Here is a 72,089-nt window from a genome sequence, read left to right on the forward strand (position 1 = left end):
CTCATATAGAAACTTTTCAATTTTCTCATCATCGCTCGAAAACCAATTCTCAAGATGTCCATCCCTTTTAGTAGCACGAGTTTACTTCCTTTTTGGTGAGGGAGAAGAAGAGGCCATGATGCAAAGATGAATTTGTGAAAAAGTAGTGAAAGTAGCTAGTTTCAAGTGAGGCAATAGAAAAACAATGGGTTGTTTCTGTGAAATATTCAGTTGAAACCACACACATATATAAGCAGAAAAAGTTAATCAAGATAAATTGGCTTTTAGTGAGTTGTTTTTCCAAAGAAAAAGAATTTGTTGCAGTTGGAATATGCAATGCATCAAACCCAAATAGAGATTGCTTTTACAGCCCTTTTATTTTGATTTGACCATACATAAAGAGCACTTAAATTTCCAAGGAAACCATAGAATATATTCCTTTATGACCAGAATATATTCCATTATGATCTGATTCAGAGGCACATTAAATGCACATTTGACCCACAAAAGATTTTGAAAAACATAAACAGTTGTAACCATGCGTAAGCAGCCATGACAACTTTATGCAGAGGTGCTAGAGGTAAATCGGTTGTTTTGAGTTTTCAACCGATTGTTTTACTGTGACAGCAAGGTGAAAATTTTCCCAAAACAAATATCTCCCTTCATATATTTTTAAAATAATAAAATAAAATATAAATATAAGGATAAAATTGGAATAAATAAAATGACAGTTAAGAGGAGAATCCCTCTTTATATAGGTATAGAGGTATAAAAGATATTGATAAACTTAATAATTAAAGTAATTCCATGAAAATAAAAATAAATAAAAATATTCATTACAAATAAATATATATACATTCTTTTTCATTTTTACTTTTTTATTCTAAATTTAAACAATTTCACTTTACTCTTTTTTTACATGTTTCTTAACAATTAATCAACGTTTATAGATTTTGAACAAACAAAGATTTAAAAGAAAATACAAAGACTAAAAAAATCACCCATTTTAAATGAATAAATAATAGTTTTAAATTCTAAAAAAGTGAAAAAAGGTTTGTACTCACATAGTATTGACATGAAAACACAACTAGGGAGAATGAAGAAGAAAAGGAAAAAAGTGCACGAAGATACGAAAGAACAACTTTTGTAAAGAAAAGAACAAATTTGCAGAGAAAAGAGAGGAGAAGTGAGAGACGACTAAATATAATGATAAATAACATATAATTATAAAAAATGTAACAAAGAAGTTGGGTAAATTGAACAAGAGAATGTGCATACCTAAGAAGAAATGAAAGAGTTCTTTTTGTTGAAAGCATGAAACTTTCTTCTTCTTCTTGTTTTCTACATCATTGCCATGGGAATGAGTCTATGTTCTTGGAGATTCCAAATGTTAAGTTTTATGGCTATGACAATCATTATGTAGAAGTTAGTAACTATAATGCCTGCGAGAATTTATGCTTGCAAGACTACAATTGTAAGGGGTTTCAACACTCCCATAGTGATGATAAACGCTTTTATAGGTGTTATACAAAACACTACAAAAAAAACGTGTATACTGTGGCGGTTATTTTTGCAAAAATTGACGTTTTTAACCGCCGCATTATACGTTTGTGGCGGTACCGCGTACCGCCAGAATTCTTGCCGCCACAAAGTTTAATGTGGCGGTCAATTGAGAACCGTTGTAGCAGACGCCATATTATGCATTATATAAAGCGGCGGTTTTAAGCGTGTAATTGACGTCAGTTATAAATGTCGTAATTTTAAAGTTGGGTAAACCAATTCTAACGTAAATAGTGGCAGTTTTAACCGCCACTTAATACAGTATAGTATGACATTTATAATACACTTTATAACTGTCATAATTTGAATATTAAATATTTAATTTTATTTATAATATTTATAATAATTTATTTAATTCTATTTTATAATTTGATTTCATAATATTATTTAATTTTATATTATAATTAAACTTTAATTTTATTATTTAAATTCATATTATAATTAAATTTAAATACCAAATTAAGTTTAATAATATAATTAAATTATAATATAAATTAATTTCACAATACAATTACTTCATAATATAATTAAAATTGAGAAATATAATAATGAAAAAAATGACTTCATTGAAAATGTCAAACTAATCCTGTACCGTCCTGGTAGTCGGGAGTGATGACGTGGCATCAGGCTATTGTATAGGCGTGTTGATGGGACGCCTGGTTGGCAGAAGGGAAGGAAGTTGGGGGGGCTCGTGTAGTCGCCAGTTATTAAGTTGGCGTGCTCCGATCTCCAGCACTCCAGAACCGGCGGTCACCGGGTTGAAGATGAAGTCGCCAGATGTAAACCCAGGCGACCAAGTAATTAGAGATCGCCGAGACAAGCACATCGCCGAAGATGAAGGTGGTGCAGATCATGAAGGCGGCCGGCGAGACCACAGGGAAGGTGCGTACGAAGGCACCCGAACTCGCCATCCAGAAGAGATCACGCTCCAAGTTAACTATGCACTGAGTAGTATCACGCATAAGTAACTTAGCCAAAGAAGAGTCAGAAGTAGCGTCCAAGTCAAGGATGCTCCAGATGATGGCACGTGTACAGCTGGATGCGAGCCACGTGTCCAGATGTGTAACTGCCAGGAGAGAGAAAGTGTCCAGGTATATAAGAGTTTCCAACGAACTTCTGAGGTACGCACGTTCAGATTGTCTTCTTTACGCTTGCGAGTCTTGAGTATACTGAGAGAGAACATTGCACGGTTCCTTGAGAGAGTTCTTGAGTTTCACTCTTAGTAATTGGTGGTTCAGTCGCTGACTTGGGCGTCGGAGAGGGCGACCTGGTGATGAGAAAGGCCCACCAGTACGAGATGGAGAATAAGCTGTCGCCTAAGTGGACGGGACCGTTCAGAATAACCGAGACGCTCGGGAACGGCGCCTACCGCTTAGAGACGTTGGAAGGAGGGGCGATCCCTCGCACTTGGAACGCCACGCACCTCAAGTTATATTACAATTAAGAACTTTGTAAGTAAAGACAAACACGAAGTTATATTACAATGTTTCTGTTAAAACAGTTTGGAGGGGGCACTCTTTTCCCTAAGGAGGGTTTTTAATGAGGCCACCCAATAAAGAAAAGTCCTCAGTGTTTCCAGAGGAGAGAAGATGTAGCCTCTGGAGCAATGTAGAGGCACCAGTGGAAAGTCCTCAGTGCTTCCAGAGGAGAGAAGATGTAGCCTCTGGAGCAATGGAGAGGCACCAGTGAAAAGTCCTCAGTGCTTCCAGGGGAGAGAAGATGTAGCCTCTGGGGCAATGCAGAGGCACCAGCGAAAAGTCCTCAGTGTTTCCAGAGGAGAGAAGATGTAGCCTCTGGAGCAATGTAGAGGCACCAGTGAAAAGTCCTCAGTGCTTCCAGGGGAGAGAAGATGTAGCCTCTAGGGCAATGCAGAGGCACCAGCGAAAAGTCCTCAGTGTTTCTGGGGGAGAGAAGATGTAACCCCTGGGGCAATGTAGAGGCACGAGTTAAAGACCTTCTCGCCGATGAGCGAGTTCAGGCGAGTTAAAGACCTTCTCGCCGATGAACGAGTTCAGGCAAGTTAAAGACCTTCTCGCCGATGAGCGAGTTCAGGCGAGTTAAAGACCTTCTCGCCGATGAGCGAGTTCAGGCAAGATAAAATCCTTCTCGTCTCGAACGAGTTCAGGTATGGTGTCAAGGGTGGAAGAAGTTTGGAGGGTGGCTAAGGTAGGTTCGAAGAGAACGCCTAGCCACCCGGTCTCCTGTTCTGAAGCTCAGGGAGGTAGAGAAGGATCTGAAAGGCGCCTCTACCCCCAGATAAAGGAACAATGGCCAAGTTGTGAAGGCAAGAAGAAGCTGATATCGCCAAGAGTCTTTGGCGACCAGGAGAAATGCAAGCAATGGCGAGAAAGTCAAGACCCGTTTTGATAAGGCAGATTAGATGAGCTGTGTCTTGAGCCATTAGTTGGGTTGAAGTTCGTTATTTGAAGAGCGATTTTACGCTAAGGTTCATTACCTTGAGGTTACAAGTTGTTAGAGTGTTATTTTTCGAAAACTGATGGTTCGAGGCGGAGAGTATACAATTGCGCTTACGAAGTTACTAAGTTAGTTTCGTTGAAGTAAATTATATGAGGAGAAATAAGGCAGCAGAGAAGTTGTAGAAAGAAGCACAAAGACTTTATCATAAGGTATAATCAGTTCACGATACATGTACAAGAAAAGAGAAAGTTTATTACAAGGTAGGTATATCTAAAGGAGAAAGCATAAGAATCGTGGATGGAGGGAAGCAATCAGTCTTCAGAAGGAACAACCTTCTCGTCCACCACCTCGTTGTTGAGAGACACCATGGAAAAATCCAAGTCGGGGTACAGGCAGGCGAACTGTTCCCGGGCAGCCTCGAATCCAGCAGCGAGAATCTAGGCAGAGCTCAGCTCAAGTTCTTCAATCTGTTTCTTTAGCCCCTCGTTCTGCTGCTTCAGCTCTTCAGCTTGATTCTTGAGTTCTTCGATCGTTTCCCAAGCTTGAAGAAGGTCTTCAGTAACCTTCTTGGATTCTGCCTGCGCCTGGGCTAGCTGTGTGGTGATCTTCCCATGCTCCTCTTTGGCCTCGACGAGCTTGGCCATGGTGTCGTCTCTCTCCTTCTCAACCTTCCCCAAGAAGACCTTCCGATCGGCTGACCTTTTCTCGAGGTTCTTTACCTTGGCGGCGTCTGCTTTGATCAACGCCTCCAGGTTAACCACTTTGACGCGATAGGGTACCAGCTTGCTCTCCAGCTCAATCTTCTCTTGAGCTAAGAGCTGCACCTTATGGCGTAGATCAGTGGCCTCCTTGCGTGCCACCCGGAGCTCAATGCTCATAGCATCTTCCACTCGGGAGTGATCGATCTCGACGAGCGTTAGATTGCAGGATAACCTCTCCGCCTCAATCCTTATGGTGCGATTCTCCTCTCGGAGCGTGAAGATGTCATCCTGGAGCTTCTTGGTGGAACTCTCCACAGCTTTGGATATGATGGAGGGGAAATCCTCCACCATCATCTTCAGTTTTCCTGAGAAGGGCTCCCACACCCTTTTGACCTCAAGAGAGAGGCTTGCTTGTGGAGGCACCGGGGGGGCTTGTTGTTGGTTCTCGCCGCCACCTTCTTGAGTTGGTTGTTCAATGAGTGCTTCTTGGCGTGGTGGCGACGTCGGGGATTCGGTGATGACGATAGGTGAGTTGTGAGCACCTTCATCCCCGCCTGGTGCAGCCTCTGCGGTTGAAGCGTTTGAAGGAAGACCCCCTCCAGCTGATACATAGGGTGTGGAGGCGCTTGGGGGGTTCTCCATGAAGTTGGTTTCGACGGCCTCAACCACAGGAAGTGCGGATGCCAGAGGAACTACTTGGGCTGGCGAGGTGGGAGCTGGGGCAGGAAGCAGTGTTGGAGGTGGAGCTGGTGTGGAAGGTGGTGTCGATGTTGGAAGAGGAGGTGGAGCAGATGGTGAAGAAGGCGCCACCCTCTTCCTCTTGGTGATAAGGCCATCTTCAGTCGCCTCATCGTCTTCTTCGTCATCCTTTTGGACCACCTGAGGGGTTTTCCTCTTTGGCTTCCTGAGGATGAGCTTTTTGCGTTGATTGGCGGGCTGGGCCTCGGAAGGAGCTGGGCCTTTGGGGGGCGATCTGCCCTGTGCAGCGGCGATCTCCACCACTGAGTTTGGCACGGTTTGGGAACCCGACGCCAACCCATGGGTTCGGGCGAGTGCCCTCAACTCAGCCAGCTTTCCCTTGCCCAACATGAGGTCTGCATAATGCAAAGGAACATGGGTCAGCTTAGAGAGAAAGAAAAACGCATAAGTCAGTATGCAAGAAAAGCAGATAAGTGGTGCAGAAAATAAAACCAAAGTCTTGTGCACGGCAGACAAGACGCCCAGCAACAGTTAACAGAGGAATGGCACAAGGCAAAGACTTAAACATTGAGGCACTAACCTATGCGAGTCTCGAGTTGATCTTCGAAGAACTCGAAGGAGATGAGCGCAGTGGTAAGGAAAGTGATGTTGAGATCTGCCACGCTCTTCCAGAAGAGGCACAGATCTTTGTCCAAGGCTCCCATGTTGTCGGGGCTCCTTGGCCTCTTGAAGCTTCCCTTGGACTCTTTATTCCCCTTGTTTACCCAATACAAGGGGAAGCCGTCGAGCAGCGAGGCGTCCTTGTCGTTTGGGCGCACCTGGACAAACTTGCCTTTCCAATCCTTGTAGGATTGCTGGAAGATAGAGAAGATCGACCTTCCAGCAATCCCGTTCAGACTCACCCACAGGCGATCTCCCGGGTGTTTAGCTTCAAACAAGAAGAGAAAAACGTCCACTGACGCTGGCAGTCCTAGATGTGCGCACATGATTTGGAACGCCCGCACGAATGCCCAGCTGTTGGGAAGGAGCTGGGCGGCGACGATGTCGAGCTCGGTAAGTAGCTCCCTTTCAAAACGAGTGAAGGGAAACCTAAGTTTCACCTTCTTGAACAGGGTGGTGTATACGAAGCAGAACAACCCGTCGTTGTTCCCTTTGTCGTCGGCGCACACTGGCACGTCGGGGGGGCAAGGTAGCACCATCATCTTGTCGTCATGCTCCTTGTGGAACGACAGGTGAGGCTCGTCCCCTTTCTTCAATCGAAGAACTGCCCCAGCAGAGTTTACTGAGGAGGTTTCCTTCAACAAGGTCGGGGTGGCCCATGGGTATAATTTTTTGAAGTCTGGGGAAGGAACGGAGGCTCCTCCGGCGACAGGTGGAGTAGCCTGAGCCAGGTTAGGGCGGGAGGTTCAGGCCTCTCAGCCTGGGAAGAAGAAGCACCAAGTGCTCGCGGTGGGTTGTGAGCTTGAGATGAAGGGTTTCGTGACGAGGGAGGAGGATTTGGGGTGATCTTTGAGCTAGCCATCGCGGAAACTGCAAAGGAAAAAGAAAAGAAAAGGTGATCAGGGTTCGCAGAGGCTGACTCGATCGTGAAAGAAGGGTGAAAAACGAACGAACGAAGGTTCGTTGTAACGAAGACGAAGCCCTAAGTTACGAGAAAGGAGAAATAGAAGAAACAGCCCACAGCGTATGCACCAGACAGTTAATGGATGATGCGAATCGGTTAAAATGCAGGAAAAATCAGCAGAAGAAGTAAAGGGAGTACCTTTTTATGATCGGAAGAGCGATGAAGGAAGTTGAGGATTCAGGAGGGTGAAGAGCGTCGTGAGCTTTTGCAGAAGAAGCTTGAAGCGTTTGAGAAAGCAAGAAAGTGATGGAACAGTGGAGTGAAATGGGTTTAAGGGTTTTTCAAATGGGTTTTGGAAGCGCAAACGACAATTAAAGGTAACCGTTGATGAAGCCACGTGTCGAGCGATTGGAGGAGTGTTTGGTGGAGCGTCAGGAAAGCAGAAAGTACAACCGCTTGGAATTCTGCGCCAGCGCCACGTAGATCGGTATTGACGTGACTCCTTTAGTCTTTTTGCTGGACAAGTCTTCGCTTAAGACTGGGGGGCTTGTGTACCGTCCTGGTAGTCGGGAGTGATGACGTGGCATCAGGCTATTGTATAGGCGTGTTGATGGGACGCCTGGTTGGCAGAAGGGAAGGAAGTCGGGGGGGCTCGTGTAGTCGCCAGTTATTAAGTTGGCGTGCTCCGATCTCCAGCACTCCAGAACCGGCGGTCACCGGGTTGAAGATGAAGTCGCCAGATGTAAACCCAGGCGACCAAGTAATTAGAGATCGCCGAGACAAGCACATCGCCGAAGATGAAGGTGGTGCAGATCATGAAGGCGGCCGACGAGACCACAGGGAAGGTGCGTACGAAGGCACCCGAACTCGCCATTCAGAAGAGATCACGCTCCAAGTTAACTATGCACTGAGTAGTATCACGCATAAGTAACTTAGCCAAAGAAGAGTCAGAAGTAGCGCCCAAGTCAAGGATGCTCCAGATGATGGCACGTGTACAGCTGGATGCGAGCCACGTGTCCAGATGTGTAACTGCCAGGAGAGAGAAAGTGTCCAGGTATATAAGAGTTTCCAACGAACTTCTGAGGTACGCACGTTCAGATTGTCTTCTTTACGCTTGTGAGTCTTGATTATACTGAGAGAGAACATTGCACGGTTCCTTGAGAGAGTTCTTGAGTTTCACTCTTAGTAATTGGTGGTTCAGTCGCTGACTTGGGCGTCGGAGCGTGATCGGCCGCAGCGGCGCCGTTCTGTTCTTTTGCAGGTTCTTGAGGTGAATCGCGGTGACGGAGGCTGACACGGCGCACACGTCGATCCAAGTTTGACGAGGCAAAGCTCCAGCGTTCTGGTCAACAGGCAGGATCAAATCCAAATAACAAGTAAATTAAATTGTCAAAATATAAATTGTTTCACTTTCTAAACATATTACAACTAAAACTCAAATCCTAATTTGTCTAGCCTCCACTTGATCTTATATTCTGGTTTGGTGATGGAGCATCACTTCCACATCCGATGCTGAAATAAGTTAAAATATATTTACAATTATCTAACAATTTTTTTTAGAAAAATGAAAATTAGAATAAAATTTTAAATATAAAATTTGTACCTCATTAATTAATAGATGGTTGTAACAAATCAAAGGAACATACGGGTCAAATTATTAACCATCACACCCTTTTGTATGCAAGTCTATAAAAAAAAGGCGAATACATGCCTAGGATAAGATGAAGCGAGGCCCACCGATTCCACAATATGCTCAAGTAACTCTTGTTCCAATGCATTTACTTCTAAGCTTTAAATTATATTGAGTTTTTAACTAAAAGATGAAATTAGTTTAATATATGATTAATTACATCATTTTACATTTCAATTAATAAATTTATATCAGGGTTTGAATTTAATTTGGAAATAGGAAGACAATAGAAATCAACTAACCTTCTCTCCAAAAACAGTTGGAAATTAATTAGATAATTGTTTCCTTTGAATTATAATCTGGATATTGAAATATGAAATGGTAAATAAAAGAATTACCTGGAAGCGAAGAGTGAATTGACGCAAGAGCAAAACTTCCCATACTCTAAAACATAGCACACATTAAACTTTTAAATAGTGTCTCATTTTTAAGGATATGAAAAACAATAAACATATGCTCTGTCCTAAAATAATGCTTATTTTTTATCAATTTTTTCCCTTCACATCGACATTAACAAGTTGGAATAATCTAAACGATAAAGACAACTTTTCTAGAATAATTTTTTTTATTTAAATATAGATTTATGGCATATAATAAGCAAGCCATATTAAGTTTGTTGGACTCTAAGAAACTTCGTAGGTATAGAGTGGTTCAAAAGAAAAATGAAACTATTTATTTTTAAAATAAAACAGATTAGACACATATATATAAAACAAGTAAAAATCTGCCTAATTTTTTAGAAAAAAAATACTCAAATAAAACAGAATATTATTCTAAGATATTTGTTTATAAAAATCAAACTCCATGTTGAGGAAAAAAATGATGCATACCTAAAATTACAATCATACGTATAATAAAGATATATTTTACCTGCGCACACGAATCATTCCAAAGGTCTTCCTTATCTAGCTCGAATGATACATATCCAACCTCACCTTCAATTTTTCACACTGCCACCACAACACACAGGATCATGCTCTAACAAACACAAGATAAAAATTTGGAAATTGAAACAATTACACTAAAGCCACTAAAGCAAAGAACAATTAGTACTAATTAGTAACTAACTACTTTTTTTAACAGACAATCATCCCAAATTCTCTTAAATCAATCCCAGAAATTCACACAAATAATAAATCAGTCTTACCAAATAACGCATTAGAGATTAAAATAAGAATGACAATTTCTGAGGAAAGAATCACACCATTTACCTCAAGTTCAACAACACAAAACGAATCTAACCTCAAATCTACAAAACACACGAGCTCATTCAACTCCCAATACGATCCAAGTGGTTTCTTTATCTCACTGATAAACAACTTACAGTCTTCTTGTAGCACAAATTAGGTTTCTGGTGGACCCCTTCTGCAGTACTTGATAAGATTACTCGGCACCCCTATTTTTTTCATCTAGCTCAACTATTCTAATCTTCAAACCCACTGCATCTTTGAAGAAAACATCACTCTACTTAACTACACACAGCTATGCAAGCGCTTTTATTACTATAATAATATTAATTATAATCTTCAGAAAAAAACCCAACATTGTTAAAAATTATGCTTATAGAGAATGTAACCCAATAACACCCGTCACTTAATTGAATCCAAAATAGCACTATCTATATAGACATTACTGTTATTGTTATTAACTGTACGAGTAAGCACCGAACATAATCGTCTTCAAATTCTAAACCTTCTGCGTTTGAATGAAAGGGTCACTCGTGTCTAACCTAACGAAGTGAGTTAGTGCTAATTAAATTAATTATTAACTACACAGGAACGGTTCTTCAAATCTTATAAAACGTGTGCTAATAATAATATCGTTACAAATAGCTACAACAAAAACAACATTCAACATCGATGCCATAAACTTGACAGTGAAATTGTAGAGCGTAGCATTTAACATCCACAAAAAAAAAAAAAAGATCGATAGACGAATCGTGTACTTGGACCTGGTGAAATCGTAGAGTTTTCTAGTGCTGGAGAAAATCATAACTCCGGCTTCGAGAACGTGATCCTCTTTATCACGATCTTTCCTCTCCCCATACCATACCCTAACAATCAAATCCTTTCGATTTAGAAAAGCGCTCGTTGTAAAACAGATCCACAAACAAAACTTCAATTAGACGAAGAAGAAAAAAAAATAAAAAGCAAAAAGCAAAACAATGCAGTTGTGAAAGAGAAAATAAAAGAGGCTTGGATCCACATGTGGTGGTGACGAAGGAAGACCAATTAAGTAACTAACTACTTAATAAGTTAGTAAGCAATGATAAAAAAAACATGTTTAATTCAAGAGAAAATAGGGTATTTACCTGTAAGCTGCGTTTAATCAAATTAATAGATTGGGCTACAGCGGCGAAATGACTCTTCCAATCATCATCGTTTTCATCTAGAATGTTCCAATTACTAGCCAGAACTTTTTGGACTGTGAGCCCATCAGAGGTTGAAGGAGTGGCGGCGACCTTAGAGACCCAAAAGCGAATTTGGAGAAGCATCGTTAGGGTTTACTCTGTGAAGATGCAGGTGATGGCTAGGTTAATTAAAGAAGAAATTTGGAGATTGGAAAAGACAAATAAACAAAGGATTTTGGGAATATGTTTTTAAAGGATTTTCGAATTTGGGAGAATCAGGGGATGAAGATGAGAATAGGGTTTTGGGAAATCAAATATTTGAGGAATTGTGGGAAATGTAGGAAGCGAACGAGTGCTTGCAGAGATGATGGAGAGTGGAGAGTGAAACAAGAGCGAGAAAACGGGTTTGTTTCGAAAAACTCCACCTCGAACGATGTCGACGGTGGATGTGGCAGAGAGAAATGGTGAGTGGCAGAGAGAAGACGGTGAACTGCAGAGAGAAGATGGTGGATGTGGTAGAGAGAAGAGAGAAGGCAGAGAGAAGAGAGGAGGCAAAGAGCAGTAGGGAGAAGACAGTGAGTAGCAGAGAGAAGAAGAGAGGTTTTCGAAGAGAAGAAGGAGTTCAAAGGTTTTAGGGAATTATTTGGGAATTATACGGAGGGAACGAGAAGCGGGAGAAGTTTTATTTCGAAGACTAATTATGGCAGTTTTACATGCCACATTTCAAAGGAACATTATGGCGCCTATAAAGTTGTCATATTATACAGTTAATTGTGGTGGTTTTTAATAAATGCCATATTATAACCGCCATTACATATATGATTTTTTGTAGTGAAAACACAATTGCTCAATGGAAAACGTTCACCGATATTCCAAGGAACAACATACTTGAGATTGCCCAAAATCAATAGCTTCTCTCACAAACAATATGCATGTGAACCTTTATATGATCATGATTGTTCGATTCAACTTCAACGAGCTTATATCAAAACACATGCAAACCGTTTTGTAAAGATTTTCCTGTGGTTTTCTACATCCTTGGAGCTTTTCAAGTGATTTGTGTAAAATATGCATATATGTCCTACGTGACATATGTGATTTAAAAATAAATCATAAAATAAAAAATAAAATATTAGTTAGTTTTGAAATTTGAAAGGTAGTTACTTTTCAAATTTGAAATTTGAAAAGGTATTTTTTTTTTTTTGAAGAGTTTTGTTTCTATATTTAGGCACATTGATGGAATGTGCTGATGATAGTTTTTTTAAGAGAAAGAAATTGGTCATCCTTTTACTAAGTACGTGAGACATTTTCCTCTCCATTAGAAAGTCTTGTAAAAGTGAGAAAAGGGTCAAGAAGGAGAAAACCAGTTTTGTGATCATCTTTTATCAACATATTGAAGAACAAATCTTCATGGATCAAGGTACACATATTTATGTTAATGAGATTGTGAAAATCATATAGTTCTAAGATCAAATAGATTAAAGAAATTCTTACATGTGGCATCAGAGTCAGGTTTAAGAACGTATGATTTTCCATTATTTTTGTCAATTATTTACACTAATTGATAACCCTAATTTTGTTGATGAGAAAATTGATAATTTTATCAATTATATATTTCCGCTGCTTAATGTCTTTAAGGGTTCGTCAAATTAATAATTTATTGCATTTGAAAAGTAGATTATTCTTCTTTATGATGATTCAAGAATTATTTGATTGCATAGATATAAAAGTAATAAAATGTTCTTCAATAGTATAATATGAACGAGTTATATATAATAGCACTAAAGATTAAAGTACAATCCTAAAAGTGGAAACATAACGAATTGTACTTTGTTATTACGAACAATTACATGAAATTGGAGTCAAACTATGAAAATTTTGTTATAGTTAGTATAGTTTTCTCAAAATCATGGTAGTGGAATGAAAGTAACACAAACAACTCCACAATGAAGAACATTGTCCTTCATTAAATTGGGTGTACATTACGAATAATTTGTTAGTCACCAAAGTGGCCAAATTAGAATGTTTTGATAAATGTAAAATTAAATAAAATTCAATTACCCATGATTATGTGATGCTATTAATGCGATGACATGATGATTCATACATGTTTATATTTTGTAATGGGTATATTGAAGTTCATTGATTATAAAATGTTTAAGGATCACCCAAAGGTTGATTAATTATTTTATAATCATGAACAAGATAGTAGTTAATTAATATATTTGATCATATATGTTTAGTATATCCAAAGATTGCAAACATGTCTAATTGAAGTATATCTAATTATCATTTACGTAAGAAAATATATGTATATTTTATTAGCATCAATTATGTTTATTGAAATGCATTGTTGGATCACCCAAAGGAGAACTTCAATGTACATTTATTTTCTGTATGAATGTTATATGAATCTGTATTATATGTTTATGTTCATAACTCAAAGCATTAAACTGTGAACATTATATGTTCTATGCAGCATTTGATTATGTCTCTCTTCATTCGCAAGCCTCATCTATTGTGAAGTTCAATGAGCTTAATTTTCCTGAATGGTCTGAACAAGTTCAGTTTCACTTAGGTGTTATGGATCTTGATTTGACACTCTTAACTGATAAGCCCGCTGCTATTACTGAAACTAGCAGTGCTGAACAAAGATCTTTCCATAAGACTTGGGAAAAATCAAATAGATTAAGTTTAATGTTGATGCGAATGACAATAACTGAGAGCATTAAGTCAACAATTCCTAAAAGTGACGATGCTAAGAAATTTTTGGAATATGTGGAAAGTATGTCTTGATTTGATACGGCTGATAAGTCAATTGTTGGGACATTAATGGGTACGTTAACTACCATGAAGTTTGATGGTGGTCGTACAATGCATGAGCACCTCACTGATATGAAAAACATAGCAGCAAGATTTGAAATCCAAGGTATTGGAAGTGAATGAAAATTTCCTTGTACAATTCATCATGAATTCCTTGCCTCCTCGGTATGGTCCATTCCAAATAAATTACAACACTATTAAAGATAAATGGAATGTGACAAAATTGCAAAGTTTACTTATTCAAGAGGAAGCAAGACTCAAGAAGCAAGGAAATCACTTGGTCAATCTTGTGGGTAAGTTAAGAGTTAAGAAGAAACCAGAAAAGAAGAATCAAAGGGGCAATAAAGGATCGTTAAAGTTTAATGAGTCATCTGCCAAAATCCACAAAGAACAAAAGAAGGATGTGTGTCATTTTTGTAAGAAAATTGGACACTATAAGAAAGATTGCCTGAAACGTAAGATATGGTTCGAAAAGAAAGGTAAGTCTAGTGCTTTCGTAAAGTGCTGATAAAAACAATCGGTTGATTTGCATAAACAACCGATTGATTTTATGGAATCAATTTAAAATAGTTTTGGTTTTTGGCTGGTCTGATTGCTTCTTTTATGATTCTGCATTAATCTTTATTCTTGTCCAGAATTTTCAAAAATCTTTCATTAAACATTTCACCTCCCCTCTTGTTTAAGGCCTTTAATTCTAACAAGAGGATCTCTCTTAAACATAGGCTTTTCATATATAATGTACCATCAAACACTAATCCATACCTTATCCCAATTATATGACATTAATTTTCATCACTCACGTATAATACATATAAGTCAATCACATAACATTTAAAAATTCATAACATTCAGGAACATTTCTAACATAAAAAATAATATTTAACTTCCAAACCATCAAAATCTAATATTTATACATATTTACACAACATAAAATCAAACAATTTCATTAACTAACATCCCTACAAAAGAAATTAAAACTTGGGACCACGTACCCTCCATATTCAGATCTTATAGTTTAACGTACTAATGAAAGTTAAAGGTAGCTTTCCTTACATGAAATTCTTTATTCTAGTGGAAACTTCAACTCCAACAGGGAAACTACTCCAAAATCTAGGTACCTAAAACATGTTATCAAACATCATTAAAATTCAGTATATATGGTAAAACTAGTTGAGAGGAACACTTTTCCCAACTGTCTCCATCAGGATTGATGGATAAATCCTAAGGAAAAACAGAGAATAAAGAATATTTAGAGTAATAATGAACTTACTTTATTTGAAAATCTGATCAGGTAGAAGCGTAGCCTGACTGCTCGGCTACGGCAGAGTGTGATCAAATTTTGAAATAGATAATTTATGAGAGAGAAATTGAACTTATAATGATATATATATATATATAGAGAGAGAGAGAGAGAGAAGGGAGAAAAGAAAAAAGAAAGAAAAAGAAGATGGTGGGAAGGTTACTGGTCTTACAATTATCCCTAACAACAAAATTTTCGTCATCCAAAATTATCTTAACAATAAAGATTAGGATATGATTTTCTTATATTCTATTTTATTCATCAACTGGTATCACAACATATGAGATTTCATAATACTTTGGCTATAACGATGTTTCTACCAAGATATTACTTTAGAGAATTTAAAATTTCAGTTGGTTCATCTCAAGAGAGAGTTCTTCTTTTACTTGCATTGACTTAGATGATATGACATGATTGGAATAATGTAAACATTTCCTTAGTTGAGATACACAAAACATAGTGATAATGTTGGCTAATAGAGGAGGAAGAATAACCTTATATGCAACAAATTCTATTCTCTTACGAATCTGACGAGGACCTATGAACTTTGAATCAACAGTTTTTGGTTCTTGACTTAAATGCTTTAACCATTTGATTGGAGTATAAAAAGGTTGTTTTACGCTCCCAAGCATTAACTAAGAAAGAGAGATCAATCAAAAACATTTTTCAATATTTCAAAGAGATTTTGGATCATCTCAAGTGCGGAATAGGATTGGGTGTTGTATTCTGAACTTTAATCTTCAGATTACCCAAGTGTATTTTTTTCCTTTCTTTTTTTGAACATTGTATTTCTATGTGACTTGGTGTTGTGCAGTTTCAGAGGGTTGTTCTGAAAACTGTGTGTTTTGCCAAATAATGACGTGTGTTCTTAAGGGGTTCAAGATCATCACTCTTGGTGTGTGCTGTGTAATCTAGGTTTGATTACATAGTGAATTATCAGTTGTTAGTTGAGGACTAGATGTAGCTCTTGGTTAAGAGTGAACCAGTATAAACATCTTATGTGAATCTCTCTATCCTTATACTCTTTAAACTGCTTTAGGTTTGATTTTCAACACTTCTGGTATAAACAACTGATTGTTTTGCAAAAACAACCGGTTAAAAATAGTTTTCTTCTTGGCTGAACAGTTTTCTAATTGATTAATTCTTCATAGTCTTTCACTCTACCTGCAATACTTGTGAAAATCTTTCAAAAACAATTCACCCCCCTCCCCCCTTTTTTAAGGCCTCTAATTCTAACAACTTTGGCACAAATCTGGAAAGAGCGCAAGTCGGTCGATCAGCCTTTGAATTTCCTTCACATTTTTTAGGACTTCGCATTCTAGTGATGGCCCTGCATTTCTCTGGATTTGCTTCTTTCCTTTTTCCACCTTGAATGCACACTTGTCGGGGGTTAAGCCGCATACCATGGTCTCAAAGAACTTTAAATACTTCTTTGAAATCTTGGATATGATGTGAGCATGAGTAAGATTTAACCACAATTTTGTCTACATAAACCTCGACGTTTCGACCCAGCATCCCCTTGAAGATGTAATCCATCAGTCTCTGGTAAGTTGCACCAGCATTATTAGATGGAGATATTTAGGTTGCTCTTATAAGTGAAGAGAAAGGAGAGTAGGTTGAGATGAAAGCCACGTATGATTTGTGCAAAGACCATGGTGCCCTTGTTTTTGTTGAACATTTTTGGACTTACACACTGCCATTACACGAGATTTGCATGGCAGCAGCAGCACTAGTGCAACAATGGCAATGAGATTTCTGACTTTGGTTCAGGGAATCTGTTTGACCAATTTGAATGTGAGTTGAATGCATAATTGAGTTGGTGAGAGAGTAGATGCATCATAATGGTCATGCACCACGTATATAAGATGGTTGTGCGAAGTTAAGAAAGCACACAACAAATTCAAATCACCCTACAATGTTTTGCATTGGTTTAGGGGGCTTGGAGAGGCTCGTGAGTAAGCATAGTGGTAGGAGAGTGAGTTTTGTTGTTCATCTTTGATCTCAAGTTAGGTTTCTGCGACTTTACTTTCATGCATAACCGATTATCATTGAATAACAATGCACTACATAATCGATTATGTAGTTAAAAATAGTGGATAATCGATTATGCTCGTGACATAATCCATTATCTGTTATTTTTGTCTGAGCATATTCGATTATGGGGGTTGTGCAAATATGAACTTAATCGATTATCCTGGAACATAATCGATTATGTTGGATTTTTAACTGCAAGAAAAACCGATTATGCCTCTTAAATCTTTGGATAATCGATTATGTGGTCTTTTTAAGGCAACTGATAATCGGTTATGTTCATGGTTTTTCCATTTTTTTTATTTTTTTATTTTTGTGTTTATTTTTAATGATTTTTTTTTCAGACATAGTTTGATCTTGCTAACAATTGCATTGTGTTGTCATTTTGTTCTACTCTCTTGAGGTATGTGTGGTTCTTTTAGAAATGTATGTTTTATTTATGTTTAAATTATGTTTGGATGTTTATTGTTTTTTGAATTTAATTTGTTTAAATTATTTAAAAGTAGTTATTCATGTTAATTACTTTGTAGTTTTAGATGTTAATGTTTAGGAGAAACTCAATAATTATATTATTAAATTAATTATTGTGTTAAGTTGTTTATGTAATTGTATATTGGAAGGAAAAACTTTGATGAAATATTAATATTTATTTTTTGTGACATGAATTGAAAATATAGAGTTGAATATGTTTTTTTAAAATATTATTATTAAAAAGATTATAAAAAATGTTGTATTAATTAAAAAAAAGTAGAAAAATTTTAGAGAAGAAATTAGAATTTTTAATAATATGCGTAGATAGTTATTATTTTTTGAAAATTAAATTCTTTATAAAAAAATATATTTTTTATTTAAAATTAATATTTTTACAGAATGGAAATAGAAAATTTTAATGTTATATTATTTTTTTTTTACATTTTACATAGACATGGCATAATGTTATGAAATAGATATAGTTATTTCTCACATTTTACATAAATTATTACTCTTATAATTAAAAAAATTATAAAAAATGTTTTAATAATTAAAAAAAACAGTAAAAGTTTAGATAAGAAATTAGAATTTTTAATAATATGTGTAGATAGTTATTATTTTTTTAACATTAAATTCTTTATAAAAGATAGATTTTTTTATTTAAAATTAATATTTTTACAGAATGGAAATATAAATTTTTAATGTTATATATATATATATATATATATATATTACATTTTACTTAGAGATAGCATAACGTTATGAAATAGATATAGTTTATTTCTCACATTTTACATAAATTATTAATCTTATAATTAAAAAATTATAAAAAATGTTGTAGTAATTATAAAAAGCAGAAAAAGTTTAGAGAAGAAATTAGAATTTTTAATAATATGTGTAGATAGTTATTATTTTTTGAATATTAAATTCTTTATAAAAAAAATAGATTTTTGTATTTAAAATTAATATTTTTTACAGAATGGAAATATAAATTTTTAATGTTATATTTTTATTTGTTTTTACATTTTACAAAGACATAGCATAATGTTATGAAATAAATATAGTTTATTTCTTACATTTTACATAAATTATTAATCTTATAATTAAAAAGATTATAAATAATTTTGTAGTAATTAAAAAAAAACAAAAAAAGTTAAGAGAATATATTAGAACTTTTAATACCTCAATAAAATAATCTAATTACATGAATATTTGTACATGGTTTTATGAATTATTGTTATTTAATTTTATGTAATTTTTAATTTTGTTTGATTATATCTATTTGTTCTTTGATTAAATTATAATATTCAAAAATTTAATTTTTGTATATATATTTATATCATTTTTGTTATATTACAGTAATAAAAAGATAGAGTCATTTACAATAAATTTTTTTATTAAAATATTTATCAGTAATTAAAATTAGGTTGTAGGGTTACTATCTTGGTGTAGTTTTACATTGAAACGGTAACTGCATTTGGTATGTTCTATTGATACTTACCTGTAATCATGGTTCTGGATGAAAGTTAAAAATTACATGGATAACATTATGAATTAGGCAAGGAATTATGACGAGGCAAAGATGGTACATTTTGAGAAAACGGTTGCAATTTATGACGATCTTGTTGCGGCGAACATGAATTTAATTTCACAAATACAACAACAAATTGAAAAAAATATTGAAGGTGCATCAGTGATGATGCTTTGTATGGTTGCTTCTGGATTGAATTTGTTACATATGGTGTGTACTAGAAACAACTCTATGACTGAGTTCGAACCACAAAAAGAGCGTCACAGACAAGAATTGATGGAGTACTTGGTTCACACTGAACAATGTCATGATATAGTTGGGGGATCGAATTATGTTGTGTAATTTGTTGTGTAATTTGTTATTGGAGAATTATGATCAGAACTTTTAGTATTCTAGTGGAGGACTTATAGTATTGTCTTTTCATTGGTAATGTAATATTTTGTTTATGAAGTTGTACTATTGTGTTTAATAACTTCTACTATTTTGTTTATGATATTATCATAACTTTCGTTTACTTAAAATTGAGTTTCATATTTGATGTCATGAACATTTCATTTTTTTATATATTGTAGTAATTGCATTACACATGGCATCATCATCCCAGAAATGCCACAGAACCCGTAAGGGTAAAGCTCCAGTAGAAGACCATGTTGCTCTTCCTCCCTCAACAACAGGGATTGAAGAAGTTCTTTATTATTCAAGATACTTTAGTACAAAACGTCAAATGATGATGTTTAAAAATATGTTTCACGGAAGACCAGTCTTATCACCAAAAGCTATGCATTCCCCATTTTTGCTGCTCTAGGGTTTGAATTCCAAAACCTTTTGAATTTCCAAGGTTTACAGTCTTTCCTTGGAATGAAGCTTTCGTATTATGAGGACTTGATCTGGGTGTTTTATACAAATCTAAAGATCACACCTATTGGTCACATTGCCATTGAGATTTGCGGAAAGCGAATACACATTAATCAATTGGATTGGATGAACATTGTCAGTCTCATGTATGATGGTGTTAAGTTAACCCCTGGGACGATCCTTGAGGAAGTTAATTTTGATCGAGCACTAGCATTATCGCTCGTGAAGATGTTCAAGGTCAAAATTTCAGAAATGCCAGTAGTCTGAAAATGAATGACTAGCTATTACATTACACATGAGTGCATATCTTGTGCCCTCGTGGGTGCAACTTCGCACAACTATTGAATGAATATATTTTCATGTTGTGGTGCATCAAAAATAATATAATGATCAATTCGCTTCATTACATCATGCAACACATGATCAAATGTCAGGATAACAACATGCCTCTGCCGTATGGAATTTTGATAACACAAATCTTGCAGGTGTATAGCTTCGACTTGTCAAATGAGCAAGCAATAATGCTAGGATGGAATCATTATTTTGGAAAAAAAAGTATGACAAAATTAAATATATTCCAGGTCAATGGTGTATGACAGCTTGGTAGGCCTCACCAGGCACACGAAGAAGATGATGAAGAGGATCAATTACCACAAGAAGATGTTCAATGTGGTCAACCTGAGCCCGCAATCCCCAATCAAACCGAATGTTAACCCAAATTTTGGCGGAGATGCAAGACAGACAACAAAGTATGAGGAACATTAATACCCGTATTGATAGGGTTGATCAAAGGATGGAGCGAATTGAGGATACCCTGAATAACATTCAACGTCCTCAAGGCCATTGATTGTCTTATCATTATATTATTGTCATTCTTATTTTTTGTTTCTATTTTTCATGTTGAACATTGTTATTTTTCACCTTCGACATTGAGAAATTGTTATTTAATATTAAGCTTTTATGGTGGTTTTCATGGTAGTTATTTAGACAATGATATTGTTTACAATGCAACTTCTTTAACATTTGATTTCTATTATGATTAATTATAAATTTGGGGTCCATTACCTAAATTGGAGAATCAAGATCATTGATTAGGTTCCCTTCAATGACTGTGCATGACACAACATCATCCTCTAGTTGTTTTGGTTGTGGGTTGAAAACACGTGGTACTTTTACCCATGCTGCTGGGAGCACAAGTGCCTTCGTTGCTCCTATTTGTGATTGTGGACAGTTTGTTGTTCTCAGAACAACAACAACTGAAAAAAATGCTGGAAAACGATTTTGAGGTTGTCCCATGTACAAGGTAAATTTTATTCAATTAGGTTTGATGCAAACTTAACAATGTTATTTTAAACTTATTCATTGTTAAGTTTTATTCTTTTCTTCAAAACAAATTATAAGTAGCATTGTTCTAGGCTGTAATTTTTTCAAATGGTGCATTGAAGACGTTGTCGATGAAAGATATGCAATCATTGTCAAAAAACGGAATAAGATGTGTCTTCTAGAAACACATTTGAAGGTCTCCACAAGAAGGATTAAATTGTTATTTGTTTTCTTTTTCTAATTAACATTATTATGTTCTTAAGTTTTACATAATTTCAAAATTACGAACAAATTAACATGTTTTTATCTCTCTCCACATCAAATGTATGGACTTTATATATTTTTGCGACTACTTAATGTTCATCATATTTTCTAAATACAAAATTATTTTTTAAAATATATTAATTTGTGTTAATAATAGTAAAGGAAATCATAATTAATAATAATTATATATATAACATAGCATAATTTAAAAAATCATTAATAATACTAAAATTATCTAAAAACATTAATTTAACTAAAAAAATTAATTTCAATTAATAAAATTAAAAATAACAAAATTATATTTATATTTTATATTTTATTTAATTATTTATTTGAATTTTATATTACTTTTCTATTTATAATTAAAACTTTCAATTATTTTAATTAACTAAAATATGCACAAAATTAATAATTATGTCTTTCCTTTTTTTATACACAAGGATAAACTTATACTTGATATATATTTATATATAATACAAATTAAATAATATAATACAAATTATTTTAATTAACTAAAATATCCTTTAAATTAATTAATATTTCATTTTTCTATTTTTTTATATACAAGGATAAATTTATAATCTTACAATTTATAACATTAAAAATAATTTAAAATAATCTTACAACTATCACATCACTCACGTATATCAATCCATTTTCCTCATACATTCACTCTAACATACCACAATCTAAACATATTCAACTTTCTTCATACTTTCTTCTAAAATATTCACACTCCCAATTCACACACTCTCAACTTTTCACTCCCCAACCAAACAAAGGATAAAGAAATAATAAAGTAACATAATTAAACTGCAAGAAATTATAGGATTCACCCTAGAAATAAAAAAGTTTGTAACAAGTTCAACTAAATTCAGAACTTCAACAATATATAATAATAATTTTTCATTTGATGTATGCAAATTATTTTTTATTTTATCTTTGAAAGTACTTTAAAATCAGTATAAAATATAAAATAAAATTAAAATACATTGAATAAAAGAAAGAAAAACTTAAAAAAATACTCACAAATAATGTACAATTAAGCTTCTATGTACAATTAAGCTTTAAAGATTTAGAATGTTTGATTCTATAACATAATCTTTTTATTACGATATAACTTCAAATATAATATAGAATAAATAATATATTTAATTATCTTATTTTTATATAATAAAAAAATTTAATAAAATAAAATAACAATATTTATTTTTTATAAAAAACGTAAAATGGCCTATTAAAATATCACACACATATTCGTGTGTTAATTTAATTTTGTAACATAAGTAAATAATTTTATTTTATTTTATTAAATTTTGACCATGTTATTTTTAATAATCATTCTTTAAATTGAAACAACTACTTATAATATAAAAAAAACTACTTATAATACAAAAATATATATTTCTAATTTAATAATATATTTTATTTATAATTTAATCTAAAAATGAAAATAATTTATTTATTTATTTAAAAAATAAATAATGGAATACTTTTTTATTTTAAAGTAATTAATTACTTTTAAAAAATTACGTAATTTTTTTAATACTATATTTACAAAATGATATATATTAAATTATATTATATTTTTAATTTTTGATTAATCTATACCTATATTTAAAGGGGATTCCCCTCTTAACTGTTCTTAATTTTTTTCCTATTTTATTCTTATATTAATATTTAATTTTATTATTGTATTATGGTCATTGTGTCATTTCTTATTCTCCTCTTAACTGCTCTTAATTTTTTTTTCCATTTTATCTTTACTTAATAATTTATTGTATTAAATAAAAAATTAAAGATATTTGTAATATTTTGTGGACCACTTTAGCAGGAGAGTGGAGATTTGGTACGTTACTTTTCTGATTTAAACTGATATTCTTTTTTTATTAAAATTGTAGAATTTTAAAATTGATTTAAGAAACAGATTTTATGATTCTCCACTACACATAACTCACGTATCCTACTTCCCACTTTCTCTCTCCTATACAGGTACCTACTTCCCACTTTCTCTCTCCACTACACATAACACATTCTTTTTTTTACCATACTTCTCACTTTCTTTTCTCTTTCCTTTTCACTTTCATGTAAAATCATACTTTCATTTCTTTGATTAATCTTTCTGAAATCCTAATTTAACATTTGTTTCATGAAATTGTAATTGAAGTTTGTGACTAGAGAGAACGAAAAGACTCAAAAAAGTTGTGCGCTTCATCACAACAATAAGTAATTCTCTTTATATGCATTTCAATTTGTAAAACACTAAGAAGGACTCAACAAGAGGAGACAAAGGTACATGATGAAAGTCATCATAAGACCCTTTTTGGTAACAATTTTATGGATTTAAATGAAATCATACATAGCATTAACTAAACTATATTCTCATTTCCTCATATTTTACGGAAAAGTTACTTCCAATTTGATTTTTAAGTTTTCTGTCTTCACCATTTCTTTATCTTTGCTCTTCCTCTATATTTTCTTCTTTTAGGTTTTGATTTTTGAAATCATCTTAACTTTTCATAAAGTTATGATTTTAGAGACCACCTTCAAAATATGTTCTCTCACCAGAGAGCATTATGTAGAGAAGGTATGTCATCGTGTTCTTAAATCTATGTTTTACATGTTATACTAATATTTTGTTTGTTTTTTATTTGTTAATTGTAGAGAGTTAATATTCATAGCAAAATAGAGGAATCAGAGAAGGAAAAACTGAGTTTCGTTGTCATGCTCACTCCCCCAATCGTAAGGTTCTAACACGAAGGAACATTAGATTTGGGTGCGAAAGATGGGAATAATTTAAACGAGTCTCTATACAAGTCCAAGGGTCCAAGGTGAAGAAAAGAGAAGCAAATTTTATTGCATTTTCTTCTTTTGTATATAATATTTTTGAAACAATTGAGGATGAATTTTTGGTTTATTGTTTAATGGTGTCATATGTATTGTAATGATTGTCATATATTATTGGTTGTTTATAGACCTAATGAAAAATATTGGTTTAATTCCTATAATTGATAAAATATTAAAAATTATTAAAAAAAATATGAAACTCAAATTCTATTTAATTATTTTTTTCGGTTGAGTTTGTAGTTTTAAATAAATTTTAACTATTACCAAATACATATATTTTTACCCATAATTAATAAAATATTAAAAATTATAAAAAAAATATGAAACTCAAATTCTATTTAATTATTTTCTATCTTGGGAGACGGTTTTGAATTCAAATAGTAATTTTGAATTTTAAATTTTGAAAATTCATTCATTCTCTTTACCATATGTAATTTTTAATTACCGCTCTTCACTATTTTATTAACCTACTCTTTAACTGTATACTCTTTAACTTCTCATTTTAATGTTATTAAGAGAAATTGTTTTTGAAGAATAAAGAAATACTAAAGAAAGAGAAATAAAAAATGCAGATACACACTACTTTTTAACTGTATACTCTTTAACTTCTCATTTTAATGTTATTAAGAAAAATTGTTTTTGAAAAATTAAAAAAATACTAAAGAAACATAAATAAAAAATGCGGATACACAGGCACGTCAGTGCGTGTGTTCCCGCTAGTTATTTATAAAAGTAATATATATTTTTTAATGTGATAAAAATGTAAATATGGATGGGTTTTCTATACATATATAGTAGCTAACAATAATGTTGTTTTTGTATCCAGGTGATTACTGTTCACCCGGATTGAAAAAGAAATAAATCTGATGTTTGTATCTGGGAGTTAGCGGGGATTAGGGGGCGAAGAAAAGCGAAGAATGGGTAAAAGGCTTCCCTGATGAGATGAGAAGATTTGGAGTGAAACTTTCTCATTTTACCAAATTACCCATCCGTTCACCTAACCTATGTGCCATAGCTGCCTATGCCCGTGCCAATGCAGCTCCAATATTCTCTCCATTCTCATGCATGAGATTCCCTGCATAAACACAGCACAAACACAGCACAAATAAACAGGGATTCGTACATTGTTTAGTGGATAAATTCAAGTGTGTGGGTGATGAATAAATGAGAGGGATGATAAATATGGAAGAGGAGTGGAGGTGGGTTATTTGTTTTGAGTTGAGAGAGTACCCTTAGAAGCGGTCGGAGGTGCTCGTCGGAGGTACGCGGTGGATGTGCGCGGTTGTCGGAGGTTCACAACCGTTGGAAGTGAGCGGTTGTCGGAGGTTCTTAAGTGTTGGAGGTGTGCGGTTGTCGGAGGTGCAAGGTGTGGGTGGGGTTCCGTAGGCGGCGTTGTTGGTGATCGTTGGACGTGGACGGTTTCGCCGCTGGTGGTGGGTGGTGGTTCCGCTGGTGGTGCTCGGTGGTTATTGGTGGTTCGCGGTGGCATCGCTTTCTCTAGGTTTCTGGAGGTAAGTTTCATACATAGATTTGGAATTTGGAGAATAAAATCTGAGAATGAAATGTGGAGGGAAGGAATTTGTAATTTATTTTATTTATGTTAATAGAATGTTGCTGCCTTTTGAGTTTTCAAAGTTTTTTCTTAATCACATTGATGAGTATATTGATGAGAATTAATGAGCATTAATGAAATTTCATTAATGAAAGTTTGAATGAGTTTTCTGGTAGTTAAAACAAACTTATTAATATTTAAATTATTTTTGATATTTATTTTTTTCTAAAAATAAAGTAAAAAAATTTATAAATATCAGTTTAAATTTATAAAATAATTATAAATATACAAAATATTTAAATATTTAAATTGTCCTAAAATCAAGTAAAAAACTTTATAAATATTATTTTGAACAGGCTTTAAAATAATTATAAGTTTACAAAATATTTTAAAATACTACTTTATAGATAGTTTACATATAATATTTATTTTTTTCCAAAATCAACTAAAAGACTTTATAAATTTTATTTTGAATTTATAAAATAATTATAAGTATATAAAGTATTTAAATATTTTAAAATATTACTTTATAGATAGTCTACATATAAGATTTTATTTTTTCTAAAATCAAGTAAAAGAATTTTATAAATATTATTCTGAATTTATAAAATAATTATAAGTATACAAAGTATTTAAATATTTTAAAATATTACTTTATAGATAGTCTACATATAAGATTTTATTTTTTCTAAAATCAAGTAAAAGAATTTTATAACGAATTTATAAAATAATTATAAGTATACAAAGTATTTAAATATTTTAAAATATTACTTTATAGATAGTCTGCATATAAGATTTTATTTTTTCTAAAATCAAGTAAAAGAATTTTATAAATATTATTCTGAATTTATAATACAACTATAACTATACCACTTTACAGAGTTTATATATAATATTTATTTTTTTCTAAAATCAAGTAAAAAAAAATTTATAAATATTATTTTGAATTTGTAATACAACTATAACTATAATACTTTACAGAGTTATATATAATATTTTAATTTTTTTTAAAAGTAAAAAAAAATTGAGTATTATTATTTCTCTAAAATGTGGTTCTTTAGACCTAATAGTTAAACTTATATGATTGTCAAGGATTTGTGACCATGGATAACCATAACCATTGGTCTATGTATTTCGAAAATGTCGAGATGTCTAGCACGAATGACATGAATCCCGATGTAGTTGGTGTTGATTTCACACTAGTTTCACAAATACAAGAGCAAATCAATTTGCGGACACAAGTAGCAGCAATGACAATTCTTTGCATGATTGGATATGGATTGAACGTATTGCGTGTGTTAACCGAGACAAATAATCCTATACTGGAGTTTATTCCACAAAAAGAGCGTCGTCGACAAGAATTGATGTCGTACTTGGTCCATACTGAAAGATGTCGTGACATTATTCGCATGAGTCCGGAAGCATTTATTAATTTATGTCAACGAATAAGAGGAACGGATATGGTTAAAGATGCATTTCGATCTACAGTTGAAGAACAAGTGGCTAAATTTTTACACATCATTGGTCATAACGTCAAGAATCGAAGTGTTTCGTTCTTCTTTCATCGGTCCGAGGAAACAGTGTCTCGTCACTTTCATAATGTTTTGAAGGCAATATTGATGTTGCATGGAGAGTTCTTAATTCAACCAGCTGAGACTGAGGTTGAACCTCATATCTTAAACAACAATCGATTTTTCCCATACTTTAAGGTATGAATATGAGAAACAATAGTTAAATATTTAATTCATGTTGTATGCAATGCAAGTTATTTATAAATGTGAAGTTGTTGTGTATTAGGATTGTTTGGGTGCCATAGACGGCACTCACGTCCGTGTTAAAGTCCCCCGAGTTGATGCTCCTCGTTTTCGTGGAAGAAAAGACTGGCCAACGCAAAACGTATTTGCTGCTTGTGATTTTGACATGAAATTCACATATGTTCTTGCCAGGTGGGAAGGAACAACCTCTGATTCCAGGATATTGAAGGATGCGTTTGTACGAGAGGATCCATTGGTCATTCCGGAAGGTTAGTTGAGTGTGTTTTCAAGTGCAATAAATATTCATTTGGTCACATCACTTATAATTAACAATTATTAATGGATGGTTGTAGGCAAATACTACCTTGGAGATACAGGTTTTATGCTCAAAACCCAAGTTATAACTCCATATCGCGGAGTTCGATACCATCTAAAAGAGTATTCCCGAAGAGGTCCACAAAATGCCCGTGAGTTATTTAATCATCGTCATTCCTCACTAAGAAATGTTATCGAAAGAACATTTGGTGTCCTCAAAAAGCGATTTCCAATTATCGCTAGCGGAACAGAGCCTCATTACTCTGTGGACACTATGACTGATATTGTTTTAGCATGTTGTATTCTTCATAACTTTCTTCGTGGGGTGGATAATGATGACTCTTTGTTGGAAGAAGTTGACCGTGAGTTGATGCAAGGAGATATAGATGTGTCACACTCGCAAACTCGTGAGGATGACTACAGGCTCGGGTCACAAATTAGGGATACTATAGCGAATGAAATGTGGATAGGTTATTGTAGTAATTAATTTTATGTAACATCCGTGAACTTATATTTATATTGTTGTAAGAACAATTTCATGGTTTAATGTTGACATTCCACCTTTATTAATATTTACGTATGAAACTATTTATGTTATTGCAAAAGTTTAACCTTTTTTATTAGGTTTTATCATGGATCACGGGAAGGGTATTGCTTCAGAGTCATCTGCAGCTGTCCGTGAACACAAAAAATGGACTACCAACATGGATTTCCGATTGCTAAATGCCATGATCGATGAGGCATCTATGGGTAATCGCATTGATGGTAGTTGGACGACGCAGGGTTACACAAACATTGTTAAATCCTTACATCAGACTGGATTGGTAGGGATTACAAAAAATAATGTGAAGAACAGACAGAAAAGCCTTAAGGACAAATGGCGTGAGATCCATGATCTATTTAGTGGACTGAGTGGTTTTGCTTGGAATCCAAGCACGAAAATTTTTGAGGCCAAGGATGAAGTGTGGGATTCGTTGATAAAGGTAACGTATTCAACTTGATGTTCACTTATCGCATACATTAACCACTAATTATGATTATGAGTGTATTTCTTTTCATTAATGAACAGGCAAAGCCCTCGGCTGCAAAATGGCGTGTTAATCCCATCAGGCACTACAAGTTGATGGAAGACTTATGGGGGCTTGATCGTGCTACTGGCCACGGTGGAAGAACAACATTGCAGTCCTCAAGTCGAACTTAGTCTCATCATTTTAATGTAGATCTTAATGATCACAATATGGAGGACATACCAGAGGAGCCAGGATTGGATGCTACTCAATGTGAAACTCCTCGCTCAGCTGATCCTAATGTTGATTCATACAGCCCTGGCCCTAATTTGACACCCCCATTGGTGCCACCTCAGTCATCCCAGCCATCAGGTGGTACTTCTTCTTCTAGAGGCTCAAAAAGAAAAGCCCCTATGGTGGACGTCATTGATCTGCAACTGGAAAGGCTTAACACAAGGTTTGAAGGATTAACTGATATCCTTGGGAGGGGTAGTGATCAGTCAGATAGGTTATGTCATATTGTTGAGCGACAAGCCATTTCATCTGAGGTTGTCGCTTTGTCATCACAGCGAGTGGCTAATGCTACGGAAGAAAATCTGCAATATAACAGACGCCATGTTGTCGCAGAAGAAGAACGAAACTCCATATTTCGTGAACACACGCGCACACTTCATCGTACATCGACTTTCCAGTACTCTGAATCTGATATCTGGGAAATGTTAGTGGAGATGAACATACAAAATGAAGATTTGTTGGATAACTGTTACGACTTCTTGTGTGGTCATCCTAATGCGGTAAAACAACTCTTTGGCCTGCCTCTTGAGCGAAGAATGAGAAAGCTGGTCAAGATAATGACTACAAATCCCTAAACTACATAAAAATTTGGTTGTATTTTATTATGCATGTGTTTTTCTTTTCAAATCTTTAATCTTATTTATGACACGAATCCTTAAACAAATTAAGAACTTCCATGACTATTTTGAATGAAACATATTTCATTGTATCATTCATATGATTTTCTGAATCATTATTATTATGCACAAAATTTATCAATGAATTTTGCTTTAATAAACTAAAATACTGCATTAATACACATTAATATTTATTTCTTAAAAAAAAAATCCTTTATCGAATTATACATCCAACACATTATCAGAAATAATTTGTTCCATACCGGAAATAATCTTTTAATTGCATACAACTATAATTGAAAAATAAATAATTCACAATTACAACTTTGTTCTCAATAATGTTTATCAATCATAAATATGATCCAAAAAATTTATATAATTTATAATTTTCCGAAGTTAGCTCGAACACGGTATCGAAAATAATGTTTCAATTGTCGAAAAAATAATTTTAATTTAAAAAAAATGTAATTCACAAATAATCAATCAAAATAATTTTTTTATCAATTTTTAAATATAAGGACAAATGTGTAAAGTTATATTTTTATCAATTAAAAAAAATATAATTCCAATCACATCCATCACATCACTCACAAACTCTTATAAACTTTCCCTACACTTTCTCCTCTCTTTACCTTAATTCAAACACCCTAACTTTCTTTACACTTTCTCTTCAAATCATCTCAAATCCACTCCTTCATTTACACTCCCTAATCCAAACAAAGCCTAAAAGAAAAGAAATAATTGTTCGGGGTCAGGTAACTAACTAATGGTTCGGGTGATACCGGATGCAGTTGGATTGGAAGTTTCATAAACTGCAAATTCGACAAATAAGAGAACTGGAAGCAGAAGAAGAAGATGGAGCATAAAAATTGGAACCTTCTGGACGAAGCGTTGGGGCTGCACAACAACGACAACGACAACGCGAAGCCATGGCCTCTGTGTGGTCGCTTCGTGCTTGTGGAGGACTGTGTTGACACAAGCGCCGCTTTCGTTCTTCACCACATCCTCAAACGCTCCTTCTCTTCTCACCCTTCTTCCGCCGTTCTCTTCCTCGCCTTTTCTCACCCTTTCTCACACTACGATCGCGTCCTCCGAAAGCTGGTATTTCCCCTCTCTCTCTCACTCTCTATATATATGCATTTTATTCTTTTTCTTGGGTACTGTAATCTTGTATTTATGTACCTAATGTTGATTTGGTGGTGAAACTGCTTTTGTTACTGATAAGGTGGCTAAATATTCAATTAACATTGGATGCCTTTGCTTTTGTGATTATCTAATTGTGTTTTCGACGACTCTAGTTCCGGAGGCACTATGATAGTGTCACTCTGTCTATCTTTATTTTTGGTGAATACTTGAAACTGGTCCTCTAAGGTACAGACCATGCCTTGAAAACTATAAAATTGAAAAAGGTTTGTCAAAGTGCAATTTGTTACTTAGTTTAATCTAAAATGAAAAATGTAGTGTGAATGATACTTTAACAAAATTTTAGGGACTACAGTTATAGACTGATAGCATGAGGATTTATTTTGAATTTTCTCTGATAGGAACTAAGACAAAGGACAAATTTGGGTATTCGACTTTTTTTTTTCTTATGAGTAAACAATCAATTTGGTAAACAGCGTGATACTTCGTAAACTAAATTGATCGTTTGCTCTTTTGTTTTCTGTCATAGTTTGGTTTCATAACATGCTAGTCAATTGTTTGTCAACCAACATTGGTTGACAAAAGTAGCAGTAAATTGTGTCCCTTAAACAAGTGGTCCAGGTTTTGAATCCTGGTGATGCCACTTTAGGTATGAAGTAAACCATGTTGAGAGAGGAACACTCACCTTGTGTGCCCTCAAAGTTTCGGACAAAGTTAATCATCGCTTCCGGGGATGAACAATCCTTGCTAATACTATGGTAAAAAAATTGTTGGCCATATTGTTTTGTTGTATTCTGTTACAATGTCGTTGTTTACTTTGTTGTATTTAACAATCTTCACGGGTACCTGTGATGATAGGGTTGCAACTTAACTGCTCAAAGGGATAATGGAAGATTATTTTTCCTTCCTATGCTTATGTTTCAGTGTCCAGGTGAGAAACTTCGTTATTGGCATTTAGTTTTTTTTTTTCTCACTGTTTGTTTGTAAAAAGATTACTGATGTAAGAATGAATTTGTTGCAATAGTTTGTCTTTAATTATTACTGGTGTACTGTGTTCAAAGTTTAGATCAGAAACTACATGAGTTTGTCATTCATGAGCGTTTCCCTAACTCTCCTTGGTTATTTGATTTCATTGCTATAGTCGCTAAAGTATGTGAAGGAGTTATAAATTATAATTATGTTTAGAGGATGAATCTATATGCAAGAATGGATAAATAAGTTGAAATGGAGAGGGAAGAAGGAGTAATACAGTAGTAATATGTGATGGTTGTATAGACAATATGAACCAGAGACACATTGCGAATTTCTTCATGTTCTGCAGTAACTGGACAATTTTCTTAAAATCTATTGATGCTTTTTGGGAGGATATGCAGGAAAAAAAATGATCAAAAGTTAATAAATGAAGATAGTGACAACTTTCCTTTATAGTCACGTATGGACTGTAAATCTCATGACATATATTCGATGTTGAGAAATTATCCGTCCTAGGTTTCCTTGATTCACAATGCAGATTTTGTAGCTTTGAGCAATAGTGAATCAAAAGCAAGGTTTGAGAAACATATTCAACATTAAAGAGTTTGAAGATCTAAATTTTGGATGGAGAAAAATGAATCAGCAACTGAGTGTTTGAAGCACAAAAATAAATGTTGTGGGAGATTAAAGTAATGATATACTAAAAGTATTTGAGCTTATATAAAAGTTTTTTGGCTAGTCAACAGGGATGAGAAGCCAACAATGTGTTTTACATATGAAGTCACTTGAAATTTGGTTCATGTGCTTCTAAACTTCAAGAATTTTAATAAAATCCTTTATTCAACAATTTCAACCAGAAATTGTCAAAGAAATTAGAGCGTGTTTAGTCATCCATACTAAAAAGAAATAAAGTCAACTATTATGTTAGATATCCCACATCAAATGGAGATATGGCCAAATTATAGTGCATATGTAAGTGCAAACCTCATCATATAAGTGAATTTTGTTAAGTTTAGTTAAGCTGAAAGTCTACTTTCAAGATGGTATTAGAACCTATTCTAGCAAGGTTTATTGGGTCATCATATCACCCGTTATCGGACCAATATTGGACCATCCATAAATATCTATTACCATGTTTGATATGTCCGGTCCTTGGCATGAGTGGGTGTGTTGGATCCCACATCTTCATAGAGATATGACTAAATTATAATACTTAAGTGAGTGCAAACCTCATCTTACAAGCCAATTTTGTGAGGTTGAGTAAGATTTAAAGTCTACTTTACAAGATATTAAAACGTTACGAAAAGCCAATTGTGGTTGAGTAAGATTTAAAGTCAACTTTCCAAGATATTAAAAAGTTACAAGAGATTGTTTTCACAATTTATTTTATGATGCTAAGAGTGAGTCATAAAATGAGATGTCAAGAAGAAATAGCAATAATTTTAATCTAATTAATCTTGACTATATATTTCTGGATGATCCATCTCTCCTTACATTGAGGAAAGAGAGCATCCATTGTTAGATGGAATACAAAATTGAGTGGTTGTTGCCTAGAATTGATATTGATGATGGACATATGGAAGTTGGTGACGATATATCCAAAAGATATCATGCTATAGGCATGACAGGAACTTAATGTCTGGTGTGGTATCTTCTAGACCTATTCTTTCCCTATAGTTTATTTGGTGACAGCAAAAGTGGTGTAATTCACTTTGTAGGATAGAAAAAATGAAGCAAAATGTTATACTTGAAGATTTTTCCAGTTCTATTATTGTGCAAAGTTTTAGTGACCATGGTATTGATGAATATCTCAAAGTAGTAAAGGGTCAATAGAATGGCAGGTGAAAATCGTTATTTTGGTGTAGTTTGGAAAGTTCTATTCCATTTAAGCATTTACATCCCATAATTCTAAATTAGCAACTGATCATAATGTGAGGTGTGAAGTTTGTATGAATGCAGTTCATCTGATAAAATTAAGAAATTAATAATTTTAAGAAAAAAAAATTAGTTCCTTTCCTTATCCCCCAATTTGGAGCCTTATGTGGTTCTGTTCTACACCATGCGTATCTATCAATTCAAACATATATTTAGGAACAATAATGAAATTGAGAAATGTAGAGTCTGTGGGATTATATACATCCCTGAGTAACATAAGTTTTATTGATGCCTAGGTGAAGGGAAACCCAATCATGATGGGCTTGCTTCTATGTTTGAGCAAATTGAAAGAGTGATCACTGTGTTACATCAAGACAAGAAATCCATCTCTATCATTATAGATGATATATCTTTTCTTGAAGTTGCTGCTAATGGTTCTTCAGATGATGTTTTAAACTTGCTGCATTATTGCCTCACGTTAACATCAGAATATGTAAGATAATACTACCTTTTCTGTGTTTGAAATCTATTCCAATGTTTTTAGTTCTTTATTTCTGTGTTTGTGTCACAGGGTTGTGCATTTATTGCACTTGATCATAAAGATATTTATTTGAATGATGGAGAGAGGACTGCTGTTATCTTAGAGATGGAGTACCTTGCTGACATTTTGGTCAAGGCTGAACCATTGGCCACTGGTTTAGCAAAAGATGTGCATGGACAGGTAGGCTCGAATCATTCTGCACTGCAGTATAATAAATTCATACTGAAGCTGTTTATACAATCCCACGTTTTTTTAAATGTTATCTTATTGAGAATAACCCGGTTGACATAGACACCGAAGGATTTCCTATCTTTCCATCTTGATCTAAGCTTATGACAAAATTGTCATTTTATATTATTTCATTTTATTGATTAAATATACCCTGCCTCTGCTGCCTTTCTATTCAAATGGAATATAGAATAGGAAAAATCTTCAAGGCAAGTCAAAAGACCACTTGCTATGAAAACATTCTCACCTTCTTAGAGACCTTGAAAGCAAAGAAAAAAGTGGTCATTTACTAAAGACGCTATATACCTTCGACTTTCAAAACATGGATTGCTACAAGGTTTTCAGTTAGATCTTTATTAAAGAAACCTGATCTTAAGTTTTATCCTTTTGTAAAATGTCTGCTTACAAGTCCTCATCTAAACTCCCTTTCTCCACTAGGTTTCGTTTCAAAGGTATATTTAAACTCTTAATTCTTTCTGGTGTTTGGGTACAAATCAAATGACTTAACTTTTCCTTTAGACCTATTAATTGGAATTACATTTTCAAGTTTTTCAATTTTTAAGTTAAAGAATTGAAGCTGAATTCAAACAAAAGCAGTATTATGTTGAAAATTCACTAGGGTATAAATAGTCTGCTTATTGTATTTGATTTCTCTTTTCTCAATGCTTATTTTTTTTGTATTTAAGTCATTCCTTCCGCATTACACCACAATGACCAAAGAAAAATATCTTATTGTAGCTAGGCCTAGCTTAAGTTTATTCTATTTTGATCATTGGCCCAGGTTCATCTTAAAATATAGCATAGCACTTGTTACAGAGTTTATCTGCAGACCCTTAAACGCAATGACATTTTGTTCTATATCATGTTTTGACCCCACAATTCAATTTCCCCAGCTTCCATTCTAATACCTCCAATTATCTGCCATCAGAGGCCGTGGGGCTTGTATAAGGCATTCTGATCCCTAGCAATTAAATATAAAAGAAATAACTACCATTGTTGTTTATTTTCCCTTTTTTTGAATTTTGTTGTAATAGTGACACTTCAACTGCTAATAGATCACGCTACTGTTTGCGTTGATTCGTTGGGTTTCTCTTAGATGAAGATGGTTTAATGTAAAAACTTCTGTCTGTAACTTGCGATTAAATCATATATATCCACCTTGGTTGATTATGTTTATTGTTCGTTTTATGTAGTTGATGGTGTTAGATAAGGAAACACATCAACATGGAATTTCAGCCATTAAGAGTTACAATTTTCACTTCAAGATCAAGGAAAATGGCACCGAGTGCTTTTATCCTGGTACAAAAATCCAATGATGATCAATAATTCTTGTACAAACAACTGTGTAATCTTGATAGGGAGAATACTTGATTTTGTGAGATGATAGACTCCAATGCTATTATACTTGAATTGGTCATTGACACAGTTGGAGTTATTAGTTTAATTTGTGCATCACTGACTGGTTTCAGTGAGTTTTTCACTTGATCGTGTATTATGTGAGTATTGAAAGCCCAAGAGCAGTAAATTTTAGCCATACATTCAAAATGGATACTTAAGGTTAGATTTAAATAAAATAATGTTAATTTTTTTATTTAGTTTTAAGACGAAGATTAACTTCTCTCCTGCTTTCATTAGAGATACGTGAAAAAAAATCAGTTAAATGTATGAAAAAGGGGACGTGGAGCATGTGTTGAATCATTTTATTAAAGCTTTTCAATCTGCTTCACATCAAAATACAGGTGAACTTCCTACACCCTCTTGCGCCCTTTTTCTTCTATTTTTAAACCCTAAAATTATACTTAATGGTTATTCCATAATAATGTTTAATTGTGTTTCGAAATAACTAATTCAAAACACAAAAAAATGTATGGGTGTTAATACTTATTTTGAAGTATAAAGGTAACATGTCACATACGAAAAGTACATATAAACGCGTATGTTTTTTTTAAAATAGGTATCTTGTAACATAAAGTACTTAATTTAAGAATAATTATTTAGGAATGTAATAAGTTTATTTTGGAATGTTCTAAACATGAGATGTAACAACATATCCGTTAATTTAGAAACATCTTTAAAAACAATCTCTGATGTCTTTTATCTATTTGAATGACTACTATTTGTAGTTATTCATTTTCTATTTAATCATATATCCTCTATCTTTATCTACCTTTTATTTGTAAATTTACTATTTGTGACAAGCTAATATGCTTTGTCAAGAAGCCATCATCTATGAGTAATAGCGCATACCATCACATATATCAAACTCTCCACTCGCACTTGCATAAGAAACACGGGACATTTTTTTTTTCCTTATCAATTTGTAAAGAATTAAAAAAAAAATCCTTATCAATTTGAACAGAATTGAGTTCAAAAAGACATATAGATGTTGTAGGTGTGTTCATAATTTTATTATATCCCATCCCAAAATGTCGCATGATCTCTTAGATCTATTGCTTTTGACACATAAAGAACTTCTTTTATGCTCTATCCCTCATGATCTCTGCCCCGAAAATCTTCTCAATTGTGCCTAAGGGCTGCTTCTTCCTGCACCCTCTCTCATATGTTCTTCCGTCACACTCATAAATTTCATAATTCCACAAACGCCCTTGAGTAAAAAAGTTAAAAAAAAAACATGAGGCATTGGTTGTGGAGAGGTGGTGGTGTTGAAGATGTTGGTTGCTAAGTGAAGAGAGTGAGTGCTGAAGGCGTCAATGGTTGTTGTTGTGGTAGTGGGTTGTGTTAGCGGTGATGGACTTTAGTCATGTTTTTTCACAAACCATGTACAGTTTAATTAATTATAAAATTACTAAGAGAATACTTTTTTTTCAAAAACCAACTTTAGATTACATAATCCGAAATTCATTTTTGAATTTAATATTTCGTAATGGATTATGTAATAAAAAACACTTATTCTAAAAATAACATAACACATTACATAATCTAGAACTACAATCGAATCTGAGACTAAATACTGAATTATGTAATGCAGAATTATTTTTTTCATACATATACCGGATTACATAAGCTGGAAGCTAATACTGGATAAGAAGTTAGCTTCCAGATTATGTAATCTAGTATATGTTATATGAAAAAAATAATTTCGCATTATATAATTCGGTTTGCCCCATTTACTTTTTGACTTACGTAATGCGGAAGGTTCTGAAAAAAAAAACTAACAAAATGAGTACCTTCAACCACACAATGCAAGAGAATAAAAAAAAAACTCAAATAATAACATCTTTAGGCACACAATCACAAACGCATTAGCCATGAATATGTGTCAAGAAGCACCACAAATTCTGTCAAGCACAACAAATACGACCTTGGGGTGCGACAAAGTGAAGGAAGTGCAAAACTGGTTGGGGTGTTGTGCAGTGAGAGAATAGAGAAGAGAAGAAAGAGTGAGGATAAAAGTCTTTAGGATTTTGGGTTTTTAGTTATTTACTGAAAGACAAAAAAATAATTTCATATCTATTATGGGGTGCTTAAAGAACATATGGGGGTGCAGGAAGAAGAAACCATGCCTAAGGATGACAAATAAACTTGGTACTAAGGATATTCGATCTTTTAAATCAAGTATGAAAACGAGAATAAATATGTACATATTTTCGTAGTCATACTCGTTTCTGTTTTAAATTACTAAAATACCTTAGTTTATTAGGTAACCCAAAAGATATATTTTCATTATTTTCTGTGAATTTTTATTTCGTTTTATGTGAAGAATCCTTCTTTTGCTACATAATTTTTCATTCTCTACTGTTTGAAACTTCAAAGTTATTGAATTAAATTGTTTCTAAAACTCATATTGAATATTTTTGTCTTTTTAATATTTTTTATTTATTTTTGTTTTGTGAGAATGTTTACCTCTCAATTTTGAGTTTAATAGTGTGTAAATCTTTAGTTTATTACTAAACCTAACAAACTTATCTTTTCTTTTGTCTTTGATTCTTAGTTTCGTTTAATTTGAAGAACTTTTATTTTGGTTACAAAATTTTTTATTCTTAGTTTCGTTTAATTTGAAGAACTTTTATTTTGGTTACAAAATTTTTCATTTTCTCTCTTGGTGATCCAACTCATTCGATATCACTTGAATTATGTGAGAAAGTAAATAGTTATTTTATTGATAACAATGACACAAATTATATTCTTACAATCTTTATTTGTAATAATCAAAACCTTTAGAAGTGAAAATAAAAATATGCTGAAACAACTAGGAAAATTCTGAAGATATTAATATGGAGATATTGAGAATTTTTTTTATCCTAATAATTTGCTATTTGCAAAACTCTCTTCAAGTTGATAAATGAATATCTATCATTCTCAATTTGCCTACAAGATTTGAAATCTTCCATGATGAAGTCCTTTAGTAAAAATATTTGCTATCTAAAATCCTTTAGGGACACGAGGTGTAACCAGTAGGATTTGTTAAGACAATCTTTAATGAAGTGTTTGTCAATTTCAATATGTTTGGTTCTGTCATGTTGGATTGGATTATGGACAATTGTCATAGTTGTTTTGTTATCACAATACAATTGACTATGAGTGTCAACCATTATTTTAAGGTCATTAATTATGATCGTCATTCACAGTCTTTCATAACATTTTGAGCAAGGACTCGAGTGAGTGCTTATGTAGTAAAATAAGACACTCTATCATGTTTTTTACTTATCTAGGTCACTAGATTTTCCCCATACAGATGCATATCTTCTATCAATAACAGAACCTGCATAGTCTGATTAGTAGATCTAAATTAAAATGTTTTCTTTTTCTTTTCTTGAGTTTAACTTTAAAGAATTTTGTCACTTAGATTGATGCATAAACTAACTTATCAAATTAACAATATAAACATAAGTAATGATGATTAGTTTCGTGTGTGAAAAGTAAATAAATTTTCCTATTAATATCTGTAGGGATATCGTGTGCGGAAGCGTGATAATTTCAACCAAAGATTATGAGAAATTAAAGTAACAAGTAAAGTGAAAATGATACCAGAATTTTTAGGTGGAAAACCCCTTTAAATAGAGGTAAAAAACCACCGACGAGAGAGCCAAAACTTTCACTATAATGATACTGGGAGTATAATGAATTCCTCTCAGACTAATAGATAAATAGCCCTAAAACAAATCCTCTCTATATGGGTTAAACACTTACACCCAAGAGATGAAATAGAGAGTATAGGAAAAGAGAGAGAGGAAGCAAGTGTTTGTTGCTGTTTGTAGTGTGTTACATTGCTTGAAGGAAGCCACTATATATAGTGGTTCTAGGAGACAACAATAATAAATACAATTAATGGTGATTAACCTCTCATTGATTGCAATTGATTGTGCCAAGTAACCTCCCAATTATGACAAGAAAACGGAAAGGTGAGTCATAAACCCACAAATCTCCACCTTGACTTGCCTTTGACTGGAACACTCTCTCGCCATGAAGCCTTGATTAAGTATGGATAATACCAGCTAAGTTCAGGCAATGATCGAACTTAGCCGATGGAAGTGGCTTGGTCAACATGTCTGCAGGATTTTCGGTCGTATGAATTTTTTCAACAATTATATCTCCTGTGTATCAACAATGTCTCAGATAAAATGGTGTTTAATTTCAATGTGTTTGGTCCTTGAGTGATACTTATTGTTCCTGGTTAAGTGAATAGCACTCTGATTATCACAAAATATAACAAGAACATCTTGTTGAAAACCAAGTTCACTTACCAAGCCTCGAAGCCATATAGCCTCTTTCATACCTTCTGTAGCAGCAATATATTCTGCTTCAGTGGTGGACAAAACCGCAATGGCTTGAAGTGAAGAATACCAGCTGATAGTAGACCCACATAGGGTAAAGATGTAAGCTGAAAGTGACCTTCTCCGATCTAAATCACCACCATAGTCAGCATCAACATAGCCAACTGCTCCTCCGGGATCGGCTCTATGTTGATCAAATACCAAACCAAGATCTGGAGAACCTTTCAGATAACGAAGTATCCATTTAACGGCTTCCCAGTGTGCCTTGCCTGGATTATGCATGAACCTGCTAACAATGCTAACAGCATAAGCTAAATCAGGTCTAGTACATACCATTGCATACATGAGACTTCCAATTGCATTTGAATACGGGACATGTGACATGCGTCTTTTGTCCTCGTCTGATTTTGGACACTGATCTGATGACAACTTGAAGTGGGCGACAATTGGAGTATTAACAGCTTTGCAATCTCGCATTCCAAATTTGTCAAGCATCTTAAGAACATACTTCTTTTGTGATAGAAAAAGTTTTTCAGCTTGACGATCTCTATTGATCTCCATTCCCAAAATTTTCTTGGCAGGACCTAAGTCCTTCATATCAAATTCACTGCTAAGCTGAGCCTTTAACTTGTTAACTAAAAATTTATCTCTTGCAGCAATCAACATGTCATCAACATATAGCAACAAGTATACAAAAGACCCATCAGATGTCTTTTGAAAATAAACACAGTTATCATAGCTACTTCTGGAGTATCCATGTCCAACCATGAAAGAATCAAACCTCTTATACCATTGTCTTGGTGATTGCTTCAAGCCGTAAAGAGATTTTTTCAAACGACATACATGGTCCTCCTTTCCAGGTACAACGAAGCCCTCAGGCTGCTGGATGTAAATCTCTTCCTTAAGATTACCATGAAGAAAAGCAATTTTCACATCTTTCTCTTGATCAAAACCTCTTACAACAAATCTTGCTTTATTCCTTGTACTCTCAACACTAGGGATCCCTTCTTTTCTCTTAAAGATCCACTTGCAACTAATGACTCGTTTTCCTTCTGGTAACTTCACCAATTCCCATGTTTCGTTTTTGAGAAGACTCTCAACTTTTTCTTGCATAACAGCAATCCACTTTGTTGAGTCGTCATCAGAGATAACTTCAGAGTAATTCTTGGGTTCACCTTCTTCACCCATCTCTTGTGCAATAGTTAAAGCATAAACAATGTTGGTTGATTCTGCAATTAATCTTTGAGTCGATTTTCTTGGTCTCTGTTGTGGAAATTCTTGAGCCATAGACCATGGCTATGGTAATCCTCGTCGTTTAGGTGGACATTGCTCATGTGGACTCAAATGTTCATTTGTACCATCAATAACAGTGACTTGATCACCTTGAGTACTGGAGGAATTGGGAAAGTCTTCCTCATGAGCGGGTGTTTTAATCTCAAACTCCACCTTCTCTCGAGCATCTTCCTGGTCACCTGTATCAATTGAGGAAATGACAGTATCTTTTGCAGAAGAGAGCATAGCATTTTCATTAAAGGTCACATTTCGACTATGAATTACTTTATGAGATTCTGGGTCATATAAACGATAGCCTTTAACCCTTGAGCCATAACCCAAGAAAATGCACTTCTTAGCACGAGGTTCTAATTTTCCCTCGTTTACATGAGAATAAGCAGGGCAACCAAATATTTTAAGATTAGAATAATCAACAAGGTTACCTGACCAAACTTCTTCTGGAATGTTGCAATCAATTGATCTGTTAGGAGAGCAGTTTATCAGATAACATGCCGTTGAAGCCGCTTCAGCCCAAAAAGATTTGCTCAAACCAGAATGGGAGAACATGCAACGAAATCTCTCCAGGATAGTTCTATTCATTCTTTCTGCAACCCCGTTCTGTTGTGGAGTACTTGGGATGGTGAAGTGTCTGGAAATGCCTTCCTTTTTGCAGAAATCATTGAATTCATTCGAACAGAACTCAAGGCCATTGTCTGTCCTTAACCTCTTTATCTTCTTGCCAGTCTGATTCTCAATCAATAATTTCCACTCTTTAAAAGTGGAAAATGCTTCATTCTTATGTTTGAGAAAATACACCCACAGTTTTCGTGAGAAATCATCAATAATTGTCATCATATAACGACATTTACCTCTGGAAGGAACTTTTGACGAACCCCAAAGATCCGAGTGAATGTAATCCAAGGTACCTTTGGTTCTGTGTATGGCTTTAGAAAAACTAACCTTTTTCTGCTTACCAAAAATGCAATGTTCACAGAAATCAACCTTTCCAGTACAATGGTTACCAAGGTGACCCTTCTTCTTGAGGATTAGAATTCCCTTCTCACTCATGTGGCCTAATCTCATATGCCACAACTTGGTGTTATCTTTGTTGGGTGAGGCAACAACTGCAGAACCTGTAACAGTTGAACCCTGCAGCACACACAAACTATCACATCGAATTGCCTTTAGTAACACAAGAGCTCCTTTAGACACTTTTAAAACTCCACCTTCAGCTGAGTATCTACACCCATGAGATTCAAGGGTGCCTAAGGAAATGAGATTCCGTTTCAACTCAGGGACATATCTGACACCTGTTAAAGTTCTAACAATTCCATCATGTGTCTTGATTTTGATTGTTCCTTCACCAACAACTTTGCATTGAGCATCGTTTCCCATCAAAACAAGACCATTATAAACTGGTTCATATGTGGTAAACCAATCTCTATTGTGAGACATGTGAAAAGTACAACCAGAATCAAGAATCCATTCATTTCTATACCTTTGTTCAGTGTTGGAAGCTACAAAACAATCTCCATCAGATTCAGTTTCAACAATACTAGCTTCGGCAAATTTTTCTGGTTGTTTACCATTTCCCTTATCTTCTCTATCTTGCTTATTTTTCAATTTATAGCATTCAGAGATCTCGTGTCCCTTTTTCTTGCAATAACGACAATATTTGGAGTTCTTGCCTATAGATTTTGACCTAGATTTATGTTTAGTGTTCCTACCTTTCTCTTGGTTTCTCCCTCTAACTACTAATCCTTCACCAGAATTTTCAGAATGAATTTGAGTATCAAATTTTTCTTCGGCTAGTAAATTAGTCTTGACATCATCAAAGCTTAAGGTAAGATAATTACCGTATAACATAATTTCTTTGAATTGTCGGTGCGAGGGTGGTAGAGAAACAATAAGTAGAACTGCTTTATCCTCATCATCAATTTTAACATCCAAATTTTCCAAATCAATTATGATGGAATTAAATTCATCAAGGTGAGATTGGATGGGAGTACCTTCGGACATTCGGAGTGTAAAGAGTCGCTCCTTTAACCGGAGTTTGTTTGCAAGACTTTTGGTCATGTATAGAGACTCCAATTTACCCCATATGCCTGCTGTACTTTTCTCGTTGATGACCTCACGCAACACCTCACGGGACAAGCATAATTGGATCGTAGACAATGCCTTTTCATCCATCTCATCCCACTGCTCCTCCGTCATAGTGGTTGGTCTCATCATTTTACCTGCCAGAACTTTCTTTAAACCATTCTGGGTGAGAACAGCTAGCATCTGGACTCGCCAGATAGCAAAGCTGATTTTACCATCAAATTTCTCAATATCCAATTTTTGACATTATTGAACAATAGATCCTGGTTGAATTATCGAAAAGCTCTGATGCCAATTTGTAGGGATATCGTGTGCGGAAGCGTGATAATTTCAACCAAAGATTATGAGAAATTAAAGTAACAAGTAAAGTGAGAATGATACCAGCATTTTTAGGTGGAAAACTCCTTTAAATAAAGGTAAAAAAACCACCGGCGAGAGAGCCAAAACTTTCACTATAATGATACTGGGAGTACAATGAATTCCTTTCAGACTAATAGATAAATAGCCCTAAAACAAATCCTCTCTATATGGGTTAAACACTTACACCTAAGAGAAATAGAGAGTATAGGAAAAGAGAGAGAAAACACATGCTGTTTGTAGTGTGTTACATTGCTTGAAGGAAGCCACTATATATAGTGGTTCTAGGAGACAACAATAATAAATACAATTAATGGTAATTAACCTCTCATTGATTGCAATTGATTGTGCCAAGTAACCTCCCAATTATGACAAGAAAACGGAAAATGTGAGTCATAAACCCACTATATCTGATATTGAATTTTTTTTACTACGAGAAAGATCTCTTTTCAATTATATATCATGTTGTTCAATAGGAACTACTAGGACTCTTCATCTGAAGTTATGTGTTTCTTTAAGGAAATCAAATATATATTTTCTTTAGTACATCCTCCTTGTTGACAAATAAATATCATATTATTTATTTTTATATTTTGATGTAATAATTGATACTAACTTTTTTTTTCATAAATTTGGTTCTTATTATTACATGATCGATAACACGTCATCATATATTAAAAAATATATTTAAAAATAGTATTAAATAGTTAATATAATAAAAATAAAATATAAACGAATATTTTTATGAAGATCAAATATACAATTGTAAAAATTAAATGACTAAAGTTAATTTTTATATTGAAAACAAATGTAATAAATATATATTTTCAAATTTCTTATTTTATTTTTATATACCTTTTTCAATTATACGAGAAAAAAAGATTAAAGAGAAAGAAAAAGAGCGACCGTGAAGGTAACGTAAGGAGAGTTGAAAATCCGAAAGTCGAAAGGAATATGATATGGTTTGGTTGGGTAATGTAATTTAAACTATAATGTATAAAGATTTTGAATTCAATTTTTTGGCATTGGCTTTGTGCTTTCCATTTTCCACTCAAATTTAGTACCGTAAACTCCTTGCAGACTCCGATTTTCAAGCAGAAAACATCCATCGTGCTACCCCGAGAGAGATTCGCTAAACCCACAATTCCACGCCACTCCGATAGCCAGAAAATAAAACGTGCTACAAACAAACAAGCAAAACCACACGCCGTAAGACTAAAATACACAGAATAGGAAGAGGAAGAAGAAAAAGAAAAAAAAAAGAAGAAAAAGAAGAAGAAGAACGTGCCTGAGAATAATAACGGAATCGTTGGAGCGAGTGAGTAAGTCGTTTTCGATTTCTTTCCCTTATGTAATGCATCAGAAGAAATCAGAGGTTCAGATCGGAAAAGAAAGCGTAGGCGTCTCTTCCGATTTCAATCCTTCGCCACCTCTGCAATACCAGAAACACCCTCACCACCGTCACCAATTTTATCCGCAAATCGAAATCGACATCACACCACCACAACAGCGCAGCGCAGTGCCGCAGGGAACCCCTCCGCCCTCCCTCTCCAAGCAGAAGCACCTCAACCCGCACGCCCAGCCGCCTCTCTTCAAGTCGCACAACGCCGCCTTCTTCTCTGTAACGGTCGCCGCCAAGAGCGCCGCGTTCCGCGCGCTGCGTCGCGTGAGGCGGCAGCGCGCGTTGCTCCTACTCGCGGTGCCGCTGCTCTACCTCTACTTCCTCGTCTCGCGGTCCTTCCTCCTCGACCTCCTCTCCGCGATCGCCTTCTCCGCCGCGCTTGTGTTCTCGCTCAACCTCGCGTTTCCGCTGCCGCTCCGCTCGATTCGGCTCAAGTCACCGTCCGCGGTGGTCGCGCGCCCCGCGTCGCCGCTGCCGGTGTTCTGGACGATTGGGTCGCGGCCCAAGTCGGAGAAGCGCGTGGCGTCGGGGTGCTGGGTGCAGGTCTTCGGAAACGGCGACGTTTACGAGGGGGAGTTTCATCGAGGGAAGTGTTCCGGGAGCGGGGTGTATTATTATAGTAGGAGTGGGAGGTACGAAGGGGATTGGGTGGATGGAAAATACGATGGCTATGGGGTGGAGACTTGGGCGCGTGGGAGTCGGTACCGAGGGTGTTACCGGCAGGGGTTGAGACACGGGTTTGGGGTGTATAGGTTTTACACCGGGGATGTGTACGCCGGCGAGTGGTCTAACGGACAGAGTCACGGGTGTGGGGTTCATACGTGCGAGGATGGGAGTAGGTACGTTGGAGAGTTCAAGTGGGGTGTCAAGCATGGCCTTGGTCATTATCATTTCAGGTTAGTTTCTAATTTGTTGTGTTTTTTTTTTGTCTATGCTTGGCTTAGTAGTTGTTATTGGGTTGTGTAACAATTGTTTAGGATTGTGTTAAGATAACTTTGGAGAGAGTAGTGGACTTGGGGATAGGCTGTTTTTGTATTTTGAATGCATATGTTGGAATGATGCTATGTATATTTGATTCTTTTTGTGCTGTTGGAGGGAGGTTCTGTTACTGAATGTGAGCATCAGTGTTGCATTTTATGTTGTGTCAAATTTTTTTCACGAGGTAGAATGGTGGGTGGTATTGCAGGTTTTTGTTAGAATTGAGGGGTTATGTATTTTGCTGTTTGCTAGGTTAGTAGGGTTTGAGAGTTGTTGAATAAATTTTATTTTGGCGTGTTTCTTAGAGATTCAGTTGTGTGGATCAGGAATTGAACGTGCAAAGTGTCAACATAGAAAAGGTTTTTAGAGTTTCGGTTTTGAAAATATGCCTCGCAGATTATAAAATGTCCTGGTTTCCGTTCTGTAGTTCAGTGCTCCTGTTGATAACAAGGGATTAGCTGGATACGTCTCTCTACTATGAAGCCAATTTTTGAGGATTTTCATTTTTAACACATCTTCAACCTTCAGAATAATTGGATTGCTTCAATTCCAAGCTGCTAGGTTTTTGCACAAATATGTAGTTGTTGTGTTTTCTAGTTAAGAGTTAGGAAACAAACATAACCACTAAAACTGAGAAACCAATTAAGATTTATTTTAACATAAACTATAACCTTGTTTATGATCTCTTTCTTTGTTTGTTTATTTGGAAGGGTTTATCACCAAAAATGGACATGGTATTTGATGTGAGGCCTGTTTATGTTTCAAACTTTACTACTGTTTTACCACTACGAACTAGTCACAGTCAGTCTAAAAGACAATCCCGTTCTTTTAGTTGTCATGTTTACTTTTCCCAATCATATGGGGATTTCTTACTATTCCGTCATATAAAATCCATTAAACTCCCCCATATTTGACAGGGGAGAGGGTTAGTTCTGTTGATAACTGAATCATTATCTACAGTTGGGTGGGAGAGATAGTGAGGTAGGTATGACATGGTATGAATAATAGGGTGGAGTTTTTAGCTTTGGAGTCAGTTGGGAGAGGGGAGCATTAGGACACTCAAATTTCCTGGAGCTGTTTGATATAATTTTCTGTATCGCATATTTTCCATCTTACCTCTTGATTCTACGGTCATAATGTTTCAGAATGAAGGAGAATAGGGCTGTTCCTAAAAGTTCATTTTTCATCTAATTTTTCCTTTTCTGGTCTAGTTTCAATCAACTGGTATCAAAGCTACCAGATCCAAGTATTTTTTCATGGTTCATGGGATGGTCAAGTGGGAAGAGATAGAGAACTTCAAGAAGCTTTGCGGAGTAAACATGAAAATATTCATGAAGAAAATGTCTTCTCTATTGACTTTTGGCATTTCAATTTTCAAATGGAGTTGGGAAACCAACAAGTTCTTCTTGAAGCAGCAAAGTAACTTGTAGATCTGCTCAAAGAGCAAGAGGTGGATAGGGGTTGGACAATGGGTCAAGTTTGGTTCAATATTTTAATTCCATCAAGGCTGTTGGAAGAAGCTTGACATTTGCCTGTTGTTCTTACACGAGCCAAGAAGGTCTCCTCCCTTGTTATCCTGCCATGTCCTTTTGCTTGTTGATTCTGGGATGTTCTCGTCCAAAGGGTTGTAATTGTACGTCTTAGGCCTGAAAGGTGGTGTGTACCCACAAAAGGTATTCCCACGCTCAGTTAGTTGGGTAAATTTATGAATACTAAATGCTATTGAATTCGTGACTTACATGTCCAATATCATCCTATTTATAAAGTGGCCTTCGTGTAAATGGACCTGGATCGGTATGGATGAAGGTGCTGAACTGAATCTCATATTAATGTAACAGTACAAACAGTTTAGTATGTTTGATGAGGGGTTAACATCATATTTGATTAGGAGTTAATCTTGTATCTTATCATATGTTGCTTTAGTTTTCCAACATATTCTCAGTAATGATTCCTAGATTGTTTTAATTGTACGGCACTGAGATGGTCTTGGTTGTATATAGTACGCCTGTATCAGGAAGAAGATACTTGCAGGTGGGTGTTATTTTGAGCTTAAACTGGTGTTGCATGGGGATGGGTTGCTATGCAGAATATGCATAAGTTTTTGTTTGGTCTGAAGTCAATGACATTTTTTTAAAGATTAAATAGAATAATTTGTAATTGTATATCTAGGTCCCTTGCGTGAAAAGGATCTGAAATACCTTGGAGGTATGTTTTTTAATGGATTGAAGAAATGAGTTTGGGAAGAAGCAAAGTTTTTCACCAGTAGAATATAATATACCAGAGATGTTGTATTACAGATGAATTAGAAAAATAATGTATAAACAAATGAAGGGGTTTCTTGGATGGTAACAGAGGTAAAGCTTGCAGTACTTACCCTCATCCGAAACAAATGCATGTGGAAGTGCAGCCGCATATTCTAACTGATAAGGCTGAGACTCAGTGATAGATTTTTCAACTAACAGATTCAATGGTTATTTTAGAAGCCAAGAAGGCGGTTCCATCGGCCAAGACCTTCTGATGTAGAGTTACTGGAATAAATCAAGTAGTTGTGTTATAGTATGTGTGCTCTACAATCCAGATCATGAATGCAAGAACTAGGCATTTCGATTTTAAAGATCATAAGAAATAGAATGAGTTTGTTTGCTAAAACAGTATCAAAATTTGGTTATGCAGGGCGAAACAGAAATGACAGGGTATATTAAAAATCAGAGGGAAAACAATTGAGGGGAACTTTTGGTTTTGGAGTAGAGGTTGAAAGGGAGCTTTGATACTCAGATTTCCTAAAGCTCTGTGCCTAAGTCAAACATTTGTCTATATTTATTCTTTTCTGTCTTTCTTCTTGATCCCACTATCATTTTGATTAAAATTCAGGGAGAACTCAATAAACCCCATCATTTGTTTATCTATTTTTACCCTTTTTTGTGTACAATTTCTATTAGATTATCTGTTCTCGGATGATTGGACTTTTTGGTAGATACTGTCTTGAACATTTCAAAATATACCCACTGCATTTTTCCCTGCAAATCTAACAGTGTGGTCAGTATCAATTTGTTGGATCCCTGGCATGCAACAATCAGTGCTTAATCATGTTAAGCATCAGGGTATCCTGGTGTATGATGAAGCATTTCAGAAAAATAACTTTTATGCCTTATTATTTACATAATGTATGGGATTCTCTTCCTTTTTCAATGCTTTCCATGAAAGTTTATTTGTTGCATTTTTTTTTGGAATTAATTACATCTGTTTAATTAGAAATGGTGATACATATGTGGGTGAATACTTTGCGGACAAGATGCATGGTTTTGGGATATATCATTTTGCAAATGGCCATCGATATGAAGGAGCCTGGCATGAAGGTAGAAGGCAGGGACTTGGCATGTATACATTTAGAAATGGTGAAACCCAATCTGCTCACTGGCAAAATGGATTCCTTGACATTCCGAGCACTCAAAGCACTACTTATCCAGTTTCTCCTGTTGGTGTCTCTCATTCCAAAGTGCTCAATGCAGTGCAGGTACAATCTATATGTTTATGGGTTATTTCCCTTGGTTCTTGCTAAATGTTTCTTTACACAGTTATATATACAAAAAGGTGAATGGTGTTCAATATTTTATCTCATTATAGGGTCCTAGGTAGTATGTCATTTTTGGTTGCCATGGATAATGTTATTCCAAAGATTAGGATGATATTCCAGTCCATTCTTGTACTAACTTAGCTTGGCTAGTATTCTTTATCATTATTACGGTAAGATATGTTTTCATACAAGTATTGCAATTTTCGCCTTTAGTATGGTAACAAAAAGTTTATCTGTCATAGCGCCACTATAATTCCATTGGTTTTAGTTGCAACTGTTAATTGTGATGTTAAATGCTGATGTGGATATTATGTGAAAAATATTGGTGATGTATTAATTTATTATGTTTTTCATACAATTAAGTATTGTCGATATTGTTATTATAATTAGAAAAATTGACTGCTCTTGATGCAAAAAATATTATTTTGTTTGGGTTTTACACACATCTGTTAACTGGTCAGTTAAATGCTTTACGTAGACACTACCACACAGAAAATAAGTGACTCGTTAGGTACTTACATGTACAACTAGCCAGGTGGTTTTTTGCATTTTTAACTAAGAATACAAAAATATTGTTATATTCAGTTAAATTTATGAGTAGCCATTCATTTAGAATTTTTAACCCTCTGTTGGACTTATTTTTGATCACCTAGATCGGAGAAGGGAGGTGAGTGGATTGACTATCCTTTGAGCATAATGCCTTCGTGCAGACAAGTCCAGTTAGAGGCGTTATGTTCATGAGGATTTTTGTAGCCAGATAAGGAAATATTGGGAGATTTTTGTGAAATTCAAGAGTTGCTTGTCACCTCTTTTAGAGCTCAAAGAACCTAAGAGGTTGCTTAGGGGTTGTCTAAATTGGAGGGTAGATTCTAGGATTTGGACAAGCTCTAGGGTTCAATGAAGAAAATTGCAAACCCTTGAACTTACCTTTCAATTTGGACAACCCCAAAGCAGTATCCTAAGTTCCTTGAGCTCTTGGAGGTGGCAAACACCTTTTGACTTCCACAAAAGCACCTGCTCTAGCTTGATGGGGGTTTGATATTGACAAGTTGACCAAAGACATTCCTCTATTCAACCATGAAATTATACCTGCTAGGTGTGGCTCCACAAACCTTGCGAATATTGAACTCACTTTTGAAAAAACATTTATGACCATCAGTAAAATTGAGTCTAGTCTGCAAAACCAGCAGGCTTTATGGATTTAATTATCGGGTTCACAGACTTACCGTGGATTTTACTAAGTATTTTGTCAAGGATCTTAATTTTTAATTTAGGGTGTTTAAATTTTGATGCTATAAATATTGATATATTTTAGTTATCAATGTTAGTAACATGATATATTTGTATAGATTTTGGCTAAAAAAGTGAAAGGAAAAAACATTTATTTTAGTTGAATAGATGTTATTTTTTTCTTTAATTTTTTAACATTATTTGGCCCACTGACGGGTTAGTTATCAGCAAGCTTTTGTGGCTTAGTTACGGACCTAAAAAGATATAAAACAATCTCATTTATTTCACAAATTGGAGTTCTCCTAACCTTTAAAAATGTGGGTTTCTCGGATTGGGTCTTAAACAGGTCAACTGGTCTGCTTACACCTACCCTTGTTGCATTAACGACTAGTCAATTTTTGTTAGGACAGTGATAATACATAGTTATGTGGAAAAACATGTAATAGGTTAACACATCACAATATGTGATTAAAGTCCAAATAGAATTGCGGTTGTTGTGTGATGACCAATCACTTTTTTTAACCAAATTTGACCATAAATGTATGAAAACATATTTGCCTTTATTATTACTTGATTCACTCGATTTGTGTGTTTTGACAATTTGAGATTAGAAATTCTGGTTTTGGATACCCCTTGCGTTATTCTTTTAATTTGTAGTAAAATTACTTCACTGTTATATTTAACCCTCGAGTTTGGAGAAGGGGGAGGAGTTGATAATGGTTTAGGCACTAGGTATTGGTGTCACTACCATATGTTTCACATAGAATAGGTGTTAAATATTTGTTGCAGTTTAGTCTTTAGCATAGAAATTGCTGGAAGAAAACAAAATTTTATTGACAATGAGGATCCGGTCTACAGACTGATTTTTCGACATGTCTTGTTTGCATGAAATTAGCTCAACCTTGTAAATGGAAAGAGAAAAAACGAATTGCAGACAGTTAGATTCTTTACAACACCATGAGCCAATTTTCATTATAAATTGTTTTTATTGGTTTAACAAATAGGAAGCAAGACGAGCAGCAGAGAAAGCATATGAAGTGGCTAAGGTAGATGAAGGGGTGAACAGAGCTGTAGCAGCTTCTAATAGAGCAGCCAATGCAGCCAGAGTAGCTGCTGTGAAAGCTGCACAAAAGCAGATGCATGTTAAAAATGAAAGCTTCGCAATTCCTGTTATGTAAGAGTATCTCAGATGCTTTTATATTACAAGAGAAGGTTGAGATTGTAGAAGAAAGCAGATTCACTAGGTGGCTACTTTAGTTTATACAGCTTCATCCCCCATTGCAATAATTGCTTTGGCATTTTGCTTTCTTTGATTTGATCTTTTGATTATTGGCTCCTAGAACCTTACCACCAGGTAGATGGCTGAAAGAAAGCAGATTTGTTATCTATATCGGCTGCGGTCCTTGTATAGAGGGAGGAAGGGTGATGGCATCCATGTGGTCAAACTATTTTATAGATAAGGTTTCATTCTTTCCACTTTTTGTAAATTTATGTAAGTGCTGGTGTTCTGGTTAAACCTACAACCGGCTACTGTTGTATAATCGCTTGGTAATATAACGAGAGGAGAAATATATAAAATAAACAGTTATTTTCTTTCCCTAACTTTAAAGTTGTTTGGGTTATATTTTGGAATTATGTGTCGTAAATTTAATTTACTTAGGTAAACACTTTACCAATCTTAATATTTAGTTAAGTACTTTATTATGAATAATTTTTTCCTAATCTTAAAAATTGGATGCTTTTGTTTATTGATTCTTTTTGGGTTTGCCTTGAAGCACCTGCGATTCAAGTGTGAAGGTTGTTGTCAGAATGTGTATAAAGGCTGTGCAACAAGAGTTAATGAAATTTTATTTTAAATACACCAATTCTAATTTATAGATTCGAAAAATTTAGAAAATCTTGTATTTATTTAAAGTTGGTCTTAGAAAGCCAGTTTGGATCTTATTATGTGTAGAAAATAATGGAAATTGGATTTCATTTTATTAGTACATTCATTAAATTAATACTTGGTAATCATGCAATTAATCAGTAAGTTTTAACTGTTGAGTATATCAATCGATAATGTCTTATATGAGCATCTAATAGAGTCATCTAGTTAGTCATGTAGTTACATCATTTATCATTTGTAACTCAAACGTATGTTGTTAGTTTTTATTAGCGATTATTTTGTTAATTAATTGGTGAATACATATTTATTATTCTATTACATTGTTAGTTACATTATAATTAGTATATATATAGTGTGATCTTACTAAATCTAAAAAGCTTTAGGCAATTGAATTTATAGTCTATAATTTGTTCTTTCCTATTTGAGTGTGATCTTTGAATGATATTTAGAAATCACTACATTAAGAAATACGTAACTATTTATCCTCAGATTGTATGCTTTACTCTTTGCTTTACGCATTTTTGTTCTTGATGCTTTATATCATCTTTTTGTACAAGTTACTATGTGTGAGCTTCTTGATTTGATACAAGGAAGAAATACGAACAAAAGAAGAGGTCTTTGGGTGGAGAGAGAAGATTAGATTTGTGCAAAAAGTTTAGAAAAATAAGAAAATATAAATAAACAAATGAATGATTTTAGGAATGATGTTAAGGAAATGCTTGTCCAATTGGTCTTGACCAAACTAAGGGCAAGGGACACGAGGAAGAAAAACCAAGGCAAAGAGGAAGAGGAAGTTCTGATTTGAAAATCCTTACAAAATGATAGCATCCGATTTGAGTTTTTCTTGAAATTTGAAGGAAATTGACGAAAGCTTAATGGAAGTAGTGTGTTAAGGATGACTCCATTGGAGCTATGGATTCCTTGGAGTTGTCATGAGAAGTGATGGGGACCATCCAAAGCTACCATAAACACCAATAAAGACAGAAGCACTATCTGTATAACTAAAGTAGAATACGTTTGTATAGAAGTGTATTTGTAAACATACTTTTAAGTTGTAGAGATATCAAAGACATTGGAGATCCTCACTTGTCACACAAGCATGCATCTCTAGAGCATAAAGGGACATATAGGCCACTCCTTAAGCCACCAATCTTACCATGGTTAAGCAAGCTTACTCGGGGTTAGGATAACTTAAGGAGCAAGCTACCTCCTCCCTTATCATCTATAAAGACTTTGTACTTAGATTTGACATTAATGTGAATGAGGTATTCCGAAATAGAATCCATTCTCTCTCAAATCTCCCCTTGCTTGCAAGCCTACACGACCTAAGTGAGCTCCTTGGAAGGTTGGCCTCACCAACTTCCTCTTCAAAGCAATACCATCACTTTCACCGAACCTTCAACCATTCAGTTGCTTCCTTTCATCCAAGTCTTCCACTGCCTCTCTTTGATGACTTTTTACGGCAAGTGCACCGCGTTTGTTATAAGTAATAATTATCCCTAAGGACGAATATCCCACAAGGAACAATGAATTATCGAGTACAATATTCGCTAAATAAAACAACAGAACAATAAAAAGAGTTTTGAGTTAGTTATGTTGACACTGATCAATAAGAAAACAAACAAAAAATTAGTTGCTTCAATTGGAAAAATAGGGATTAGGTTTCATCTCTCTCACTCTCATGTATTTTGATTAGCATGATAATATTAAGTTCTTTGATTGAATTTGATGCCGATAGAAAATTTATTTATATCGATATCTCGCATATAAAATCCTTAAGAATGTTTCCTAAATATCGATCTCTCACATACTTATAAAAACAACTTAGAATCACATTCAGACGTTAATGACAATTAACATTTCAAGTCTATCTCTAGCACTCAAATATGCTAAGTATTGTTGTTTAGGTCTGAACCCTAAAAATACATCTCAGTCAGATTTAAGATTCTCAATTTGTCACGGAAATTTAAAAGTAAAACAACAATACAAATAATAAATCAAGAACTGAATATTAATATATAAGATATCACCTCAATATATAAGAGTTTGAGCAGATTACTCCCAATACCAAAGGGTAGAAATAGTCACGTATACTTCTAGCACCTTCCATTCTCCCAATTGGGTTACAATTCACTCTATGGTGTTTTCCTCTTAATCTGGAACACTAGGGTTGAACCTCTAGCCCCCTATTTATCCTAATTTTTTAGGGTTAGGTGGCTTCCTATGTCACGCTAATGGGCTAAGTGATAAAACATAAAAAAAAGGCCTAATCTTTTTCTGCATCTTTTTCTATTCCGAGACCTTCCAGCTTTCTCTTTTTAGCTTAAATTATTCTCCTTTACTCCAAATCTTCAATCCTCCCTAAAAATCTGCAATTAACACCAAATTTGGGAATAAAATGCTCTTATTCAAATAAAGCTCATAAAAAATGTAAAAGGTATAAATTCATAAATTAGAGATTATTTTATATGTAAATTAGCAATAAATCCTCATAAGTGCATGTTCCTGCCGGTTGACCTCAAACGTCTTCGTGCGCCTATGACAACCTCGCGTCCTAGAATCCCTGCACTCCTTCTCTTTCGATCACCTGAAACGCAAAGACAAAGGGCACCCTCGCGGCCGTTTGCACTCCGACTCTCAAGTCAGTCTAAGTGATGGCATTTCATGAAGGTCTTCTTGAATCATGTGATAAAAAGTGGTGCGGAAGCTATGAAGGTGTGTGAGCAAGATCCTCCTAAGAGTGGTGTTGATCTTGAAGGTGCATGATATGTATGAAGCTAGGGAGGTTTGGCCAACCCAAGGAGAGGTGAAGGAGATGAAGTTTAGAGCCTAGAATTCTAGGGAGAAGCAAAGCTTGGCACAAAATGGCAGCATAACTTTACCCACAATAAACTTGAAAATACAAGGTGTAGGCTCCTCCTTTTATAGGCTAAGGAGGACCATAATGCAACCCTAATGCTAGCCAAATGAAATGTAAATGTGAAGCACATGGGTGCACATGGCACATGGTGCACAAATGAGCACATGGGGAGGGGTGTGTCTAGTTTTTATGCTCACCCCCTCCATGGGCTTTCCAGACCGGCCTTGGTAAATTTAGAGGTTTTTTTAGAAACTCTAAGTTTACCTAGGTTGGTGTTGTAGGTGCCAAAATTAATTCTAAGAAAATTACAAATAAAGTTCCTATGCTAATTTTGACAAGAAATTAAAGTCTACTCTACACTAGAGTTTATGGCATTTGAACATGTAAAAGAACGTCTTCTTGGATCCTCTTGGCCTTAACTCTATGGTTGGCCCAAATCTACCCTTTGGTGGGCTTGCATGTGGGCTTGTGCTTGGGCCTCTTCCATCATCTCCTCCCTCTTGAAAAGGATTTGTTCTCAAATCCATTGCTTCTTCTTCTTCATGGCTAGGGGATGGTTGTGGCTGGATGGTGTCCATCATCTCCTCCTTCTTTGAGAAGATCTATCCTTAGATCTTTAGACTTGATCTCGGATAGCAGCCTCTTGCTTCGCCAAAGCTTGTCCTCCTGGGTCAAACGTCCACCTATAGAAATAATCAAATAAGGCATAGGTGTTAGTTTGCAAATTAATTTTACTAGGTTGCCATTTTTGTTTTTCTTTTGGTTTTGGCAACCTTGGACAAAGTTTCTCTTTTAATGGTTGTGTGTGGTCTCTAATCATCTTATGTATTTTAAAAGGTTCATTTGTGGTTACTTTCTCTTTAGGCATAAATCCTATAGAAGATGGTAACAACTTAAAAGGAGAAAGATGATTGAATCCACACATAACTTTAAAAGTAGAAATATAAGTAGTTTTGTGAACTACTTTATGGTATGTTTGCTCACCTCTAGAGTTGTGTGTGCACTTCATGTTTATTCTAGGCATAGTAGAAAGAGCTAGATTTTCAAATATATTTTGACCATGCGTTTGATGATGATAAGAATTTAAAGTGTGCAATTTAGTTGCAAGTTTTCCAAAGGAAATCCTCAAATCATGGTTTGCGAAATTTGGAACTCTATTCAACACTATGCTTGAAGATAAACCATGAAGATGTATGACTTCTCTAGAGAAGAGTTTATCCATAACCATGAAGATTGAATCACAACCTTTTGTTGTCCTAGGGAGTTTTAATATGAAATTTATATCTTCCCAAGGATCATTTGCAAAAGGTGAAGGAGTATAGAGTTCATGAGACATTGCCTTGGGTGTAGTTTGAAAACAAGAATTGTACCTAAGGTAATGTCTTTGAACTTCTTTTCTCATGGGGGACAAAAGTTTTCCTTTTAAAAGCTCTAGAGTTTTATCAACTCTAATTTGTCCCATGAGTTCTCCTTCATGAAGACTCTTTCTCTTATATGTAAGGATAGTCTCGTTGTGACAACCATTGTTTATAAGGATTTGTACACTTTGCAATGGTTGTCTCAATAAGACATGACAAGTTTCTTTAGGCCCTACTTCACATAAAAATTTGTTTTTGTAGATGCTTATAAAAAACATGACATTCACTTGGTGATATCCTAGCACATATGAGAAATAATCTATTTCATTTTTATCTATGCAAGCTTCTTTTAAAGACTCTTCTTTTTCACTTAGGCTTGCAAGTGTTCCTTTACAAAAGGTAAGGCTTTGAGGTTGTTCAGCAAGACACATATTTTCAAAGGTATTTTTAAATCTTTGGTCTTGTTGAATGACCTTGTGGGAAGGAACACTCTTCTCCCACGCCTTTTATTCTTCAAGGGTCTTCTCATGCTTTTCTTTTTCTTTAGCTTCCCTTTCGACTTCCCCTCTCTTCTTTTGTATTTTTCTTTCCTTTCTTTCTTTATGGGAAGCAAACAATTTTTCTACCCTCATTTCCCAATCTAGGCAAGCTTCTATATTTTCTTTTCCATGGGAATGGGGTTGGTCTACCCTAACCTCTCTTGGGTTTTCTTGTTCTTTTCTATCTCTTCTATGTCTTCTAGGGGGTGCTTGATAATAATCATTTATTCTAAGGCTTCCCTCCCCAAAAGAATCATGATCTTTAGAGATAGATGCATGAGAAGGTAATTTCTTTAAAATGTGAGACTTCTCATCCTTTGCTTTAGTCAATACATTAAGTTTAGTCTCACTCTCCAATTGTCTATATGCAATTGATTGCACAGTTTGTGAAACTTCTTTCAAAAGAGTTTTTAAAGATTTTAATTCACTTCCAATAGACTTTGTAGAATGAGAAGAAGAAGACATGACTAAAACTTTGTGTATACAAGTATTTTACCTTGAGAAAATTTAGGGAAGTCAAAGGAGGTAGTCTTCCAGGTAAGGGAGGTGAGTCACAGAGGACTACTTAAATACCAAGCCTTTGCCTTAGCCAAAAACTATCCCCCAATGTCTTCACACAAAGCTTTCTCTTAGTAAACTACTTAGAACACAATTAAGTTGAGAAATCAATTTTTTTTTTCAATGCAAGAAAACAATGTATGCTAACTAATTAACAAAGCTAGACGGTTTTAACAAAGCTTAAAACAACCACACATACAAAGCGTTACTAATTAAGCAAAAGAAAAGGCAATTACAAACAATTAACAATTGCTAATTAAGAATTCTATACTAGTCGGCCCTAGGTGAGGCTTCTTGGACACTTTGAGCCCTTGAAGACACACTCACCGTCTAAATCGTAATTAAGAGGTAATTAACACAAATTAAGTTGCAAGGAAATTAAGAAAACTCCCTTTGTTGATCCTTTTTTTTGCTAAATGCACTTCCTTGTTGTCTTTGCTTGTTGGCCCTCCAAGTGTTTGTAGTGTTTTCAAGAAAGCTTGTTTCAGCCTTGGCTCTGTTTCCCCTTAGAATGAAGGTTTTAATTCTCCAATTCCAGCACCTATCAAAAGACTAGACCTTACCCAAGTCAAGTTTCCATTCAATTAAGCACCAAAGGAGAAATAATTTCCAGCACCAAATTAGAGGTCAAAGAACAAAAGCAAGAAACAATTTAATTGAATAAAACAGTACCACCAAAAGGAGTTAGATTATGACAACTAGAAAGAGGTCCAAGAAATATTAAGCAAGCAAATAAAAGGTACCAAAATAAAGGTAGGCACACAAAAGAATCCTAAGAATGGCACTAGAATTAGATGACCAAATAAAAAAACAGCACCACTGGAAAATGTTGTGGGCCAGAAACGTGTTTTTCCCCAATTTATGCTGAGCTGTGTTTTTAAGATATGATTCTGAAATTTGATATGCAAGATATTCAAGATCTTAGCTAAAATCTGGCTTTGGAATCACTCAAAACGCATGCACCAATTTTTTTTAATAAATTTTGCAATTTTGGTGTTCAGTTACGCCAGCCTCAGATTTGCACACTGATTTTAAAAGATTTATCATTTTTTTTCTGTTGATTCTTTTGGACTAATTCTTTTTTTGTCCTTTCTATAATACTTCAAACTTGCAAATTCCAGATAATCATAATTTTCCTATGAGTGAAAATATTTTTCTGGATCAAAACAGTCAGCACAGAAAATCTGAAACAGGGGATTCTGGAAACTGGAAACAAAAACAGCAAGATACCAAAGTTTAGACACAATAGAAATTTGTGAAATAGAATTGTGTAGGATCTAAACACAATATGAACTCAAACTAAAATTAGAAAGGCACCAAAAGATCAAAGAACAGCAGATTCAAAGCAATTAAAGATACCCAAAATCAAGAAACAATCAAGCCAAATAAAGGACTACTAAGAATTGTTGACATTGTGGATGAACATGACTTGACAAAACATATATGGATTCAGAAATTAAAGACTCAAAAGCATAATATGAACCAAATAAGAAAGCAATAAAGACTCAAATTCCTAAAAGAAAAAACAACAACTCAAGGTGTATGGAATCCTATCACAATTTGCACAAGAAATTGTTCAAGAGCAATTGAACAAAAGTGCTTCGGTTGGATCTTCCAAATAGCACACCAAAACAAATTAAAATGCAAAAAACAGCAAGACAATTATGGAAAATAAGATGAACAACATGAAAGTAAAGAAGAACTAAAAATGAAAAGACCAAAAGCAACTCATCTTGAAGAACCCAAACTCATGATACCAAATGATGACATTTTCATGAAGTTCTTCTTGAATCATGTGATAAAAAGTGGTGCGGAAGCTATGAAGGTGTGTGAGCAAGATCCTCCTAAGAGTGGTGTTGATCTTGAAGGTGCATGATATGTATGAAGCTAGGGAGGTTTGGCCAACCCAAGGAGAGGTGAAGGAGATGAAGTTTAGAGCCTAGAATTCTAGGGAGAAGCAAAGCTTGGCACAAAATGGCAGCATAACTTTACTCACAATAAACTTGAAAATACAAGGTGTAGGCTCCTCCTTTTATAGGCTAAGGAGGACCATAATGCAACCCTAATGCTAGCCAAATGAAATGTAAATGTGAAGCACATGGGTGCACATGGCACATGGTGCACAAATGAGCACATGGGGAGGGGTGTGTCTAGTTTTTATGCTCACCCCCTCCATGGGCTTTCTAGACCAGCCTTGGTAAATTTAGAGGTTTTTTTAGAAACTCTAAGTTTACCTAGGTTGGTGTTTTAGGTGCCAAAATTAATTCTAAGAAAATTACAAATAAAGTTCCTATGCTAATTTTGACAAGAAATTAAAGTCTACTCTACACTAGAGTTTATGGCATTTGAACAAGTAAAAGAACGTCTTCTTGGATCCTCTTGGCCATAACTCTATGGTTGGCCCAAATCTACCCTTTGGTGGGCTTGCATGTGGGCTTGTGCTTGGGCCTCTTCCATCACTAAGGGTCAGGAAACACCAAAACTCACAATACTCAAACTCTCTGTGTAATTCTGTGTACTCCAACTCATGCACTCAATCTCTGGGGTCATCCGCCTTGGGAGCGCCTTAGTAGCCGCGTGTCATGCATGCAGATCACCCTTGGGACGTGGCCCTCTTGGGTCGTCTCTTTCCCAGTGGCTCTTTAACTGTGTTACGCCATAAGGTGCCATCTACACCTCATGCACGGATCCCTCATGGCCTAAGCTTCTCCCTTACTGATAACTGGAATGTGGTTTGGAAACCACCGTTCTGGCCCATCTCTTCATGTTTAGATAGCCGAGGTTCGAGGCCTTCACCCGACACCGAGCACTCCTCGGCCCTCCTGTCTTGCGTGCCTCGCGAGACACTGACTCGTCCTCCTTGTGGGACCCAACCTTCGAGGCCCCATCATCTCTGCGGTCAACGCCGAAGTCCGAGGACCGTTTGGCACACAAGCCCCCAGTCTCGAGCTGTTAACTTGTTCAGCAAAGAGACTAAGTCCTCGCCCTACCGACCTACGTGGGTTCATGTGACAGGACATGCACAATGCCCCGAAGTGACACTTTCCTGCACTTGCCTTAATTTGTTCACACGTGTCTCGATCAAACGACTGGGACTTAACGTCGTTTGCGCTTCCCATGTTTTCGTTAAACATTTCGAAATTGCGCGCTTCATGCACTGTTTCATCACTTGAAACTTCTCTTGCACTCTTCATCTTCTTCATCGAGCGCTCTCGTTTCGTCCTTCACAAAAATCAGAACTTTCACTCAACCACAATCAAAGGTATGATTTTTCTCCATTGATTGCTCTCTATTTTTGGTTTCGCGCATTGATAACTGCCTGGGTCTGTTTAAACTTCTGCATTTAGGTTTTCCTCTGTATCTGTTCTTCATTCATTTGTTTTTCTGGGTTTTGTTGAACGTAGGGTTTTCTGGGTTTTTCTTCAGTTTCGCACCACAACCTCCCTTGCTGAACCTTTGCTTTCTTATTTTCCTTGCCTTTTATAACTTCCTTCGACATGGCTCGAACAAAAACCACCTCCAACCCTCCTCCCGACGCCAATTACAAGATCATGTACCCCTGGGCGTCCGCTGAACTCCTTGCTGAAACCTCCACCCTTACCTCCTTCGCGGACTAGAGGGCACACCTAGACAGCGAGCCCGAGTTTAAGGGTAGGGCGTTCAGGAGAAAGTGCGACGCCTACATCTCGGTTCACCCCTATGTAGCGGGCGAACCTGTGTGCGTGGACAGCCGCGCCAATGAAGGAGAGCCTTTTTTCTTCTTCTATCAAACTGTTTTCAAACGCATTAAGCAACACCTCCCCTTCACCAACTTCGAGAGGGAGCTACTGACTGAAGTCAACGTTGCCCCTACCCAGCTGCATCCCAACAACTGGGCCTTTGTGAGGGCCTTCTCCATTCTTTGCAACCATTTCGGCCATCCACCCTCCGTCGACGTCTTCCTCCACTTTTTCGAAGCCAAGAACCCTGGGAAGAACCTTTGGGTGAGCTTTAGTGGCGTGGCTGGAAGAGTCATCCTTACGTTGTTCCAATCATTGTACAAGGGTTTCAAGGGGAAATTCTTCAGGGTGTGTTGCTCTGAGCACGACCGCACCGCCTTGGATGGATTTCCCTTGTACTGGGTGGGGGAGTTGATCCTTAAGAAGGCCAAAACTCTTGATGAGCTATCCTCTGCCGATCGCGAGGTGTGCCAAGTGCTAGCTAGCCTTGGGGTGGTCTTCAACACCATCGAGCTCATCAAGCATGAGTACAGCCCATCCAGTCTTGCCGTCTATATTGGTATAGAGCCCTGCTTCTAACCCCCCCTTTATCTCTGCTCCGCTTTATTCTTTATCTGTTACCTTATAATTGTGCTGGTTTTCTGACTCTTCTTTATTTTACTAAGTTCTCACCTCCTTCCCATTTTGGTGCAGGCATGGTGCTAAATGAGAAGAAAAGGGCAAGACTAGCTGAGGTCTTGGCCCTTCGCCAAGACGCAGCTGCTGGTGCAGGTGCCTCAGCGCCTTCTGCCCCACCCACCAACCAAGTCGTTCCATCTCCTACTCCTTTAGCCCCTATTGTCGCAATCCCCTTGGCAATCGTTAGGGCCTCTCCAACTTCAGCCCCCCTTGAGAAGGGCAAGAGGGTGGTGGAGATCACATCCGACGATGAAGACACCATGGAGGGCCCTTGCTTCAAAAGACGCAAGGCGGCAGTAGTGGTCACCTCCCACTCTTCTTTCGCTAGGTGCCCTGCCTCGTTCAGGGATCACCCACCAAGCGCCTCCTCACCTCAAGGCCTCCCTGCGCTCTGGGCGGTGGTGAAAGCGTCCCTGAACCTGTTCCTGCCCCCGATCTTTCCCTGGTCCTTCAACAGATCCTTAAGGGCTTCCAGAGGGGTACTGCTGATGGCTTGAGCGAAACCGAAGTGCGGGAGAGCCTGACTCTCAGCCTTGGTGAGTTCTTCGCTCAATCTGATGCCCTTTCTCAAGAGGCGGAGGCACTAGTGAAGGAACAACTAGCCTTGGCTGAGGGAAAGGCAAATGAAGAGTTGGCCCTGGCGAAGGAGCAAATTGCTCAACAGGCTCGGGCTTCCTCCAACCGCGAGACTGCTTTGCAACAAGAAATAACCGCCCTTCGCCAGGCTGAGCTGGACGCCAACAATAAGCTCTTCGATAAGGGCCTAGAGTACACCATCTTGGTGACTAAGGTTGTACCTCTGCGCACCCAACTGGTGGAACTCCAAGAAGAAGCGGTAGCCAACAAGGTTAAGATCGGGAGGTGCAGTTGGGCAAGGCGGAGGCTGAGCTTACCGCACAAGCTGAGGCCTTCGAGAGGGCCAAGGCAGAACTCCTCGACGATGCTGTTGACGCCTACACCGCAAGGTTCAAGGATTCTCGCTCAGGTTGCTTGCAAGCATCCTGAGATGAACGAATCCCCCTTTGCAACGTTAAACCGCGTCGTGGATGGGCAGATCGTGCCAGGCGCCTCACTATGAGCTTGTCGTGATTTATCTTTGAATAATGCCCTTCTGTAAAACTTGTAATTTTAATATAACTTTGCACCTTTCTTTACTTGTTCTCTTGCCTCTGTTTGCCAATTACTCTGCTTTTGACTGTTAACTTGCTAATAGCGCTTCAGCGCCAACAACATTAACGCATGATAACCTCGTCAACCTTTAAAACTTTGAACTCTAGGTAGCACACTTTCTCACCATTCCGATCCCTTTGCCTTAACTGCTTACCGCCCTGTGATGGAGGCGGGTAAGTGTGAACCTTTAACTGGCCTTGCCTTAAGTCTTGTTTAGACAAGGGGAACTCCTTTGTTGATCCTTACCCATACTTTGTGGTTAGGTAGGATATACTAACCGGCCTCATCTTTGCCCCCAAGGCGGTAAAGGACTTAACTGGGAATCCTTTCGCTGAGCCTTGGCGTTCATACTTGAGAGGAGGCGTCTTATGCAGGAGCTGCCTCTCTCTCTCTCTCTCTCCCAAGGTTTCTAACCTTAAGTCGTGTAACTGGCCTTGTCTTCGTTCAAAGGAAAAAGAGGACTTAACTGGTTGAACCTTGCTATTCGCACTTGGCGCCCACGCTCGAGGGGGAGGCGTCCTTAACGAAAGCTGTCACTCCCTCTCGAGGTGTCTAAACACCAAAACGACAGGTTTGTCATTGCTCAAACCCTGCTGTTCGCACTTGGCGCCCACGCTTGAGGGGGAGGCTCCTCAACGGAAGCTGCCACTCCCTCTCGAGGTGTCTAAACACCAAGATGACAGGTTCGTCACTAGTCGAACCCTGCTGTTCGCACTTGGCAGCCACGCTCGAGGGGGAGGCGTTCTCAACAGAAGCTGCCACTCCCTCTCGAGGTGTTTAAACACCAAGACGACAGGTTCCTTACTGGCTGAACCCTACTATTCGCACTTGGCGCCCACGCTCGAGGGGGAGGTGTCCTAAACGGAAGCTGCCACTCCCTCTCGAGGTGTCTAAACACCAAGGTGACAGGTTCGTCCCTTCATTGCAAAAAATATGAGAATATATATACTTCAATCGTAACTTTATTGGGTGACCTCATTAAAAAACCCTTAAAAGGGAAAAGAGCGTCCCCTTAAAACTGTGTACAATGCTAGAGGTTCAACTGAAATAAAACTTGAGATTGGTCGCATTCCAAGTACGAGGAATTGCACCTCCCTCCAAGGTCTCAAGCCTGTACGCCCCGTTGGCCAGGACCTCTGTCACCCTGAAAGGACGAGTCCACTTGGGGGACAACTTGTTTTCTAGTTTATATGGGCGGGCCTTCCGTATCACCAGGTCAGCGACCTAGAACTGGCGGGGTCTCAGCTTCGAGCTGTGCTTATACTCCACCCTTCTCTTTAACGCTTCAACTTTAATTCTCGCCTCCTCCCTAACCTCATCCAACAAATCTAGGTTCACCTTTCTCTCTTTGTTGGACTCTTCAGCCACGAAGCTCTAGAAACGTGGTGAGCTTTCCTGGATCTCTACTGGGATCATTGCGTCCGACCTGTACACCAAGCTGAAGGGTGTCTCTTTGGTGGTGGACTGGGGCGTGTGTGTGGTAAGCCCATACTATCCTAGGAACCTCCTCTGCCCAGGTCCCTTTAGCCTTCTCCAGTCTCCTCTTTAGACCTTTGAGTAGGACTCTGTTGGCAGACTTTACCTGCCCATTTGTCTGCGGGTGTTCGACTAACGCAAACACTTGCTTTATCCCAACTTCTGTGCACAACTTGCGTAGTTGTGGGCTCGCAAACTTTGTACCATTGTCGGAGACTAGATGCCTTGGCACACCAAAACGACACACTATATTCTTCCACACGAAGTGTTGGATCTTGTGAGCTGTCATCTGTGCTACTGGCTCAGCCTCGATCATCACGAGGTACTTCATCTACCTTATCGCCAAAGAAAAGGGCCACAGAATGTCGATTCCCCATGTATGAAAAGACCACGTGCTATAAATCGACCTCAGCTCTTCTGGCGGCGCCTTGTGCCAGTCGGCGTGTTGTTGACACTGCTTGCACTGTTGGGCGTACCTCATGCAATCTTCTCTCACCGTTGGCCAGTAATAACCTGAGCGAACGGCCTTTGATGCCAAGGACCGCCCTCCAACATGGCTACCACAGATTCCCTTGTGGAGCTCTGCCATTATCTGTGTACACTGGTCTTCGCTCACACACACCAAGATCGGATTGACGGATTTCCTTTTTACCTTCTTAGCTTCCGCGGGCTCCAATGGAAGTAACCCATCGACTAGATAGCGCCTGTAGGGTGTCATCCTTGTGTCCCCCTTCTTGAACTATACATATTTGCATCGACTCCCCCTCCAAAACCGGGTAAGCGCTTACACTAGGCGTTCTTAGCGTCTCTTGAGTCAACGACCGATGACTCCCCGCCATGCCTCTAGCCGTACTGATCTAATGAACACCCACCATGTTATCAGCAACAAACGTTCGCGGTGCCTTGAGGGTCTCCTGTGTGACCGTCCTCTGCCTTCCCCCTTTGCCTGAACTGGCGAGCTTGGCTAGTAGGTCAGCTCGGGCATTCTGCTCCCTTGGGACGTGCACCAACTCAAACACTGCGAACGAGCCCTTTAGAATCTAAACGTACCCTAAGTACGCGACCATCTGTGGATCTTTGGCTTGATACTCCCCGGTCACCTGATCTGTGACCAACAGGGAATCGCTCTTTGCCAACAAACTCCACGCTCTCCTCTCTTTGGCTAAGAACATCCCGACTATGAGGGCTTCATACTCTGCCTGATTATTGCTGGCCTTGAAAGCGAACTGTAGGGCCTGCTCAATCAACAACCCGTTAGGTCCTTCGAAGATCACGCCGGCTCCACTACCTTGCTGGTTGGAGGACCCATCCACGGAGAGCACCCATCTGGGCTGTTCTTATAACACTTCTTAGCCTCTCGCTGGTCCGACTTGATGGTTATCACCTTCCCACTCAAGTCCGACAACTTCATCTTCATATGACGCGTTGATGCTACTGCCCTTAGCCTATTCAAAGTCGGTCTCCCCAACAGATTATAGGTTGAGGAAGCATTAACTAATAAGTACCTTATATTCTCCGTGCGGGATGCAATGCCATCCGTAAAGGTGGTCATAAGCTCCAGATGCCCCCACACCTCCACTTGGTCTCCCGCGAAGCCATACAAGCACCCAATGTAAGGCCTCAGCTGGTTGGGAGACAACTGCAACTTATTGAAGGTGGACCAAAACATCACATTTGCCGAGCTGCCTTGGTCCACAAGCACTCGGTGCACCTTCCTCCCTGTGGTTACAACAGAGATCACCACAGGGTCGTTGTCATGCGGGATGACGTCTCGAAGATCGACCTTTGTGAAAGTAAGGTCAACGTCGAGCACGTCGTCGACTACCTACTCCTCTACTGGCATCACCGAACGTGCATACTTCTTGCGCTGAGAAGCAATGCACCCTCCACCTGAGAAACCCCCCTGCGATGGTGTGGATTTCCCCATGTACGGGCATCTCGTGCCCCTGGTCCTCACCTGACGTTGCTGGTGTCTCAACCCTCTGCGATTCCGCTAGATAGTTGTTTAGGAACCCACTCTTCACCAGCTCGTCCAACTGGTGCCCCTCGTCAAGCGGTTGCGTATGGGATGACCAAATGCTTGGTGAAACTCGCACCAAGCCTCCTTGTGAGGCCCCAACTTCTTGTCAGTCTTTGACTGCATCTTCAACCTCTCTTCTATGTTGGGCACAACTATCAAATCCTTCAGCTCTACCACAAAATGATGCCGCACAAGCTTATTCTCCCTTGCACGCCCCCTGGCCTGAGGCTTTCTAGGCTCGTAGGGTTGTTTCTTTGTGGGGAACCTCTTCTCTATTGTAGCCTCATGCACTCTCACTGGTTGTAGCCTCATGCACTCTCACTGGCTGCGCACGCGCCGACGCTCATGGGCGGGTGGGAACAACTCTCGCGCGCTTCTCATTCACCTTCCCTTCTGCTGCGATGTGAGCCACCACTCGACGCCTTATCTTAGAAAGGTTTTGGGGCAGTTTCTGATGAGTGATTCACTGAAAGGCCCTGGACAAATTCCCTTTTTGAACGCATGAACCAATATCGTTTCATCCTTGGTGCCATGCCTCACCACCTGCGCCCCAAAACGGTTAACAAACTCCTTCAGCGACTCACCCTGGTACTGTCTTACGTCGAAAAGTTCGTAAGAGTTGGATGGGGGAGCACGATTCGCAATGTCCTGCTCCCTATAAAACTTTGACAACTGTGCGAACGATGTCATGTGGCCATTAGGGAGGCTGATAAACCAGTCCATCGCCGTCCCTACCAGCGTGCTCATGAACAACTTGCACCTCACTGTGTCAGCACCACCAACCAGCACCATCTGTGTATGGAAAGTTGTGAGATGGGCCTCTAGATCCTCCATCCCCGTGAAGGTGGCATTCAGCCCCACGAACGCAGCTGGTATCACAACATCCATAATCTCCTGCGAAAAAGGCATGGGGAATTCCCTGTGTGGCGTGGCACACTCTTGCTCCTCCGCCTCTCGATCACCTGCCTGGTTTCGCAACTCGCGGCGCAATTCCTTGTTGGTTCGGTGCAACTCTTCATTTCTTTCCTGTAACGCAACCAGATCAACCTGGATGCGTTCTTGATCTGCCCTCGACGCTGCCATCGCTTCTTGAAGGCCCTGCATCACTTCCATGACTTGTTGCAGGGTAAGTCCTTCACCTTCGATTGGTGCAGCGAGTCCATGCCTTGTATTCCTCATCTTGATCAGTACTTGATGAATCTTGATGATTCTTGATGGATCTTTCTCTGTTCTTGTGGTTGGGACAATCATTTTAGATCGCTCCCCACGGTGGGCACCAAATGTTCCTGTCGGTTGACCTCAAACGTGTTCGTGCGCCTACGACAACCTTGCGTCCCAGAATCCCTGAGCTCCTTCTCCTTCGATCACCTGAAGCACAAAGACAAAGGGCGCCCTCGCGACCATTTGCACTCTGACGCTCAAGTCAGTCCAAGGGCCAGGAAACACCAAAACTAACAATGCTCAAACTCTATGTGTAATTGTGTGTGTACCAGTGTTAGGATTGCGTACCTTGTTGCGTTCGTTGTTACCCTTTATATACTCTAGGTTTCTCGCCCTTTTTACTAACTGTAACCGGGCTTACATTAGGTGTGCCTTAGCGTCACTAACGCCCGCTCTGAGGGCCAACTAGTGCGTAAGACTCCCTTACCGAAGTGCAACTGGCGCGGGATGACCACTCGGGTGCCAACTCATGCACTCAATCTCCGGGGTCATCCGCATTGGGAGCGCCTTAGTAGCCGCGTGTCGTGCATGCAGATCACCCCTGGGACGTGGCCCTCCTGGGTCGTCTCTTTCCCAGTGGCTCTTTAACTGTGTTACGCCATAAGGCGCCATCTACACCTCATGCACGGATCCCTTATGACCTAAGCTTCTCCCTTACTGATAACTGGAATGTGGCTTGGAAACCACCGTTCTGGCCCATCTCTTCATGTTTAGATCGCCGAGGTCCGAGGCCTTCACCCAACGCTGAGCACTCCCCGGCCATCCTGTCTTACGTGCCTCGCGAGACACTGACTCGTCCTCCTTGTGGGATCCAACCTTCGGGGCCCCACCACCTCTGCGGTCAACGCCGAAGTTCGAGGACCGTCCGACACAGTGCCTATATTTTAATATGAAATATTACTGAAATTAGACACTTATCACTCTCCATCCCCAATTCCACAAGCAAGAACTTTGGCCTATATCAAGATATGAAAAGTGATTGGTTCAGTCATATCACTTGGAGAGGTGAAGTGGGAGACCAAAGATGTCTATCCTAGAGAGGTTTAGACAAGGGAGTTCTTAGGCTTGCAAATTGATAGCATAACACTCATATATTTAATTTACTAAAGCATGAGCTATGTATCCCAATTTATAGGTTTAAGGACTGACCATTTACAAGCAAAAGGGTGGGAAATTCAAATGCAAATTGGTTTGAAAATAGGTGCCTAAATGAAGTCACAAGGGAAGCATGATCAAGCGTGCACCATGTGACCTAGTTAGGTCTAATGATTAGCTGCAGTTAAGCTCAATTATACCCTAGGTAGGTTTTAGAAGTCTAACCTTAATCCTACTCTACTCAAAGTAAAAATACAAGGAAAATTCCTACTCAACTTTTAAGCAAGAAAATTAAAATCCTACTCTAAAAATTTACACTAGGTTATGACATTTTTGAACATGTATAAAAGAGTGTCTCTGCCATTAGTAGCAGAGTCCTAATATTTTTGTATCCTCCTTGTCATAACTCTAGTGGTTGGTCTAAGCTAAGGCCTATGCCATCATCCCCTCCCTCTTGAAAAGGATTTGTCCTTAAATCAAAAGTTTCTGCCTCATCATTTGTGCTACTTGCAAAAGGTGTTAGATCTATAACATTAAAAGTAACATGTACTCCATATTCCTCTAGCAGTTCCAACTAATATGCATTATTATTGACTCTCTTGAGGACTTGTAAAGGACCATCTCCTCGGGGACTAAGCTTAGACACCCTCTAACTAGGGAATCCATCTTTTCTAAGGTGCATCCAAACCAGACTCCTTCTTTAAAAACTATCTCCCTCTTCCCTTTATTGTTATGTTTTATGTATATCTCAGTTTGTTTATATTTATTTGATTTTTAATCCTCTCATGTAATTTCTTAACAATTTCAACTTTTGTAACCCCTTCCTTATGCACAAATTCACGTGGATTAGGCAAAGGTAACAAATCCAAAGGAGTTTGAGGATTAAAACCATATACAACCTCGAATGGAGAAATATTAGTAGTCTTATGGACCACTTTGTTATATACAAACTCAATATGAGGAAGGTACTCATTCTAAGATTTGTGGTTTCCATTCATGACCAACCTAAGCATAGTTGATAGAAATCTATTTCACTACCTCTGTTTGTTCATCAATTTGAGGATGACAGAAGGTTGAAATATTCAACTTAGTTCCTAGCCTTTCCCAAAGAGTTTTCCATAAATGGCTAACAAATTTTGATTCTCTATATGAAACTATGGTTTTAAGTAGATTATGAAGTCTTACCACTTCTCTAAAGAAGAGTTTGGAGATGTTCAGTTTATGGCAGGTTATGAAATGAGCCATCTTACTAGACCTATTCACTACCACAAAGATGGAATTAAAAACTCTTTGTGTTCTTGAAGTCCATGCTAATGTCTTTCCATGGAGCACAAACAAGAGGCTAAAAAGTATACAGCCCATGAGATATTGTCTTAGACTTAGCTTTTAAACATGATATGCATCTATGACAATGTCTTTGAACTTATTTTCTCATATGGGATTAAAAGAATTTTCCTTTTAAAAGCTCAAGAGTATCAAAACTCCAAAATGATCCATAATACTTCCTTCATGTGACTCTTTAACACGAAGTTTTGTATGTGTTCCTTGAGGTATACAAATTTTTCCTTATTTAAACAAATACCCTTCAGAAACATAAAATCCTCCTTGTGTTCTATGTTTCCAACTAGTAAAGAAGGATGCAAAGTCCTATCGTTCTCATAAAGTTTAGGTATGTTTTCAAATCCAAGAATTTGGGCTCTAAGTTTAGAAAATAGAGCATGTTTCAAGATAGAGTATTTACCACAATATTTGTACTACCCTTCTTGTATTTGATAACATTGGAAATTGCTCTAAAAATTCCATCCACTTTGTGTGTCTTTTGTTCAACTTATGCTGACCCTTAAGATATTTCAAAAAAGAATCATGATCTTTATGAATTACAAATTCTTTTGAAACCAAATAGTGTTCCCAAGTCTGTAGGGCTTTCACAAGTGCATAGAGCTCTGTATCATAGGTAGGGTAATTGAGGGCTACATCATGTAGTTTTTCACTAAAATATGCATGGGTGCCCACCCTGCAATAACACTACACTTATGCCTACTCCTGATGCATCACACTTTAGCTTCAAAAGTTTTTGAAAAGTTTGGCAAAGTTAGAATGGGTGCATTAGTGAGTTGAGCTTTCAACATTTGAAAGGATTGCTCATGTTTCTCAT

General features: G+C 36.7%; 3 protein-coding genes across 4 annotated transcripts; all 3 read left to right on the forward strand.

Annotated features, from left to right (window-relative positions):
* Positions 1 to 27,061: 27,061 nt before the first annotated feature.
* Positions 27,062 to 29,228, forward strand: LOC137824907 (protein ALP1-like). Its single transcript, XM_068630586.1, has 5 exons — positions 27,062 to 27,667; positions 27,756 to 27,981; positions 28,066 to 28,497; positions 28,652 to 29,010; positions 29,097 to 29,228. The coding sequence occupies exons 1-5, from the start codon at positions 27,062 to 27,064 to the stop codon at positions 29,226 to 29,228; spliced, it is 1,755 nt and encodes a 584-aa protein (XP_068486687.1).
* A 1,347-nt stretch (positions 29,229 to 30,575) lies between these two features.
* On the forward strand, positions 30,576 to 36,184 carry LOC137827220 (elongator complex protein 6). Its single transcript, XM_068633477.1, has 5 exons — positions 30,576 to 31,046; positions 31,947 to 32,019; positions 34,232 to 34,428; positions 34,507 to 34,656; positions 35,898 to 36,184. The coding sequence occupies exons 1-5, from the start codon at positions 30,801 to 30,803 to the stop codon at positions 36,018 to 36,020; spliced, it is 789 nt and encodes a 262-aa protein (XP_068489578.1). The 5' UTR covers positions 30,576 to 30,800; the 3' UTR covers positions 36,021 to 36,184.
* Positions 36,185 to 45,052: 8,868 nt separating this feature from the next.
* On the forward strand, positions 45,053 to 52,954 carry LOC137827221 (phosphatidylinositol 4-phosphate 5-kinase 6-like). 2 transcript variants are annotated; one of them, XM_068633478.1, is made up of 3 exons: positions 45,053 to 46,466; positions 49,801 to 50,062; positions 52,357 to 52,954. In XM_068633478.1, exons 1-3 carry the CDS (start codon positions 45,523 to 45,525, stop codon positions 52,528 to 52,530), a joined length of 1,380 nt encoding a protein of 459 aa, XP_068489579.1. In that variant the 5' UTR covers positions 45,053 to 45,522; the 3' UTR covers positions 52,531 to 52,954. The 2 variants fall into 2 exon arrangements, with proteins under 2 accessions (XP_068489579.1, XP_068489580.1); XM_068633479.1 differs by having other exon boundaries at positions 45,129 to 46,409.
* The last annotated feature ends 19,135 nt before the right edge of the window (positions 52,955 to 72,089 follow it).

The sequence above is a fragment of the Phaseolus vulgaris genome, chromosome 8 (genome assembly GCF_000499845.2).
Source record: "Phaseolus vulgaris cultivar G19833 chromosome 8, P. vulgaris v2.0, whole genome shotgun sequence".
Taxonomy (NCBI): Eukaryota; Viridiplantae; Streptophyta; class Magnoliopsida; order Fabales; family Fabaceae; genus Phaseolus; species Phaseolus vulgaris.

What these genes read in the sequence shown, in the direction of transcription:
- LOC137824907 (XM_068630586.1), top strand. Translation starts at nt 27,062, where the DNA reads ATGGATAACCATAACCATTGGTCTATGTATTTCGAAAATGTCGAGATG. An exon ending in GATTTTTCCCATACTTTAAG is followed by an intron (nt 27,668 to 27,755) that starts GTATGAATATGA and finishes GTTGTGTATTAG; the next exon opens with GATTGTTTGGGTGCCATAGA. An exon ending in TGTGGGATTCGTTGATAAAG is followed by an intron (nt 29,011 to 29,096) that starts GTAACGTATTCA and finishes ATTAATGAACAG; the next exon opens with GCAAAGCCCTCGGCTGCAAA.
- LOC137827220 (XM_068633477.1), top strand. Translation starts at nt 30,801, where the DNA reads ATGGAGCATAAAAATTGGAACCTTCTGGACGAAGCGTTGGGGCTGCAC. An exon ending in TCACGTTAACATCAGAATAT is followed by an intron (nt 34,429 to 34,506) that starts GTAAGATAATAC and finishes TTTGTGTCACAG; the next exon opens with GGTTGTGCATTTATTGCACT. An exon ending in CAAAAGATGTGCATGGACAG is followed by an intron (nt 34,657 to 35,897) that starts GTAGGCTCGAAT and finishes CGTTTTATGTAG; the next exon opens with TTGATGGTGTTAGATAAGGA.
- LOC137827221 (XM_068633478.1), top strand. Translation starts at nt 45,523, where the DNA reads ATGCATCAGAAGAAATCAGAGGTTCAGATCGGAAAAGAAAGCGTAGGC. An exon ending in CTTGGTCATTATCATTTCAG is followed by an intron (nt 46,467 to 49,800) that starts GTTAGTTTCTAA and finishes CTGTTTAATTAG; the next exon opens with AAATGGTGATACATATGTGG. An exon ending in AAGTGCTCAATGCAGTGCAG is followed by an intron (nt 50,063 to 52,356) that starts GTACAATCTATA and finishes TTTAACAAATAG; the next exon opens with GAAGCAAGACGAGCAGCAGA.